The 69,810-nt window shown below is 60.5% G+C and overlaps 1 protein-coding gene across 1 annotated transcript; it reads left to right on the top strand.

Annotated features, from left to right (window-relative positions):
- Nucleotides 1-26,737: 26,737 nt before the first annotated feature.
- On the top strand, nt 26,738-44,352 carry LOC311178780 (membrane cofactor protein-like; the record flags this gene model as incomplete). The annotated part of the gene is made up of 9 exons (XM_084245513.1): nt 26,738-26,810; nt 28,958-29,146; nt 29,423-29,525; nt 30,334-30,419; nt 31,738-31,935; nt 33,340-33,522; nt 41,056-41,091; nt 41,422-41,482; nt 44,274-44,352. 9 exons carry the CDS (start codon nt 26,738-26,740, stop codon nt 44,350-44,352), a joined length of 1,008 nt encoding a protein of 335 aa, XP_084101639.1.
- Nucleotides 44,353-69,810: the final 25,458 nt, after the last annotated feature.

Raw genomic sequence — 69,810 nt, forward strand, 5'->3', positions numbered from 1 at the left:
TGCACAGAAGCCCAGGGTGTGCAACCCCAGCCTCACGCCCAGGCAGAGCTCTTGTCCCCGAGGCCCCTTGACAGCCCAACCCAATCCCCACGGCCCTGGGCCCACCGCCTGCGGCCCACATGCTCCAGGAAGACCATCTTCCTGCAGGCTTGTCTCACCTTGCTCCCTGTGTCCCAAGAGCACGGCCCCCCAACACTTGCGGGGCTCTGCCGTCCTACCGGCAGGTGAAGCGGACCTTGCTCCCTGTGTCCCAAGAGCACGGCCCCCCAACACTTGCGGGGCTCTGCCGTCCTACCGGCAGGTGAAGCGGGTGGTCCTCCTGGCTCCTCAGGCCAGGAAAATGGACCAGATCCATCCTGGGGTCCCGCAGGGGCCAGGGAAGGCGGGTGGCGCGGACGGTGGGCGACCCTCACGGCCCACCCTTGTCCTGGCTCTTTCCTGCCGGAAGCTGCTGGCCTCATGTCTGGGTGACCACAGCTGCCCAGCCAAACTATTCTCCTCGTGGGGACCATGGGGGCCACCGTGCAGTGGGGCCAGAGACCTGCTCACCCCTGTCCCACCCTCAGGTTCCGTCTGGAGGGCCCCTGGGCCAGCCACTGTGTGCTGGTGGGGGCAAGTGCCCTGTGGAACAGCAGTGCCCCGACCTGTGAGGGTGAGTACTCCCAGGCTTGGCGAGGAGGCCCCCCCGCACAGGTCCTCCCTAGGAGGCGGTGAGCCCTGGAGGCCACCGGCCGCCCAGGTGCATGGACAGAGTGAGAGGAAGGCCTACCTGGGCCCTGACTCTCCTCAGGGGCCCATGGCTGGTGTGGTGTGAGCCAGCACGTGGTGGAGGGAGCCCCGCTTCCCAAACCCCGTGGTCTCTGGGAAACGAGGGCATCTTTTTTCCAGGAATCTTGTGTCCACGTCCCCCCGACATTCTGAACGGGCGCCACACAGGAGAAGAACAGGACAACTTTCCCTACGGCACGGTCGTCAGATATGCCTGTGACCACCACCCACAGGGGGGCCCAGCCTGGGAGCTCAAGGGGCAGAGCATCCTGCACTGTGAGAGCGACACTCACGGTCACGGGGTCTGGAGTGGCCCTGTGCCCCGCTGTGAGCTCACGGGTCCTGCCGGTCAGTGCCTGGCTCATGGCCGAAGACCCATCCCTTCCCACCCGCCCTCCGTGGGTCTCTAGGGAGAGTGTGGTGTTTGCTTGTGACAGGTTCTGCCCCGGGGGAATGTCAGGTTGATGCAGGGGCTGAAACAGGCCCTGCAGTGCTGAGCAGCTCTGCAGAGGCAGGGATCCCCCAGGGGCTCTTGCTGGTGAAGGAAGAGGGGGTTGTCCCGGGGTCCCTGTGCTGGTCTGCAGAGGCTGGTCACTACCCGGGACTAGCCCTGTGGGGTGGCAAGGAGGGGTAAGATCAGCGGCCAGGGCCTCCCCTGTGGCGCAGCGGTTGAGTGCTGGGCTGCAAAGCTGCCCGCAGCCTCTGCAGCACTGGTTCAATCCCCGGCCGCCGGGGATGGTCCCACATGGTGCGCAGACCTCTCCTGCCACACCCACTGCCTCCCTCAGCAGTGTACTTTGTCAGTCTGCCTGCTCTGCTCCCTGCTCTGGCTCTGGTGAATTCTCTCACCCTCCCACGCTTCTGACTATACCCAGTGCTTGCATAAATAAATAAATAAATAAATATTTTTTAAAAATGATCTGCAGCCAGAAGAGGGGAGGCAGGAAGGCTACACTGTAACAGGGAGAGAATGTCTCATGGGGAAGACCTGCAAGCATGTGGGCACGCCAGGGCCCACAGCCAAGGTCTCCTGGCTACGGGACAGCCCGCGAGGACTCTCAGGTCCTCTGTGCATAGACCCAGCAGCCAAAGGGCCATTGCTCTGCTCAAGTGGCCCCAGTTGGCCTCCTAAATAAGGGCCCGAATAACGACCCTTTCCCTGAATAAGGGCACTTCCTGAGCACCTGGGTGTGGTTCCTCCGGTGCTCTCCACCCCAGCCTGAGTGCACAGGAGCCAGCAGCAAGGGCCAGGGGTTCAGGGGCCCTGAGTGAGGAGGCAGAGCAGGGAAGTCCAGAAGGGAGTCTTGCTAGACCCATGACAACCCGGGGGCGGGCATGGGGGCATGCAGGCCCCTGGTGGGAAGCCCCTGGTGGGGGGGGTACTGGGAGGCCCCAAGGGTGGGAGGCCAGGGAGAGGGAGGGGAAGCCCCTGGGGAATGGAAGGCTGAGCCCCGAAACTTCAGCCAAACCTGGAACAGAGGGCCTTGGGCAGTGGGAGGACTCAAGGCTGTGGCCCTTGCTCGCCCAACCTCATGCTGGCTGCCCACACCCTGTGCTGTGACCTGCAGGTTTCTGTGAGGCCCCGGAAGACTTCCCCTTCGCCGAGCCCACTGACCAGAGGCGGGAATCCCAGTTCCCGGTGGGGACGGCTTTGAATTACGAGTGCCGCCCCGGGTATCGCGGAAGCGCCTTCTCCATTACCTGCCTGGAGAGCCTGGCCTGGTCAGGGGCCGAAAGTCTCTGTCGCCGTGAGTGAGCTGGCCAGCGAGCAGGGGCTGGGGTGTAGCACACCTTGGGGGCCCAGCCCATGGGCAGTACCCCAGTGCCTGGGGCTTCCACCTGGGTACCCCAGCCTGAGAGCTAGAGGGGCCTCTGCTCATGGAGCTGTGCCAGGTGGCGAAGTTAAAGATGAGTGAAGTGGAGGGAGGGCAAGGCCGGGGCCACAGCGGGCTGTGATAGGAACCCCAGGGCACAAGGCCAGGGCTACGGTCAGGAGACGTGGCAGGACTTTGTTGAAGCAGAGCCCAGTACCAGTGCCCATGCCCCATGCCCATGTCTGGAGCTCATGCCCGGCAGCCAGTGCCCAGTGCCCATGCCCGGCACACAATGCCAAGTGCCCATGCCCCATGCGGTGCCTGGTGTCAATGCCCGGTAGCCAGTGCCTGGATCCCAGTGCCCTTTGCCTGTGCCTGGTGTCCATGCCTGGCACCCAGTGCCTGGCACCCATCGCCTGTGTCCGGTGCCTGTGTCCCGAGGGGCTCGACTCACTGTGGGCTGTCCCCAGGGGCCACATCTGGGGACGCACGGATGCTCACTCCACTCTGGGGCTGAGCAGGTCAAGTCTCCTCCTCATCTGAATCTGCCCCTTTCCTTCAGGGAGGTCCTGTGGAGCACCCCCCGAGCCCCACAACGGCATGGTGCTTGTGAACACAGACACCCAGTTTGGATCAACAGTTAATTATACCTGTAATGAAGGGTAAGTGGGGAGCTCTGTCTCTGGGTGTCCACCCACCCTTGGAAAAACAGGCATTAAAGCCTGAGTAGGAAGGGGCCAGGCCCTGGGGCCAGGCATCCGTGGAAAAGATGGGGCCGTGGAAAGGAAGGGGCCATGGTGGGGGCGGGGCCTCGCACATGCTAAGCTGAGCTGCAGGCCCAGGGAGGAGGGTGGCAAAGTGTGCCAGGCCTTGAGGCCAGACCACTGAAAAAAGATGGTCAGCTGCACCCTCAACTCAGATGGGGCATTTCGAAACTGGGATAATTTTAGCCGCCAGGCAAAACTGAAAAGGATGTCGCCATCAGTGAGTGTTGAGTGTTTGTGCAAAGCTGCTTGTGGTCGTCAGCCCCTCCGGCTCCTCTGACACAACAGCTGAGACTCTAGCAGGACATCCATCTCAACCCCTTCCGCCTGTGTGCATGAGCCCAGGGCACTCTCTGGGAGCAAACCAGCACCCTTAGTCACGAGGAATGAGGCACAAGAGCCACGTATCAGAGTGGAGGCCCAATCCTCCCTGTGCCAGGCAGCGGGCCTGGACAGCAAAGGGGTGGCAACACTCGTGTGGGTTGTGGGGCCCGCAGGACAACTAGGGCACTTAAAACTGACTGTCCACTGGCCTCAGGGAAGTCAGCTCAGCCTGGATGCCCGGCTGCATTGGGACGAAACGCCCTCCCTCACAGCTGAGACTGGACTCACGGTCCCACACACACCACAGGTGTGAGGGGTCTAAAAACCAGATGGGAGAAAAGCGTTAAAGGAACACCAGGGAGGAGAGTTTCGCCTCCGAGAACGTCTGCTCACCCGTCGTCAAGGCTAATAATGAGCGACCAGGCCTTGACGCCGCCTGGGAGAGATTCACAAAATTCAGAAATTCAACAAAGAATACTGCAACTTTCTGGAGGAGTGCCCATCGGTGCCCCATGCGCCCCCTCAGGCCGAACAGTGGACATTGGCACTTTGCGGGAAAACGGCTGTCTAGGCAGCCGGTCAGCCAGTGCCGACTCCGCAGGCCCGCAGGTCGGGCTGAGCAGCAGCTGCAGAGCCTTCCTGCAGAGAGCAAACCCCACAGAGCCACGAGGAAGAAATGACAAGGCACAAAACACGTCAGAGTTGCCACAGTGAGACTCTTTAAATGGACGTGAGACTCAGCATGACGGGAGGGCCACTCCGAACCTCATGGGATGGGAGGGGAGAGCAGGCGGTTGGACAGAACTGGGTAGTTGGGGATGAGGGAAAGCCCGAGGTGAGGCGTGTGTAACGCATGTGTGACGCGTGATCTGGACATGACCAGTCTGACCTGGCATCTGGACAGTGTGGAGTTGGCACGTAGGACCTTGGTCACAGTGGTCATCGGAAGACCAAGACCACAGTGTCCGTGCAGAAAAGGGGTGACGAAGGCTGATGGGGCCCTGTGTCCCCGGTGGAGGCCTGGCCAGCAGAATGGCGGGGCTGGCCCAGGGCCGCATCAGCCCCGGGACGGTTACACAGAAAAGCAGAGGGACAGGCCTGCATGGCGGCCCGTCATTCCTCCTGGACAGAAGCTGGCCCCGGGGGCTCCCTGGTGCCCTCACCCACAGACATGGAAGCCTCCGCCTGCCCTCTCTGGAGACGGGGCCATGCATCACACCTTGGCCGCAGCCAGCAGCGTGGGAGTGTGGAAGACGCCGTGACGACCGCTCCCATCCCTCCAGCGAGCTCAGTTCCACTCACAATGGCTGCATGGGGTGACGCTCACTGGTGGTGGCGAGGGCGCCCCTAAATGGGGCTCTGGCACCAGTGAAAGAGGGGTGGGTCCAGCAACCCCATGGTCCGTTCAGGGGTACTGCCCTGACCCAGGTCCTGGGCAAGCAGGGAGGCAGCAGGAGGCATGGGGACAGTGCTGCGGAGCAGGCGGTCCCGGGACACACTGGGGTGGCGGTCACGTGAGGAGAGGGCAGGACAGTGGGCAAAAGGGAAGGAACCTGGGCCTGTGGTCAGTAGGGAGAGGCGGCTATGCACAACTTCCCCCCACACCCCCAACCCCATCCTGGAGTCACGTCCTGCCAGTGCCTAGTGGCGCAGGTGAGTGACCAGCGTCCCCCCTGCCTGCAGGTACTGGCTCCGCGGGGCCCGTGCGGCCACCTGTCTGCTCTCAGGCAGCGACGTCGCATGGGACAGGGAGGCGCCAACCTGCGAGCGTGAGTCAAGGTTTCCCCACGATCCCCTTGCCTGGGGCCATCACAGAGACATGGAAAAGGGAGCCCCAACACTGGCAGTCCTCCGGGCTGCTGCATGGGGGGCGGTTTACCTGAAACGGGGGCCTCACATTCAGGCAGAAGTCCAGCTGGCCAGGCCGCTCTGTGGCAGAGAGATCATTTCCCAGGGAGCAGGCTCTGAGGCCACCAGAGATAGACCCGCTGCCTCTGAGTACCGGGACCACGCCTCCCCCTCCTTCTTTCTGGGCAGGGTTCACTGTGCCCACAGAACCATAACAGAAACGCGCTGAAGGCCCAAGAGCAGAGTGCCGGCTCTGCAGGTGCCAATCTGCCCGGTCAGAATCCCTGAAAAAATTCAAAGTAGCCAGGCTGCTCCCCGGCCATGCCCCAGCTCAGGCTCTGGGGGCCCACAGCTGCCCCAGAGGCTGTGTGAACCTGGGGCCATGGCCAGGGCTTTGGAAACTGATGACAGCACTGTCCAGTTCAGCCTCTTGCTGCCCTCAACCTGATTCCTTTCCCTCCAGCCACCCCGTCCCCTTGCTCCTGGGGCCGGCACGGCAAGGGTGTGGCTTGTCCAAGAGGGACAGTGACGTGTAGCCATGCCTGCCCTCAGGCCACCTGGGGCCCCTGGCTGTATGGTTGCCTCGATTGGACCTTCTGGCCTCTGAAGAGCTTGTGTTCCCACAGGGATCTTCTGTGCAGCCCCACCGGCCATTGAGCATGGGACCCACTCTGGAGGACACGCCAGGGCCTTTCCCTATGGAGTGACCGTCAGCTACACCTGTGACCACCGCCCACATGGGGGCCTGGCCTGGGAGCTCAAGGGGCAGAGTGTCCTGCACTGCATGAGTGACACTCATGGCCACGGGGTCTGGAGCGACCCTGTGCCCCACTGTGAGCTCACAGGTCCTGTCGGTCAGTGTCTTGCTCATGTCCAAGGGCCTTCCCGTCTGCCCTCTGTGGGTCCCTAGGGAGAGTGTGGTGTTTGCTTATGATGGGTTCTGCCCCAGGGAAGTGTCCAGGTTGATGCTGGGGCTGAACAGGCCCCGCAGAACAGGCCCCGCAGTGCCGAGCAGCTCTGCAGAGGTACCCCCACCCCGGGATTCTCGTTGGCGGGGTGGTGAGGGGGTTCCAGGGTCCCTGAGCAGGTCGAATAGGTGACTCACCCCCCGGCACTCTCCCTGCGGGATGGCAAGGAAGGGTAAGAGCAGCATCCAGCAGCGGGGAGGCAGGAAGGCTACACTGTAAGAGGGAGAGAACATCTCAAGGGGAGGACCCACAAGCAGGTAGGTACATGATGGCCCACAGCCAAGGTCACCTGGCAATGGGGCAGCCTGCAAGGGCTCTTGGGGCCTCTGTGCATAGACCCAGCAGCCAAAAGGCCATTGCTCCATTCAAGTGGCCCTGCTCAGCCTCCCGCTGGCCCCCCGTTTCCTGATCCTAGACCCCTGGAAGGGGAGAAGCAAGGGGACCAGCTCTGAGGACTAGGCCTCTGAGCTCAGGACCAGGATGGCTTCCCAGCTCCAGCTGACCTTGGCCTCCCTGCAGGCTGGGTGCCTGGAGCAAGGTCTCATCTGCAGGAGCTCTCTGGGGAAAGGCTTTAGATCCTGTGGCCCTGGCCTCCATGTGGCCCTTTGAGATGCCGTGACCCATGCCAGGCCCAGCACGTGGCAGCCCCCCAAGGAGCCAGTGGTCTCAGAGCTACTTCGGAAGGGCAAAGCAAGTCAGAGGAGCTGCCAGAGGCTTCGGCTAACCTGTCCTTGTCCTGAATGTCTGCTGAACCAACCAGGACAGCAGTGTCTGTCTGTGATGCCCAGGGCTACTGGACAATGGGCAAGTGGGGGCTGCCAGAAGAAGTGACCCCTGCGCTGGGGGCATCTGAAGGATGCGGCTGCCACTCCTGCTTCAGGCAGCCTCCTCTGCCTCCCAGTAGCCTAGCCCTACCTCCACACAGTCCTGAGGCTCATCCCCCTCCTCTGATGAAGACGCCAGGACAAAGGTCATCTGAGAATGTCACCTCAATGATGGCTTTAAAAAGACCCTTTCCTCAAATAAGGTCCCTTCCTAAGAACCTGGGTGTGGTTCCTCAGGGGCAGGGCCCCCCAGCCCTAGTGCAAGGAAGCCAGCGGTAAGGGACCAAGGGGATGGGAGTGACAAGCGAGGAGGCAGAGCGGGGAAGGCCGGAAGGGAGCCTTGCTAGACCCGTGCCAGTGTGGGCAGGCAGGACCCTGGTGGGAGTCCCTGGAGGAGGGGAGGTCCCAGTGGGTGGGAGGCCACAGAGGGCAAAGGTTCCAGGGTGGGAAGCTGTGCCAAAGAATATCAGCCAGACCTGGAATAGAGGGCCTTGGGCAGTGGGAGGACTCGAGGCTGTGGCCCTTGCATGCCCACTCTCAGGCTGGCTGCCCACGCCCTGTTCTGTGACCTGCAGGTTTGTGCAAGGCCCCGGAAGACTTTGCCTTCGCCGAGCCCACTGACCCGAGGCGGGAGTCTGAGTTCCTGGTGGGGACGGCCTTGAGTTACGAGTGCCGCCCTGGGTATCGTGGAAGCACCTTCTCCATCACCTGCCTGGAGAGCCTGGCCTGGTCGGGGGCCGAAGGTCGCTGTCACCGTGAGTGAGCCCGGCAAGCGAGCAGGGGCTGGGGTGTAGCACACCTTGGGGGCCCAGCCCATGGGCAGTACCCCAGTGCCTGGGGCTTCCACCCAGGTCCCACAGCCTGAGAGCTGGAGGGGCCTCTGCTCACAAGCTGTGCTGGGTGGCGAAACTACAGATGAGTAAGTGGTGGGAGGATGAGGCTGGGACCACAGCAGCTATGACAGGAAACCCAGGGTGCAAGGCTAGGGCTATGGTCAGGAGACATAGCAGGGCTTTGTTGAAGCAGTGCCTTGTGCCCTGTGCCCTGTGCCCAGTGCCCATTCCCCGTGCCTGTGCCTGGTGGTCATGCCTGGTAGCCAGTGCCCATGTCTGGTGCCCATGTCCCCAGGGGCTCGTCTCCGTGTGGGTGCTGTGCTATCCCAGGGACCACGTCTGAGGACTCACGGACACTCGCTCCATTCTGGGGCTGAGCAGGTCAGGTCTCCTCCTTGTCTGATTCTGCCCCTTTCCTGCAGGGAGGTCCTGTGGAGCCCCCCCTGAGCCCCAAAATGGCATGGTGCTTGTGAACACAGACACCCAGTTTGGATCAACAGTTAATTATTCCTGCAGTGAAGGGTGAGTGGGGAGCTCTGTCTCTGGGTGTCCACCCAGGCCTTGTGAAAGCAGGCGTTAGTGTCCTGGGTAGGATGGGGCCAGGCCCTGGGAGAGGCCAGGGGGCCGTGGAAAGGACGGGACAGTGGTGGGATAGGTGCCTCGCTCCTGCTAAGGAGGAGAGGGGGTTGGGGATGGGGAAAGAATGCCAGGTGTCAGGGCCAGGCCCCGGGAAACAGATGGTCAGCCGCACCCCAACTCGGACAGAGCATTTTGGTTGTGGGGTAATTTCAGCCACCAGGCAAAATTGAAAAGGATGTCACCATCAGTGTGTTGAGTCTTCATGCAAAGCTGCCTGTGGTCGTCAGCCCCACTGGCTCCTCTGACACAGTAGTTGAGACTCTGGTCAGAACGTCCATCTCAACCCCTCCTGCCTGTGTGTGTGAGCCCAGGGCGCTCTCTGGGAGCAAACCAATCACCCTCAGACACGAGGAGCCGGGCATCCGGCTGCATTGGGACAAAATGCCCTCACAGTTGAGACTGGACTCACGGTCCCACACACACCACAGGTGTGAGGGGTCTAAAAACCAGATGGGAGAAAAGCGTTAAAGGAACACCAGGGAGGAGAGTTTCGCCTCCGAGAACGTCTGCTCACCCGTCGTCAAGGCTAATAATGAGCGACCAGGCCTTGACGCCGCCTGGGAGAGATTCACAAAATTCAGAAATTCAACAAAGAATACTGCAACTTTCTGGAGGAGTGCCCATCGGTGCCCCATGCGCCCCCTCAGGCCGAACAGTGGACATTGGCACTTTGCGGGAAAACGGCTGTCTAGGCAGCCGGTCAGCCAGTGCCGACTCCGCAGGCCCGCAGGTCGGGCTGAGCAGCAGCTGCAGAGCCTTCCTGCAGAGAGCAAACCCCACAGAGCCACGAGGAAGAAATGACAAGGCACAAAACACGTCAGAGTTGCCACAGTGAGACTCTTTAAATGGACGTGAGACTCAGCATGACGGGAGGGCCACTCCGAACCTCATGGGATGGGAGGGGAGAGCAGGCGGTTGGACAGAACTGGGTAGTTGGGGATGAGGGAAAGCCCGAGGTGAGGCGTGTGTAACGCATGTGTGACGCGTGATCTGGACATGACCAGTCTGACCTGGCATCTGGACAGTGTGGAGTTGGCACGTAGGACCTTGGTCACAGTGGTCATCGGAAGACCAAGACCACAGTGTCCGTGCAGAAAAGGGGTGACGAAGGCTGATGGGGCCCTGTGTCCCCGGTGGAGGCCTGGCCAGCAGAATGGCGGGGCTGGCCCAGGGCCGCATCAGCCCCGGGACGGTTACACAGAAAAGCAGAGGGACAGGCCTGCAGGGCGGCCCGTCATTCCTCCTGGACAGAAGCTGGCCCCGGGGGCTCCCTGGTGCCCTCACCCACAGACATGGAAGCCTCCGCCTGCCCTCTCTGGAGACGGGGCCCATGCATCACACCTTGGCCGCAGCCAGCAGCGTGGGAGTGTGGAAGACGCCGTGACGACCGCTCCCATCCCTCCAGCGAGCTCAGTCCCACTCACAATGGCTGCATGGGGTGACGCTCACTGGTGGTGGCGAGGGCGCCCCTAAATGGGGCTCTGGCACCAGTGAAAGAGGGGTGGGTCCAGCAACCCCATGGTCCGTTCAGGGGTACTGCCCTGACCCAGGTCCTGGGCAAGCAGGGAGGCAGCAGGAGGCATGGGGACAGTGCTGCGGAGCAGGCGGTCCCGGGACACACTGGGGTGGCGGTCACGTGAGGAGAGGGCAGGACAGTGGGCAAAAGGGAAGGAACCTGGGCCTGTGGTCAGTAGGGAGAGGCGGCTATGCACAACTTCCCCCCACACCCCCAACCCCATCCTGGAGTCACGTCCTGCCAGTGCCTAGTGGCGCAGGTGAGTGACCAGCGTCCCCCCTGCCTGCAGGTACTGGCTCCGCGGGGCCCGTGCGGCCACCTGTCTGCTCTCAGGCAGCGACGTCGCATGGGACAGGGAGGCGCCAACCTGCGAGCGTGAGTCAAGGTTTCCCCACGATCCCCTTGCCTGGGGCCATCACAGAGACATGGAAAAGGGAGCCCCAACACTGGCAGTCCTCCGGGCTGCTGCATGGGGGGCGGTTTACCTGAAACGGGGGCCTCACATTCAGGCAGAAGTCCAGCTGGCCAGGCCGCTCTGTGGCAGAGAGATCATTTCCCAGGGAGCAGGCTCTGAGGCCACCAGAGATAGACCCGCTGCCCCTGAGTACCGGGACCATGCCTCCCCCTCCTTCTCTCTGGGTGCAGGAACCTAAACTTCTTCAGTTCTCCCTGAACTTCTGGCCCCTCTGTGTGTCATTCTTTTTTAAAAAGATGATATGTTTATTTATGTATACAAGAGCTGGGGTGCAGGCCAGAGGTGAGGGGATGATAGGGTTCACCAGAGACAGAATGGGGAGCAGAACAGGCAGATTGACTGAAATCCACTGCTGAGGGGAGCAGCGGGGAGACAGGAGAGGTCTGCTGCGCCTTGTGGATCAGTTCCCTGGCTGGGGATCGAACTCATGCTGTAGAGACTGTGGATAGCTTCACAGTGCTATGCTTAACCCCTTGTGCCACCAGGGAGGCGCCTCTCTGCATCTTATTCTTCTCTCCAATTCTCCAAGGCTCCAGCCTGGGTTGTGCTAGCTGACTAGTAGACCCCTAATCCTCATGGGGTGCCCAGAGTGATAGTGATCCTGAGCTGCACAATAGAGGGGGGCGGGTCCTCGGAAAGGGCAGGAAAGCCAAGGGCGGGCATGCAGGAACCCTGCCCCCCTCCAGACAGTCCATGGAGCAGGGTGGAGAACTCCCAGGAGGGGCGCAGGGCGGCTTCCCTCTTCTGTGAGTGGGGCTGGTGCCAAGTGATGCCTCATCCGCTGGGAAACAGGGAGTGGAGGAAACTGGCTCTTTTAGGCCCTGACTGGGCGCAGGCAGACAGGGATGCTGTGCCCGACGTGGCAGAGTGCGCATAGGGGTGCGGGACTTGGGGACGTCTGCCATGGCTGTTGGTCACCGTGTGGGATGGTCCAGGATGCGAGCCTGAACACACTGGCATGTGTGCGTGGTGTCTGCAGAGTGCAGACTGTCTTGGTGGGGGGGTGCTATTTTAGGGCCATTACCATTTCCTAGATTCCCTGGAACACGGGGTTCACTGTGCTCACAGAACCACTCTGCGCTGAAGGCCCAAGAGCAGAGTGCCGGCTCTACGGTGCCGCCCTCCCCGGTCAGAATCCCTGAAAAAATTCAAAGTAGCCAGGCCATGCCCTGACCATGTCCCAACTCAGGCCCTGAGTGCCCGCAGCTACCCCAGAGGATGTGTGAACCAGGGGCCACGGCCAGGGCTTTGGAAACTGATGACAGCACTGTCCAGTTCAGCCTCTCGCTGCCCTCAACATGGTTCCTTTCTCTCCAGCCACCCTGTCATCCCCTTGCTCCTGGGGCCGGCATGGCACTGGTGTAGCTTGCTCAAGAGGGACAGTGACATGTAGCCATGCCTGCCCGCAGGCCACCCGGGGCCCCGGCTGCACGGGTGCCTTGATGGGACCTTCCGGATGCTGAAGCACTTGTGTCCCCATAGGGATCTTCTGTGCAGCCCCACCAGCCATCAAACACGGGACCCACTCTGGAGGACACACCAGGGCCTTTCCCTATGGAGTGACCGTCAGCTACACCTGTGACCCCTACCCTCAGGGGGGCCCGGCCTGGGAGCTCAAAGGGCAGAGTGTCCTGCACTGCATGAGTGACACTCATGGCCACGGGGTCTGGAGCGGCCCTGGCCCCCGCTGCGAGCTCACAGATCCTGCTGGTCAGTGCCCCTTGTACAGTGGCCTGGGCGCAGCCACCTGTCCCGTGTGTCCCTCCTGCTGGGTCGTGGCTATGTGCAGTTTAGAGGCACCCACAGGGGTCAGGTTGTTCAGAGTTGCAGGCCCAGTCCTGGGGGGGCCTCTCAGGCCCTTCCCACTGGGGAGTATAGGAGGGGGGGGGGAGGCCCAGGTGGTCTGGCTGTTCTCCCAGGCCCAGAAGCAAAGCTCAGGCCCTCACTGCCACTTTGGGGAGGTGTCCTGGCCCAGAGGGGCTGAGCAGCGCCCACAGGCTGAGGGTGGTAGGGGCCAGGCCAGGCATCGAGTCCAGGCCCCCAAGTGCACTGGGCCTGCGCTGAAGCCCTGGGCTCCCTCAGCTGGCAGAGCTGGGAGATGGAGAGGCCCAGAGCCTGCCCTGGCCTGGGGTCCCCGCACACGGGTCCCTGAGGCTCAGCAGGGGTGCTCCCTGCTGGTGTGTGCAGCTAGAAGACATGCAGGGCCAGGAGGAGGCTGGCAGGCAGGACCTGCCCTCTTAGGGCCCCCTGCACTCGGTGCTGGTGCCTCACGGGGTCCAGAGAGGGAAGGGTGGGGTTGACTCACCCTCCTGGCATCTAAGCGTCCTTCCTTGTGTTTGGGGAGACAGCATGCCCACAGCCTCCTGAGACCCCCCATGGGCAGCTGGTGGACACGCATGGCTCTCCACACCGCCCCGGGATGGTGGTCACTTACACATGTGACCCGGGGTACCTGCTGGTGGGCCAGGCCTTCGTTTTCTGCACACACAGGGGCACCTGGAGCCCTCTGGCCCACCACTGCCAAGGTGTGTACAGCTCCTCCTCTCTGCTGTGGGGGTGGGGGCTGCACGGATTGGGGAGCCTGAATTCCCAATCTGGGGGGGCGGTGGACGAGCAGGACCAGGCAGGAGGTGGCGGCCCAGGACCTCAGTCACCCTAGCAAGTGCGCAGAGGGTGGCTCTCAGGGACAGCTGCGAGTGTCCGCAGCCTTGTGACAAAGAAGGCCGAGCAGAAGCCCACGGGGCCTGGGCTCCTCCTGCTTGCCCTGGGTTACTGTGAGGACACTGAGGCCCTAGTTCTGCGGGCTCGTCCTCCAGGCCTCCGAAGACAACCCGCTCTCCTGGGGGCCCCTTAGGACTCCTCAACCATGAGGGTTATCTCCCGGTAGGGGATGTCACACACGTCCTTGGGCTGGTCTTAGCACTGGTTGTGATGTGGCTGCCAGCTCTCTGAGGAGGTCCCGGAACCATGCCTGGTCTGGCTCTGACATTGACCCCTGTGTCTACTGTCTCCTTGTAAATGGCATTTTCTCCACTTTGCAAACATAAGTGAGTCTTACCTTGTTTGCTTCCTTTGAAGAAATCCCGGTGAAGGGCAGGGATGGGCAGCAGGAGTCAGAGGCTCAGGAACTGGGGCGGTTGTCCTGTGGTCGCCCTGGTCACAGGGTGGCCCTGAAGGTCTGGGCAGTCTGGTCCCCTGGCCCTCTGGGTTGGGACCTGGATACCAGGAGGCCGGCTTGGGTGTGTCCGCTAGGTTGGATACACTGACCAGCTCCCTGTGGGCCTCCCAGCTGCAGGCAGAGACACCTGAGGTTCGGGGACCACCAGGGCCCACCTCCATTCAGCTGTAAGGGCTCCGGAAAATGAGTGGTTTCTGTTCTCTGCAGCTGCTTCCACACAGTGTAGCTCTGTCCTCAGTCTGCACTCTCAGCCCACCCATGGTCCTGCCCCCACCCCCGCCGCCCCCATCAACTGGGGCCGGTCACCCCACAGAGTCTCAGGCTCTTCCCCTAAGGCCTGTTGTCTGGACCTGGGGCTGCAGGGCCCCAAAGTCTTCTAACGAGCCCTGAGGGTGTCTGGAGGCCCAGGGCTGTGCTCTGAGCCACGGTGACAAGAGCGGCACTTGCATGGCCAGCAGAGTGGGTGAACTTGCTGGGCTCAGCAGTGTCAGGATGGCTCACGCCATCTCTGCCCTGAGTTCTGCCAGGAGCAGGACATGACGGAGCCTACTGCAGAGTTCCGGCACCTGCAGTTTGCTGTGAGCTGGGCCTAGGCTGCCGCAGTGTGGGAAAGACCCGGCCCCCACCCCCAGCCAGCACAGGACCTGGCCCTGACCCCGGCCGCAGCTCGTGGGGCACTTTTGCTCCTCTTGTGCTGGGTCCCTGCCTGCACAGGCAGCGCTCGCCCTTGACGGGAGCGGCCGTCTCACCGGGCAGGTGGGTGTCCTACAGCTTCCCGCGCAGGGTCCAAGCCCCACAAACGGGGTCATCTGCCTCCTGCCTGCCCTTGCAGAGGTGAACTGCAGCCTCCCGCAGCTCCTGGAGGGCATCCGGCTGGAAGGGGGGGGCACGTACCGCTATGGAGACAGCGTCACGGTGGCCTGCAAGGACGGCTACACACTGGTGGGTAGCCCCCAGAGCCAGTGCCAGGCGAACCACACCTGGGCACCCCCGCTGGCCGTCTGCACACCCCGTGAGTACAGGTGCAGGGAGCGGGCCTGCACCTCACTGTCCCAGGCGTGGTGGGCGCTCAGGGGCGAGGAGGCCAGACTGCCCAGAAGTCCCTAGCAAGGAGGGTTAGAGCAGGCAGCAACACTCCCCCACCCCACCCCTGTTGGGGCCCTGGGAGCTGTCTGTGCCCCTGCACCCGCTGCAGCCTGGCACAGGGGCTGGGCCTGTGGGGCAGTGCCATGAGCCCCAGCACCCTGCTGAAGAGCCGCGGGCGCTGAACGGGCATGGGGCCCTGGTTAGAGATCTGGTGTCCTGAGTTCTGTGCAGAGAGCCACAGGTGGGGGAGACAAGAGGCCTGGGGAGGAGTGAAACGAGGGTCCAGGCGCGGGCCGTGGCGAGGCAGCCATGACCCACAGCCTCCACGGCTCTGCTCGGAATCAGGCAGACACGCAGAAACACATGCAGAGATGGAGGACACTCTGAAAGGGAGCGTGGGTTGAGGGTGGACTCCTCTCTGAGCTGTAGTGAACTGTCCTGCTGTTAGTAGTCATGCTCATGGCAAAACATGAAGGTAGGAAGGACAAGGTCCCACCTGTGTAAGGTGAGGTCAAGGGAAGCAGAAGACAATTCAGGACACTGGAGACTGGGTAAGCTGGGGGATGCCGCCGGGGCCAGCCACTGCTGAGCTCTGGCTCTTGTCTCCTGCAGGCCTCCCAGTGGCCCTCATAGCCGGTAAGTCCTGCGGGGTTGCTGAGAATGCTGGGACCTCACCTGGTAAGTCCACTTGGGATGGGTGAGACGGAAAGAGGGGGGCAAAGAGCTTGCCAGGAATCCAGCTGAGAAGTGGCAAGCATGGCCCTAGTGGCGGGCGCGGTGGGCGCGGTAGGCGCGGTGGGCACGGCACCCCAGAGTACGAGTCACCATCTGGTCTACCACCCTGGCCCCAGCCCTGGCCCTGGCCCCTGCCCACTGTCAGGGTGCGAGTATCAGCTCGCACCCCGAGGGCAACGCACCTTGGGAGGCTCGAGAGCCCAGCTCTCACTGCAGTGAGCGGTCACTGTCCTGAGGGTCACTGCTTCACCCCACCCCCATGCCTAAGGTCCATTCCTCCCAAATGCACAACAGGGACGACACTCCCTGGTGCCAGGCTCCCCTGGGGCACTGGGCTTGTCCCTGGATAGACTTGGGGACTGCGGGCCCTGAGCCAGTGGGGGTCACCCCTGCCAGGAGGGTGTCGGCCAGGGCGCTGGACCTGCCGCATCAGAGGCACTTAGGGAGGCCACTGCCCAGGAGGAACAGTCCCTGGCACAGGCCAGCGGGGACATGCTCCCCGGAGGGAGGTGGGCCCTGGCAGCTGGTCTCACCTGTCTGATCAAGGATTGGGCAGCCCGTGATGAGCCTGAGCCCCGCTGACCAGAGCAGAGGGGCCCTGCCAGGCGGGCGGGTGACAGGGTCTACGGCCCGTGCGGGGTGGGGGGCCGAGGGCCATTCTGTCCTCCCTGCACTGACGCCCGTTTTCTCCCAGGCATGTGCCTCATCGCCCTTGTGCCCCTCGTCACCACTGCAGTTTCCTGCTGGGTGATTGTAAAGTGCAGAAAGAGGTGAGTATAGCCGCACATCTGGAACATTCCAGAGCTGAGCTTGCCTCCCCTTGGAGCCAACGTAAAGGGGACCCAGAGGAAAGCTGCGGCCTGTGTGTGCCATGGGGGTGTGAGGGCCACTCTGCAGGCCAGCACCCCGGGAGGGACTCGACTGTCGCCAGAGAAAACAGGCAGGAGGGCTGTTCCCGGAGCTGGGGCCACTGCCGGACAGCCGAGTCTCAGTGGGGCACATGGTTGAGGGTCCATGAGCACCATGTGCTCTTGGCCTGCCCAAGGCCTGCAGGCTCAGGGCAAAGAGGCACTTGGGACTAGGCGAGGACACCCGCCCGCACTGGGGCCCTGGGGTGCCCTGGGGCTGGGCATGTGGTGGAGGGGCAGGGTGTGGGTGGAGGGGCAGGGTTTGAGGCGGGATGTGGGTATGGGGTGGGCCATAGGGTGGAGGGCCCGGGTGGAGGGGAGTGGGATGGGGGGGAATAGTGGGGCCCAAGCTGAGGCTCCACCCTGGTGCCAGTGGCCATAGGGGAATCACCCCTCCAGAGCTGGCATCCAGGCTACCCTATAGCCCACAGTGACGCTGGACATCTCAGACACAGTGTCTGCAAAGCAGACTTGCACAGCAGAGGTTCTGGCCAATGGGGTCACCCCCCATTGGACTCCTCTGCTCCCCCCACCTCCCCCTCAAGGTCTCCCTTACTCCCCCTGTGTCCTCTCCTGCTGCCCCCCACATCCCGTCCCCTGTCTCCCACATCCCCTCCCCTGCCTCTCACATCCCCTCCCCGCACTGGGCTCCCCTGCTCCCCCTGTGTCCCCTCCCACTCACCCCCACATCCTCTCCCCTGCCCCCCACATCCTCTCCCCCTGCATGCCCTCCCCACCAAGGTCTCCCATGCTTCTCCTGCATCCCCTCCCCCAGCTACCCCATATCCCCTAATCCTGCCCCCATCCCCTCTCTCTCCTCTGCTCCCCCATCCCCTCCCCCTGCCTCACACACCCCCTCCCCCTGCTCCCCCACATGCCTCCCCCCAAGTCTCCCCTGCGCCCCCTCCCACTGCCCCTCCACATCCCCTACCCCTGGCCCCTGCATCTTCTTCCCCTGTTCCTCCCACGTCCCCTCTCAGCTCCCCCATCTTCTCCCCCTGTACCCCACTCCCCTCCCCCATGCTGGTCACTGCAGATGGGGCTGGTGCCCCCTGCCTGGTGTTGCCCTGCCCTTCCCCTGCTCTACCCCTCTGCTGGGCTGGCAGGTAGGTTTTGTCCTTGTCCTTGACTTCACGTTGCACCACCCCTTGAGTTTCCCTCATTTGGCTGCAAACTGCAGATGTTCGCCTTTGCTGCAGCTGGGTAGTGTTCCACGGCTGTGGCGGCCCGCCTTCATCTGCCCATCCGCGGGCACCTGGGCTGCCCCACAGCGTAGCCCCTGTGGGGAGCGTGGCAAAGGCCAAGGGCCTCATCTCGTGGATGGAGAAGGTTCTCGTGGGCGGCCCAGGGGCTGCGGTGCCTCCACTAACTCTTCAGGAACCTCCTGCTGCTTCCAAAGTGCTCACACCTTTCCCAAGTCCCTCCGGCAGGGCACTGCTCCCCACACCCTGGATTCCTCCCCACACCCTCGAGGTCCTCCCCACACACTGGGGTCCACCCCATACCCTGGGGTCCTCCCCACACCTTGGGAGTCCTCCCCACACCCTGGGGGTCCTCCCCGCACCCTCAGGATCCTCCCCAAAACCTTTAAGGTCCACACAGCCAGCGGCCCATTTCTACCTTGTCCCGTGGACGAGGCCGGCTCTAGACATCCCTTCTGAGAACTTATGGCCTCTGGGTGTGAATTCCAGTGTGTGTTTCCCACATGGCTGCTGTGACGGGCCCACTTCAGGGACACCATAGCCAGGCCCCACTCCCTGCTCCGGCCCCTCCCACATCCCTGCAAACCAACCCCAGCCAGAGCACTGCGGCCTGTGCAGCCATGGCCCTGCCATGAGGACAGCCACAGCAGGGAGGCTTTGGGCTCACACATGCTGCCTGCCCTACTGGCAGCCTGGACACCCAGTCAGCCCCACGCACTGGCTCCCCCAGGCTGGGGTTGGCCTGGCCACCGCTGCTGTGGCCCTGCTGCCCCAGATGCCCTGCAGGGAGACGTCGACCTCATCCTGGATTCAGGGTCCCCTTCTGTGCACCTCAGCCCCTGACTCAGCCTTTATCCCATGAGGTGGGGGTCCCCAGTGTCCCCAGAGGGTGTGGTGTGAGGGCCAGGAGTGGCGGTTCTTGGGTGTACCATTTTCCTCGGCCCTTGTCTGGCATCGCTGACCCAGGGCTGGGCCACTGCCCCCCTGTGGGGCCTGAATCCTGCTCCCAGGAATGGGAGTCAAGTGGGGAAGCCTGATGTTGGGGGCTGCCCCGCTTGTTGGGGTCCCCATGGAAACGGTACAAGGGGTGCTCGGGAGCCACTCACTGTGGCCAGCACGGGTCCCTGATGCCCCAGAGCTGGACTGTGACAACTCCTGCTGGCCTGGGGCCGGGGTGTCTGCCTCTGGAGCTTGGGGCACTGGCACCCGTGTGGAGCAGGCCATGCCCCGCGTCTCCACACAAGCACTGCGTCCACGCCCAAACCTACACGTGGACTTTTCCTGATCTTCCTCCTCTGCTGGTCAGCAGAAACATGGATGAAAAGCATGAAGAAGCAGCGGTCCACTTAGGTGCCTGGAGTGGCGGCGGTGGGTCCCGGGCAGAGGATACGCAGTGGGGCAGCAGGTACCTGATGCTCCTGCCAGGCGCAGGTTGGGATGGCGCCGTGCGGGCTGGATGTAGTGTGGGCAGGAGAGAGGCCAGCGCACCTAGAGGTCACAGCCCCTGCTGACCTTGTGTGGTCAGGCCCACATCACTGTGTCCAGCAGCAGCCCCTGTCTCGGTGCCATGAGAGTTTGGGGAGCAGAAAATTCTTGTTTCTCTGTACATACCATTGGGGGGGCCTCCAGGCCCCTACTCCCCTTGGGGGGGTGTCTTCAGGCCCCTGCTTCCCTCATGGGGGACCTGTGGGCCCCTGCCTCCTTGTGGGGGCCTCTGGGCCTCCGCCATGCCCACCCCTTTACCTCTCCCCGGGCCACTGCCTCCTGCATCCCTCCTGCCCCGGCCTTGGCACTCTGGCCAGCCCTTCGCCTTCACTCATCAGAGATGCAGACCCAGGCTGCCACGCAGTAGCAGTCAGTCTGCTATAATGAAGGTATGAGAAGGGCGCCCATGGCCTCACAGGTGGTGGCGGCATAAACATGGGACGACAATCCCCAAAGGAGGACGTGCTTTGGGCTGCCTCACTCCCCATCACAGCCCATCAGGCATGGGCCCCTGACCTGTAGGCCCAGGGGGTCCTCTCTGCAGCAGTCCCACGTGGGACCACAGGCCAGCCCTCCTGAGCTCTCGCCCACCACGCTTCGTGGCCAGTGGACCAAGTGGGCATATCTTGTCCTCTCAGGGGCCTTCCCTGACGGTGCCCAGGTCAGGCGCCCGGGAAGGCTGCAGCGCCCAACATCCTCAGCTTCGCGCCCCTGCCCCCGCCCCTGCCCTGCCCCCACCATGGAGCCAGGCCAAGGCCACTCGCCCAGATGGGGCATCACCAGCGTCTGTGCAGCTCATCCGAGCTTTCGTTTTCAAGGGTTTCCCATGCGTGACGTCCTGACTGGCAGAGTCTAGAACCTGCAGGCAGAGAGTGGAGGGCGAGCCCCACAGTCTGAACACGCTTCTGCTGGCCCAGCGTCAGCTCTCATCTGCACACCCGCCCTCTTCCCCTGGAGCAGGCACAGGGAATGGATGCTTTGCCGGTCCCCACTGTTTCTAGAGGTGAGATTGCTCACTAACAAGGTGTCTGGCAAGGACCTCCCTGGTGACCCAAGGGGTTAGGATGCAGTGCTGTGAAGCTATTGGCAGCCACTGCAGCACGAGTTCGATCCCCGGCCAGGGAGCTGACTCACAGGGTGCAGCAGAACTCTCTTGTCTCCTGCTGCTTCCCTCAGCAGTAGAGTTCAGTAGATCCACCTGTTCTGCTCCCCACTCTGTCTCTGGTGAATCTTCTTACCCCCCGCACCTCTGGCCTGCACCTAGTTATTGTATGCATAAATAAATATTTAAAAATAAATAAAATTTAAATTCTGTGATGGAGCTGACATTCATGGGGACTCCAAGCATGCCCCTTTGGGGAGCATGGCCAGGCTGCCCATGCCCCAAGGCGGCCCTGGCATCTCTCCAGGTCCACAACCTCAGGGCGTGCCTTGTGCCCCCTGACCCCTGCAGAGCCTTGCTGACTGACACCCGCAGGCTTGCCTGTGCCAAGGCTGACTTCTGCACGGCCCGTGCCTTTGTTGTAGCTTGTGAAGTGGATTCTGCCTGTTCCCTCGTTGGCCCAGGTGAGACGATGGCAGTGGACTCCAGGACAGCAGCAGCAGTGTTGAGTGCAGCGCACCTGGGCTGCCACTGGTTGGGGCTCCACGCCACTCTAGGAACGGTCTTCCTGAGAAACAAAGTTTAAAGAATTAGAAATGACATGATTAAAAATCGGCCACAACATCCATCTGCCAAGGGAGAGGGCCCTCCCAGATGTTAAGAGAGGGCAGCTGCTGGGTACCTGGGGCAAGGCAGGGGAGGCCAGCGGTGCCGTGGGGAACCCGAGGGCCCAGCAGACACGATGCTTTCGTGAGTTTGTGTTTCGGGTGACCCCCTGAGCTCTGGCCAGGGCCCTGGAAGCTGCCTCAACCAACCCTGTGGGGTCACCTCGCGGCTTTGCATGCGGTGGTGTCAGGCATGAGCTTGGAACTATGTGTGACGCTCAGTGGAATTTTCTGTTTCCACTATCTGAATGTAATCACGGGGTAGAGTGAGTCCCTGTTTACTTTCTGACATTGGCCCCAGCCTGGAGGAACAGGGGTGCCTTGTTCCTTCTGAGAAGCTTCCTCCTGAGGGGTGGGTCTGGAATCCAGATGCAGCTGAATATACACAGCAGCACCCAGTATGGCCAAGAGGAAGGGTGTCCGGCTGTGCACAGGGGGAGACCTCGCCGGTCTGTGTCTGCTGTACCAGGCCCAGCAGGAACTCGAGCTGCCTAGCCCTTCCTGCTCCACCTGTCTCTGACTCAGCGGCAAGAGTTCTCCCCATTGTTAGACTCAAAGGGCGTGGCCTCCCTTACCGACACCCCGACACCAGCATCCCCTGTGCACCTCCACTCCAGACGCAGTGCGGACCGTAGCTCATGAGGCAGATGATTTCTTTGGGACGAAGTTGGACCAACGGGTGGTTAAAGTCCCATTCTTAAACTCGAGCGCATCTCCCACATTCCTGCCAATGGTAGGGATGACAAAAGTATGACCTCTGCCTGGCTCCTAATGCTGGCCCTGGGACTTCTTCCCCAGTTACTCTGTGACAACCTACAGACACCTCCGAGGCCCCACCTTCCAGCTTTGTTGGGGGCACTGTGTCTGCTCCACCTGCCCCCTAACCCCCCCCCATCCTGCATAGTGTAAGGGTCCGAGTAATGCAGGGCCACCGCCAAGCTCCCACACAGGGCATTGTCCCAAGGCAGGGGCCCTGATATGGGCGGGCCCTCCATGCGGGAGGCCCGCTCCTAGGCACAGCACCCGTTTCCCCCACAAGCCAGCACTGCTGGCCACCCTGTGAGGCCTGCTGCTCCTCTCAGTGGGGCTGGTGCTCCCACACCCCGACTTTGGGTAGGAGACCAAAGGGCCGGGCAGGCAGAGGTCTGGAGTTGGGTTTGACCGAGAGTGGGGCCAGTGTATGGGCAGCTAGGCTGGTGCTGCCCTGGATGAACAGGCAGACTGAAATACACTGCTGAGGGGAGTAGTGAGTGAGACAGGAGAGATCTGCTGTGCCATGTGGGCAGCTCCCTGGCTGGGGATTGAACTTGTGCTGCAGTGGCTGCAAATAGCCTCACAGGTTGCATCTTAACCCCTTTTACCACCAGGGAGGCCCCTGAAACCTTTTCTAAATGTATTTTTGTCCTGATTCACTTAGAAAAATGAGTGGGTTGAGCTAACAAAGTGGGGGAAATAAAGCATTACATGGGGGGGGGGGTGCAAGTCTGGAATCTCCAGGCAGCACATATCCCCAGAGCAGGGCTGCGTAGCCGCGGTGTGGAGGGTGTATGTGGCCAGGCAGATAAGTGACTTGGGTTGGCTGCAGGGGAGGCCCATGTCTGTTATCTGGGGGACCAGCTTTCCTCCCAGACCCGCAGGACCCAGGGGCCGCCCAGCGAAACAAGCGTTGGTGGGAGACAGGTGGGGGGCCAGGACCCTCGGGCATCCAGCAGGGCCTGCCAGGGAGGCTGGGCCTGCGAGGCTTGCCTGCCCCACGGCACTGCAATGGTGGCACAGGTGGGTCCAGGCACTTGCTGGGCCAGGGTTCTCGAGTCAGCAGTGTCCACCCATGTGGACAGACAGCCCCTCCTTCATGGGAGGTGTGCCCTAATGTGGTGGGTGCCAGCCCCTGAGATTCCAGCCAAGACATAAAGACCAAAGACGGGAGCCAAGCTCGGCCAGGGCAAGAGTCCACCGCCAGGGCTGCGGGGCAGGGTGTCTCTGCAGGGGCTAGCCTGCCCCCCCCATAGCCCTGCTCAACTCTGAGCCAAGGTCACAGCAGGTGGGTGACTCATGGAGCCCCCGAGGCCCCAGGGTGCTCAAGGAATGCACCTTTCTGGGCGTGGCATTTTATTAACGACTCAGTTGATTCCTCTGCCCAGCAGCCCCAAGACGGCAGCTTGGCCCCCTGGGCCGTCAGCTCCTCACAGGTCCCTCTGGTCATGTCCCCCACTCTGCTCTGTCCCCCTAGGAGCCCGACGAGCAGGATGCAAGCCCAGCTTCCAGGCTCTCTGGCTGTCCATCAGCCAGGACAGTGGTGCCTCCTGCTCACTGTCTAGTCCTGGAGCAGCTCCTGCTTGCCTGGGGCCGGGGTATCTGCCTCTGTAGCTCGGGACACTGGTGTCCACATGGAGCAGGCTACACCCTGCATCTCCACAGGAACACTGTGTCCACACCCCAAGTCTACATACTTTTCCTGACTTCTCCTCCGCCGGTCAGCAGAAACACAGGCCTAACAGGTGAAGCAGCAGCAGTCCACGTGGGCCCCGGAGCGGTGGTGGGCCGGGGCCCGGCTGGAGACGTGCAGGGGCTGATCACTTGTTCCTTCGAACCCTGAGGCGTCTCCAGAAAAGCAGCAGGAGAAGCCCTGAAGGGCAGCCTCCAGCAGGCAGCAGCAACCCCCACCCTGTCAGTCAGTATCCCCCTCGGTTCCCACAGCAGTGCGTCCCCATTTGTGCCTCAGTCTGCATGCCCCCACCCTGGTGCACAGGAGTGGGTGCGCTGGGCCTTCTGGTCCGCCAGAGCTGGCTTTTCCTGGCTGTGTGTGGAAGCACATGACCATGCACAGTTCTTCAGAGATTCAGCATTGGGACTGGCTTTTGACGCACACTGGTCAGCTGGCAGGACTCTTTGTCCAGTGGTGCATGTGTGCCCGGTGCAGACAGAGGTCACGAGAGGAAAGGCCATGCTTGGGTGCTCGAGCACCCTCACCTCGGGTGTGAGCCCACGCCCAGCACTGTGGGAGTTCAAGGGGGAGCTCAGCGCACCCAGCACCTGCGGCATAGAGAAAAGTAGCACAGGCAGGGAGGCGATGGCATCTCTCCAACGTCCATTGCAGACTTCCTGACAAGTCCTCCAGCCCTGTGGGCTGTATCTGAGACGCCTGTGCACCTCTCCAAGCTGGGGTGCCCCAATCAGCCAGACCACACCCCAGGACGTCTCCCTCTCAGCTCCAGGCAGAGCCATCTCAGCTGGAGACTCACAGCCTTCCCATCCACACCTTCTTCCTGGTAAGTCTGGAGGGCTGTGCGCTCCTTATCGGAAAGAGGAAACATAATAGAGAAGTCACTGCCATGCACCGGCCCCTAGCTGCTTACACCTCTGCACACCCACCGCTGGCCTGAGGTGCTCCTGCTGGCAAGCATGGTCCCCCGCTGGAGCCCCAGCCCCGGTACCGAGGCTTCACGCCTGTTGTCTGCTCTGCTGTGACTCTCCCCGACACGCATGCCCTGCACGCACTGAGCTGTCACTGACGAGGGAGCAGCGTGACGCGGTTCCTTCTCCAAGTCACACGGATGTGTGAGGCCACTGAGGCATTTCCCAAAACCTGAGCGTAGGCTGGTGTGGACACTAGCCGGGACATTCCTGAGGGTGCGTGTCCCAGTCCCCGCAGCCTCGCCTGCTCAGTGTCTCTCTATCCAGGTGTATCTCAAGCTGCGTATCTCGCTGGAAACCACCGGGTGACCCAATGCCAGTGACACAGGCCTCGCTGGTGGTGCAGCTGTTAAGCACAGCACTGTGAAGCTATCCACAGCCTCTGCAGCACAAGTTTGATCCCCGGCCAAGGAGGTGGCCCCACAGGGTGCAGCAGACCTCTCCTGTCTCCCTGCTGTTCCCCTCAGCAGTGGATTTTAGTGGATCCACCTGGTCTGCTCCCCATTCTGTCTCTGGGGAATCCTCTCACCCCCCCATAGTTCTTTACCCCAGTTCTTGTGTGTGTAAATAAATAAAAATCTTTAAAAAACAAACAAACTACTTTCCTTCTTCTCAAACTATTTCCTTTTATTGGCCCAGGGAAGTGAGCCTGTCTGTCTTGGCAACATCAGGAGTCTTCACTGCGCGTGTCCTGACTTCCCACTACCACTGGGATTGTGAGTGCAGGGCACCCCAGACCTGCGTGAGGGCATGAAACAGGAACAAGGGGCTGTGTCTCTATCCTACCAGATAAGCGTGCCATCTCCCCTCTAGGCGGCACAACTTGGCTTCGCACCTTCTGAGAAAGAATATCACTTGTTATGCAGCCTCCCAGCTGGGTGTGCTCACTGTTGGTTCTCGCAGGTGGAAACACAACTTTGTGGCCTGTGGTAGGTTTTTACAGCCTTAATGCTGAGGCAGGGTACGGGCCGGTTCCCCCTCCCAGCACTTCTCTGGCTGTCGGCTCTGCTCTGGGCCCAGGTGTGCATCATGGGCTGCAGGTGCTGGCCCTGGACGCTCGTGGCAGGAGGGCAGAAAACGCCTGACTCTTGACTCACTTACCCTGCAACTGGGAGGGGACACGTGAGTTGTTGACCAGCAGTGGTGACAGAGCCGTGGTGTCCACCAAGCACCCTCCCATTCACACTTGTGTTGTAAGGACGGACACACTGAGCTGCCCCTCTCCACCCCTGCAAAGCATGTGGTCCTGCAGCCCGAGACTGCTGCTCCTCAACCAGCCACAGATTAAACCATTTTCCCTCTTCTCAAACCTTTCCTTCCATTGGACCAAGGCAACAAGTGCTCAGGCAGGAGGGGCAGCCAGTCCCAAGCCAGGATACAGGCACAGCAGCAGAGGGGGCTCCCCTTTGTACGAACAAAGTTTCTTGAAAAGTTCTGCATCATTCCAGGGGCGATGGTTCAAAATTGTTCAAGGGAAACACCAGAGGAATTATTATGCTTTGGGGATTTCCTAAGCTCTATGTCAAAAGCACTTTGTACTGGGTGATGACAAAATACTAAAAGGAACTTTACAATGGGACTGGATTCAGAACACACCGAAATCAGAGTCACGACTTCTTAGAATGGCTCAAATTACTGAAATGTGTTGACACTTTCTGCAGTCACGTTCTTAAACTCGAACGTGTCTCTGACATTTCTGCCCTTTGTATTATATCCCAGGGCATCTGCCTGGCTTCTAGCATGGGTCCTGGGACTTCCCCAGTTCCCCTGTGACAACCTACAGACACCTCCGTGGCCCCCCCTTCCAGCCTTGTTGGGGGGACTGTGTCTGCGCCACCCGCGCCCTCCCGGCCCCGGCCAGCGCCCAGTGTAAGGGTGCCGTGGCCCTTCCGCACACACCGCACCCTTCCGGGGCACCGGGCCGGCGGGAGGCGGGGCCCTGCGCACCTTCCGGCTGCGGCCCCGCCCCGCCCCCCGGCCCCGGCCCCGCCCCGCCCCCATTTGTGACCCGCCGCCCCCTTTGTGGCCCCGCCCAGCGGTCGAGGAAGCGCGGACGCTTGGCGGCGGCCTCACTTCGCCGGCCTGTCGCTGGGGACTGAGCTCCGCGCCCGCTCGAGCGACGCGCCCGGCCGCGTCCGGGACCCCCGAGCCGCTCGCCTGCCGCCCCGGGCGCCCAGCCCGCGTCCTCCATGCCCGCGCCGGCCCGCCGGCTCGCCGGGGCCCTGGCGCTGGCGCTGGCGCTGCTGCTGCCGCGACGCTCTGGTAGGCGGCCGGGCCGGGCCGGGCCGAGCTGGGGCCCCTGCGGGCGCCGGGGTCGCGGGGCCGCGCGCAGGTGCGCGAAGCGGGAGTGCCGGGGTGGGGGCCGGCCTGGGTGCGGGCGCCCGCGGGAGTGGGGCGCGCCGCGGGCTCCGGCCCTGTGGTGCGGGGGAGCCGCTCCTCGCCCGGCCCCACCCTGGTGGCGGATTCCGAGAAGGGCTGCGCCGCCCTTCCTGCCCGGGGCGGCTCCTCTCGCTGGGAAGGGGAAGCGGCCTCGGAGACCCTGGTGGCCGAGGCCGGAGGCCGCTCCCTGCGGTGGCTGAGGACTCACTGGGCGCAGTAAACACCTTTAAGATGCAGACGAGGACGATCTTGTTGTATAAAATGGCCCCACCACAGGACACCGCCCTGCGTGCTCGCTTTTGCTCTGTGTAGTCAGCCGCGTCCGGTCCGTCTCCCCTCCTCACCCCACAGGCCTCGGGGCTCCTTGTCTGAGGTTTTGATGTTTGCCTTTGCTGTGGCTGTGTCCGCGTGGCTCGCTGTCTGCCTGGCCCCTCTGGCTCCGGTGCCTCATTCTCTCCAACTCTTTCGGTTTTGTAAATGGCAACAGTTTCTTTTTCCTTAGGACAATAAAAGTCCACCTCTAGGGATGGATGGAGGCACCCTCTTGACCCAGCCCTCGGCCAGTTTCGGGTCCAGCTTTTGTTGCTGAGGCTGCAGTAAACGCTGCAGAGCAGGTGATTTTTCTTTAGTCGATTGTGGCTGCACCCCAGCTGGAGGGCCAGGAGGGGGCAGGAGGGCCTGGCTGGGAGGGCAGTGTTCCTGTTTTCAGTTTTTAGAGGTAAACACAGGTCACTTTCCCAAATCACTGTTCTGCTCCCCAGTGCGGCTGGCCCCCCTTTCTCTACACACCCTCCAGTCCCTGTGGTGGGGTCTCCAGGCCCACAGGTGTGAACGGTCTCCTGGGCTGGCCTGTCTCTTTGGCTGAAAACAACGATGAACGCTTTTCCTTGTAGCTGTTGTTCTCCTTGGTACATGGGCCAGCTGGTGCCCATCTTAAGCACGGGTGGGAGTGACCACAGGTGCTGCTGTTGGTGTCATTCTGGCTGCCCGCAGGACGCTGGCATGGCACCTTGAGACTGGGCAGAGAGCGTTGCTAGTCCTGTTCATTTGGTTTTTCTGTTGTAAAATGAAACTGGCCAGCCAATATTCATAAAAGTGGATGTTGCTGATGGAATTCGGCTCTTTCATTGCTCACACAGCGCTGACCACTGCCGCTTTGGCCTCTGGTTTCTTCTGGGAGGCTGTGGGCAGTTGCGTGGGCACTGCAATTAGCAGGGTGGAATGCGGGCCAGTGCGCAGAGGCGGCTGGGAGGAAGTTTGCACAGAGGGTTCTAGAAGCAGAAGGGGAAGGAGAGGAGCTCTGTGCTTGGAGCTCTCCGATCAGCTGGCGCCTGGAGTGAGGCCAAGGTGGGTGCAAGGAGGATACAGCCCCCACCCGGCACTGGCCGCCCTGGGCACAGTGTCTGATGGACCCCAGGACGATGTGCATCTGCATCCTGACCTCACATACTGCTGTGACAGAGCTCTTGGGTTTCCAAGCCCACAGTAATTAACAGGAGTCACAGTTGCTGACATAGGAGTGACACCAATCTCTGGAGAATGTGCCCCAGAAAGCCTCAGAAGCAGAACGTAAAACAGCCACTGTCCTGGGGCGGTTGGGCTGGCCAGGGCACTGGGGCCCAGAGCGCGGCGGCCCTGAGCCCAGGCAGCAGTGTGTCCTGGGACCTCCAGCTGGTTGCCTCCCAGAGGAGACCAGGGCTGAGGTGGAGGGCACGGGGGTGGTGTCTGAGCAGGGCGCCTGGGCGTGGGAGGCTTCCCGGGTGGGGGGGGGGGTCTGGATGTGAACGTAGTGGGCAGTGGGGGACGAGGTTGGACATTACTGTGCTGTCTTTTCAGCTCACTGCCCGGTGGGCTTGTTCCCAAGAGCCCAGAGCCGCGAGTTGGTCCCTGAGGTGGGCGGGGCCGTCCTTGGTTGCGGTGGGAGGTGCGGAGCAGGCTGGGTCCCACCGCCATGCTGTGACCACCTGCCACAGCTGCCCATGCCTGCTGGCCAGAGGGGAGACTCCAGACTTGCCTGTTCTCACTCCCAGGTGCCTGCGACGATCTCCCGAAATTCCAGTCTATGAAGGTAAAGGGCACCCCTAAGACCTCCTACAGCCCTGGGGAGCAGGTGGCATACGAATGTCGGCCTGGCTACCGGCACAAGAGCAGCAGCGGTGACATCCTGGTGACCTGCAGCGCCGATGGCACGTGGAACGCGCCGCAGGAGGCCTGTGTCAGTGAGTGGCCGTGCCAGGCTTCGGAGGGCTCGGGGGTGTTTCCTGCTGCCAGTTTTCTGGGGTTGTGGTGTTCGGGGGTACTGTATTTTTGTCAGACTTCGAAATCTCTAGGGCGCCTTCTTCCCGGCAGAGGGTGGCCGGGGTAAACGCGACCCTTAATGCCCCTGATTGTGTGGACAGGGTGACCCACCCATGCCCTCAAGAGGGCCATGAGGGGCTTTGCTTTGACCCCAGTTGAAGTTGGCCTGGAACAGTGAAGTTGAAAATTTCTTTTAGAAAAATCGTGTAGAAACCCAGGAGATCCGCTGAACGGCAGGATCATCACCGGGGAGGGGAACTTCGACTTCGGCGCCAGCATCACCTACACCTGCAACGAGGGGTGAGGGCTGCGTCTGCCAGCTGGCCCACGCGCGTTCCCGTTCTTTCCTGGCGTCCACTCTGTCCCAGGCTGTGCCACTGCCTGATTCCTGGGGCTTTTCACGGAGATATGTTAGTAATAGAAATTTATGTTGAGGGAAGGCAGGTTGTATGTAACAAGCTTATGTATTCAAAATGCAGTCATTCTAGTGACTTTCCTCGGGGACAGTGTTCCCTTTTTCCAATTGCGGGAGGTTGGGATCAGGGCGGGAGCAGGGTCCCCTGGCAGGATGTCAGGGCCGCATTGTCCATGGGCCGCGCTGCCATGTCTGTCAGAATCTCGTGGCTGGAAAAGCCTTTTACAAGCAAGTGACGCAGCCCAGACCCCGAGTGCCTGGCTCCTCTGTCCTGAGCGCTGTCAGTGACGCATCCTGGCGACGCTGAAGGTTGGTGGCAAATGTGCATTGAGAGGAGAAACGCAGTGCACTGGAGGGACCCAGCTTGCAGTCCCGCTGAGTGTGTGTATCAGTTCATGCACCAAGCGTGTGTCGTCCAGGGTCCCCGCAGGCGAGGCCATGTCACCTGCGAACAGCGGTGGCTTCTCCCTTAACAATCTGTACCTGGAAATCTGTTCCTGTTATAAACCAGTTTACTTCAGTGAAACAAAAAGCAAAAACTGAAAAACTTTGCTTCAGAAAATAAATCAATCTGAAGTCGCCTGTGATCTAACAACAGAAAAGATGCTCCCTCAGCTACTGTCGTGCGGGAGACATACCTGCTTTCTCCCTGCCACGTTCCGAGACCAAGTGACCCTTTCTTTTCTCATTTAGTTTCCGCTTACTTGGTGAGAAAACGCTGCATTGTCAGCTCTCTGGAAATCAGCTGGACTGGGACGAGATCCCCCCTATCTGTGAAAGTAAGTGTGTCTTTGGGAGCAGGCAGCAGCACAGCCCTAGTGCAAGGCCCTTTTGCTTTCAATAAGGACCCCAGAGAGCATTGCTTTATGCGAGATATTTCTGTTGCCGTTCGTTAGCTTGGAATTAAAACTTAGAAGTTTGAAAGATAATTACCTGTTCCTTTTTAAGATCAGTAGCCTCGATCTGTGCAAACATCTACAGTACTTTTTTTTTTTTTAAAGATGTATTTTATTTGTTTATACAAGCGCTGGGTACAGTCAGAAGCGTGGGAGGGTGAGAGAGTTCACCAGAGCCAGAGTGGGGAACAGAACAGGCAGACTGACGAAATACACTGCTGAGGGGATCGGCGGGCGCGGCAGGAGAGGTCTGTCGTGCCATGTGGGACTCTGCCAGCGGCCAGGAATTGAACTGGCACTGCAGAGGCTGCAGGCAGCTTCACAGCCCAGCTCTCATCCGCTGCGCCTCCAGGGGAGACCCTACAGTACTTTTTTAATGAAACATAAAAACTTGGGCCTCCCTGGTGGCACAAGGGGTTAAGCATAACACTGTGAAGCTATCCACAGTCTCTACAGCATGAGTTCGATCCCCAGCCAGGGAACTGATCCACAAGGCGCAGCAGACCTCTCCTGTCTCCCCGCTGCTCCCCTCAGCAGTATGTTTCAGTAGATCTGCTTGTTCTGCTCCCTACTCTGTCTCTGGTGAATCCTCTCACCCCCTGCACCTCTGGTCTGTGCCCCAGTTCTTGTATGCACAAACAAGTATTTAGAAAGAAAGTAAAAGCTTTCAAAAACAAATACTGAGACCGGCCACCCCGCCCCCATTCCTGCACATCTCGTGACCCACTTGAGAGGAAGGCGCGGGCACTGTGTGGCCATGTCAAGTAGTTGCCGGCCTGGGGCCTGTGCTGAACACTAATGAGAATGGAAGCATGAGGAGATGGTGTCTTCTCCTGCCAGTGGGGCGATGAGGCACATACAGATTGTATGCACGTCTCACCTCTGCTTTCATCTTTGACCATGAGCACACTCATTGTTACACTGGCCGCTTCTCTGACGAGGAGAAAGCAGTGCTGCCTCATAGAGCGAGGGCTCCTCGTGAGTGCTCTGGATAGAGCTTTAAGAAAATGAGTTTTATTCTGAAATTCTGTATCTATGCTCCCCATGTGAGCTGGGGCGATTCTCTCTCTCCTCGGCACTCTCTGCTGGCTAGATGGGCCATAGCCGTCCGCACACCCCATGCCAGGACATGCTCCGGACTTGCTGGTGCAGCCTCGTCCCTTCCCTGGTGCTCACATGTTCTCTCTCTTCCTTTTTTAAGAGATTTTGTGTAAACCACCTCCAGCAATAGCAAATGGAAGATACTCCAACAACGAGAAGGACACATTCAGCTACCAGGAGTTCGTGACCTACAGCTGTAACCCTTCCGGTGGGCAGGACAAATTCTCCCTGGTAGGGGAGAGCAGACTTATCTGCTCCGGCAGCGGGGAGTGGAGCAGCGCACCTCCGGAGTGCAGAGGTAACTCACCTGTCCTGCGCCTGGCACCCGTGGGCACTCCCGGCAGCGTCCTGGCCCCTGTGTGTGTCACACACAGTGGCTGGCATGTGGGAGGGCGAGCTTGTGCGCTCACCATGCAGTGCCACCACACGGTCTGACGCATGGCCCTGCAGGCCTGGCCCGTGCTTGGGTGGCGGAGGGGACAAGTGCAGGCTGTGCCCGCGGTGCTGTGGGCTGGTGGTGGCCGCCAACTCTCCTGCCCTGGTGCTCTGGGGGAGGGGGAGGGGAGCCTCGAGAGCTATTTGGACCAGTGAGGACAAAACATGATCCAAATTGGATCCCAAATAGCAAGCCCACAGGTCCAAGAAGTGAATTCAGTGACCTGGCGGGGTAATTGTATAAAATATATCAAAAACTAGACACATCATGGGGTAAACTATCAAAAACAAAAGATAAAAAGCAGCCGAGAGAGAACGCGGCCCCATCCCTCCCCGCCGCCCCAAACAGGAACAGCAGCTGTGCCTTGTCTAGAACCCTGGGCATGGCACGGCTCAGCCCCTCTTGGGCCTCCCTCGGGAGAAGGCGCTTGAGCTGGAGGCCGAGTAGTCTTTTCAGAGTAGGCATGCCAGGCCCTGTGTCACTCGCTGACCTTCACCCGGGAGTGCTAGGACATCCTTGGATGGAGGGGTGCTGCCTGCCGGACGTGTCCCAGCAGGAACACACCCTGTGCTGGCAGGCAGGCCTCCATCCTCCTCTGCCCACTGCTCGGACTCAACCTTCTTGCCACGCCCATTTCTGTTTGTTCGTTTCCAAATTCTTCCGGCCTGTGACTGGATCCTGTTACCAGCCCAGAAGGCTGTGGGGTGAAGGGCAGCAGCTGAGCCCCCTGGTTGAAGGTGTTGAAGGGGCTCAGCCCAGGCTATGAGCTGAAGCAGGACGCCCCGCCTGTAGGCTTCAGATACCCACCCTCCCCTGTCCCAGGAGTCCCCAAGGCAGGTGCCCCCGGGGCGCCATGCCTCCAGCTGCCCACCCGGTTGGCCCATGCCCACCCTGCTCATGCTGCTCACTCCGGGTGAGCATAGGTGACAGCAGTGGGCACCTCTTCCCTAGCAGCCAGTATCAGTTGACATCGAAGGCACCTGGTACTAAAGTGTCTCCAAGTGGGTCACAGGCCCCGCTGGGCATCTACGTAGCCACGGCATTCCAGACACCTGTCGGTGCGGGAGAACGCAGCCAAGCCAGGGGTCCAACCTGTTCTGGAAAGCTGCTAGAGTTTTCTAAATCTGTTTGCCTGAGGCTAAAATGTATACCCATCAAGTTTTCTTTTTAAATTAACATGCTGCCCTTGAAGGAGTCAGGGGGCTACTTCCTCTGACCCCTTGTTCATGAGATTTCCATTAATTGTGACATTTCTTCCCCCTCCAGTGGTCAAATGCCCGTTCCCAGTGCTTGAAAATGGATTCATTGTGTCAGGGATGGCAAAGAAGTTCTACTACAAGGCGCAGGTTGAGCTGGCCTGCAACCCCGGCTTCCACCTCTCTGGGGCCAGTGAGATCCAGTGCAGCGCCAACAGCACCTGGGATCCCACCATGCCCCAGTGCATCCACGGTACGTAGTCTGGTCAGGTCGGGGCGGCTGGCCAGACAGCCAGATGTGGGGCGCTGGCCGCACTGCTCTTGGATGGGGGACCCTCCTCCGTAGGCCGTTGTGGGAGAAGGGGCTGGTGACCCCTCTTCATAGTAAGTCGGGGCCTGAGAACTTCAGGGAGATGGGCCAGGAACAGAAGGTGCCACGTTCATCCTGTGGTGAGGCAGCAGAGCCGCCACTGACCACTGCGTTCTTTTGTTTTGCAGTGCCGGCTGCTCCCAGTACAAAGCCTCCAACCTCTACCAGCCCAGGTCCAGTACACCCGATTTCTCTCCAAATGGCCTTTGAGCACTTGGGGACTTTCTGAAAACCCTTTCTGTTCCTCTGCTTGATGCTTATCTGCCATCTTTAAGAGTTTTTTAATTTTTGTTTATTTCATTATGCACACAAGAGCTGGGGTAAGGCCAAAGGTGTGGGAGGGGTGAGAGGATTCCCCAGAGATAGAGTGGGGAGCAGAACAAGTGGATCCACTGAAACACACTGCTAAGGGGAGCAGCAGGGAGACATGAGAAGTCTGCTGCACCCTGTGGGTCACTCCCTGGCTGGGGATGGATTCAGGCTGCAGCGGCTGTGGATGGCTCCATAGTGCTGAGACTCAACCCTGCACCCCAGGGAAGGCCCACCTTTGCCATTCTTGGTAGCACAGGGCCTGCGCAGCTGTTGCCTTGCCCTGCGTGTCCAGGTAACCCGCCCAGTCCACAGATAGCAGCTGCTGGAGTGCCTGTGCGGTGCTGGGGCTGAGCCAGCTGGCTGCCGCCGTGAGAGCTGGCGTGGTCAGCTGGTCAGCGCGACCTGCTGCAGACAGAGCCTTAGAGCCGCATGTGCTGTACCCCCAGCCCGGCGTGTGCTCCAGCTCCCTTTTCTGCTTTAAAGTCATGTCTGCTCCTCCGCTGGCTATGTCCTGGCCCAGGCTGGGCCGGTCCCCAGTGTGGCCAGTTCAACTCTGTCTCTGGTGTGTTGGTACCAGAGTCTCTGGGCTGCTGTGGAGCCCCTGAGTGCCTTCTCCATGGAGGGCTGAAAGAGGGGCCCTCTCCCAAGCTAGTGCCTCTGCCAAATTCCCTGCTGGTGACACGAGAGACAGCAGGAGGGGGAATAAAAGAAAATACAAAATTAAAGTTTAAAAAAAAATTAAATTACCAAAATCAGAAGAGGTTGCACTTGCAGGCTGGACCAAAGGATGGAATTTATTTTCCAAGCTCCAAGCCCGTTCCTCCAACCTGGCCTCCTGTTTCAACTCATCCAGGTCCAGTAACTCCTGCAGGCTCTTTGCTTTAATTTGTCAGTTAGAGAAAGACTTTCCCAAAAGTACAGTCTTGGCACCAGTGTCAGATGGTGTTACTGTGGGTCTGACCCGACTGTGCTAGTGTGAAGAAATTTGGGGGAGATACTGCAGTGAGAAGACCAGGATTTAGCTGCTGGGCAGGCTACCAACTGGGTGACTGTTTGCAGATGACATGTTTGCTCTGAGCATGTGTCTGACTGAGTGTGGGTGCTGCTGGGTGCTGCTGGGTTTCCTCTCCAGTTGACACTGTGAGGGGCATCCTGGCGGGTGCATGCTTGACTCTTGTGTCAGTGTGTGTTTAGGTAAAACTCCCAGATGTAGAGCTGTAGCCAGAGATGATGTGCAGATTCCAACTAGAGAAATGATCTTTAAAAAATCAGATGTCAGCATGGAAGGCCTGCACCGGCAGGCTGGTGAACAGACGGAATTTATTTTCCAGGCTCCAAGCCGGTTCCTCCAACCCGGCCTCCTGTCTCCACTCATCCAGGTCCAGTAACACCTTGTCTTGTGTCTGTGTGTGGGTTTGCTCTCATCCCTTCCCCGCCCTCACGCACCACGTTTCCTGCAGCTGTCCCGGGCACGCACTGGATGCGAGCCCATCTGTACTCACTCCTACCCCCGGCCCTAGTGGGCCGAACCTCGGGCCCACCTCGGGCCCACGTCCACCCAGTGTCCTGGCCCAGGCCTGGGCCCGTCCCCGGGACGGCCAGTTCAATTCTGTCTCTGGGCCACTGTGGGAAGGCCCTGAGTGTGCTCCCCATGGAGGCCTGAGGGAGGGGTCCTCTCCCGAGCTAGCACCTCTGCCCGGCTCCCTGCCAGCGGCATGAGAGACAGCAGGAGGGGGAATAAAAGAAAATACTAAATTAAAAGTCAAAGAAAATTGTTAATAAATTATCAAAGTTAGACAGAGGCCTGCCCTGGCCAGCTGGTAAATGGACGGAATTTATTTTCCAGGCCCTGAGCCCGCGGTCCCTCCACCCTGGCCACCAGATTCAAGCGATGCAGGCCAGTAACACACCTAGTTTGCCAGATTCTGTAACGTGGTGGGTGTGATGTGGCGTCGGCTTTACTTTTCACTGCCTTGCTTATCAGTGAGGCTGACCCTTTAGTACTAGCACTCACTCACCAGCGCTCCTCAAGCATGTGAGCATGGTGTCACGTGCACTGTGACTCTGCCCTTTCAATGCAAGGTGAATATTTTTTTCAAGTGTTTTTTTTTTTTTTAAGATTATTTATGCATACAAGAGCTGGGGTACAGACCAGAGATGCGGGGGGTAAGAGGATTCACCAGAGACAGAGTGGGGAGCAGAACAGGCAGACTGACTGAAATACACTGCTGAGGGGAGCAGCGGGCAAGACAGGAGAGGTCTGCTGTGCCATCTGGGTTGCTCCCTGGCTGGCTAGGGATCGAAATCGTGAACTCGTGCTGCGGAGCCTGCTGATTGTTTCATAGTGCGGTGCTTAACCCCTTGAGCCACCAGGGAGGCCCTGGTTTTATTTTGTTCTGTTTTGCCTTGTTTTCTTAATAAGTTTTAAGCTTTTTTTAAATATAGATTTATTTATTTATGCATATAAGAACTGGGGTACAGGCCAGAGGTAAGGGGTGGGGGGGGGTGAGAGAATTCCCCAGAGATAGACTGAAGAACAGAACAGGCAGACTGACTGAAATACACTGCTGAGGAGAGCAGCAGGTGAGACAGGAGAGGTCTGCTGCGCCATGTGGGCAGCTCCCTGGCTGGGGATCGAACTCATGCTACAGTGGCTACAGATAGCTTCAGAGTGCTGAGACTTAACCCCTTGCGCCACCAAAGAGGCCCAAGTTTTAAGCTCTTTTATGTTATAGTGTTCACTAGAAATGGCTCTTTATGCCTTTTAATCATTTAAGTATCACATTAATATAAACTTATATGATTTTTTTTTAAGATACATTTATTTATACAAGAACCAGGGTACAGGCCAGATGTGTGGGAGGGTGAGAGGATTCACCAGAGACAGAGCGGGGAACAAAACAGGCAGACTGACTGAAACACACTGCTGAGGGGAGCAGTGGGCAAGACAAGAAGCCCTAAACTTACACAGTTTAAAAGGTTGAAGGAAAGCGGTGAAGACCCCACTGGTTGTGGGCCTGCCCGGGTGCCCTCGCGCACCTGCGTGCCTGGGAGCCATGGGGACAGCTGGCACCTTTTGTTTCCTTCTAAAGGGCGTCCTGTGGTGCCCATTTTCCAGAGCCTGACACTGTCCCTTCATGTCTCGGAGGGGCTTGTGTTTGGGTTTGCCCCACTGGTGGCCACCCCCACGTTGCCCGTGACTGGTCTCCTGCAGGCTCCATGCACATGTGACCCCGAGCAGGCCTGGGCTTCTCTGACCTGTGCCGTGGGGGCCAGGGGTGATGGCCACACCCCTCCTGCATCCTGCTGCTTGGCCTTGAAATCGCAGGCATCCACAGGAAGGCAGAGCCTGCCTCTGCCTGCATTGTGCAGCCTTGGGTCTGGTGTCCCTGGGCTCCAGGGCTGTGCCTGTGTCCCAGCTGCACAGGGCTGGGCAGCGCCCAAGAATGCACTTCTTTCTCTCAGTGCTGATGGCTGCCCTCCAGCCTTTTTCTAGATCAGCTTCTCTTGTTCAGCCTGCCCCGTGCTGCTTCACGGCTCTTTCCAGTGGACCTTGGGGCATCAGACCCCGCCCTTTCCTCGTCAGCCACCGCCTAAGCCGCCTCATGGCACTAGGTCACTGCGGCTGGCCTGGGTGTCGTGCTCGAGGCCCATGTGTGTGTTATGGGGATGCTCCTGGGCCTGCTGCTGGCGCCATGGTGGTGGTTGCCCCAGCTCCTGATTCAGGGCTGGAGCCGGGGCCACCGAGTCTCCTGGGGTGTCTGCCTGTGGCCCCATCTCTTCACCTGTTGCCAGCATCTCTGCTCGCAGCAGCTGTGTAGACCCTCGTGGCTTTTCTTGGTGCCTTCTGGCCAGTCAGCAGCAGTCGCCCTCACACGGGCCTTCCACCCTCTCATCAGCCTTCGCAGAAGTTTCTGTTCCATCCCTTTGCTTGCTTCTGACTTGGCTTGTGAAGTGTTCAGAGTCGAGTCCACGCTTTTGACGTGAACCCATGTCCAGCAGGTGGTGGCCGAGCTCCGCCCACTGGCAACCCCTTTGGGGTCGGCCTTTGATACAGGAAAGTCTTGAATCTGGAATCCATTCACCCACATTATCTTGTCTTTTGTGCCTCTAGTGTCATACCCAAGAAACCATTACCAGGCCCACCGGAAGCCCGCCCTCTGTTTCCCCTACAGTTTGGACTCTCGCATGAGTTCTTAGCCACGCTGTGTCTGCTTTGGCACCATGGTGTCAAGCTGTGGTCCAGCCTCATGCTTCCGTGTGTTCCGGGGCCCAGTGGCCGTCCTCACCACATGAGGGCAGTGTGTCCTGCGGCAGTGCTGTACCCCCGTGCCCTTGGGCGCTGTGTGTCTGCCAGTGCTGTTGTGATAATTGCTTTGTCGTGGGCTTGAAACCAGGAAGGGCAGATTCTTTCGCCTTTGTTCAGGATTGTCCCAACTGCCCCGAGTCCCGGACGTGCCATCTGAAGTTGAGGTTGTAGTTTTCCATTTCTGTAAAACCACTGTTTTAGCCGGGGAAGCCTGGGTCTGCAGGCTGCTCAGGGAGAGTGTGGTTCTCCAAGCACCAGGTGTGCGGGCACCCAGCTCCAGCCAGCCTGCCTTTTGCGCTCTTCCTCACCTCTGCCTGCTGAGTGGCAGTTATCAGTGTGAGCCTCTTGGTTAAGTTTTTAATGTAAGTATTTCGTTCTTTCTGATGTATTACAAAGTTGCATGACTTCTTGGCCTCCTTTTGGATTGTTCATTGTGTACAGAAGCACAAATAGTGTGTAGGAGTTATGTTCACTTCCTGCAGCTTTGCTGGATTCAATTATTCTCAGATTTGCGCGTGTGTATGTATGTGTCAGTGTGTGTATGTGTGTCAATGTGTGTGCGACCGTATGTGTGACAACCTTGCATGGGGCCTGTGGACACAGGTCCCTTCCTGCTGCTGCCCCTTGAGTGTCTCCTCTCCCTCCCCTGCCTAGCTGCTCTGACTGGACTCCCCAGCATCATGTCGCTTGGAAGCTGCATCCTGTCTGGTTTCGCGGGGAAGCTCACGTCCGCCTGCGTGGGGTATCATCTGTGGCTTCACGTGTGGATGCTCATGGCCGCGCCCCCCTCTACGACAGGTCACCTCTTGGTCACCTCTTTAAGCCCCCAATAGCGTTCAGCAAGTGGAGCCACAGCCGATGTGCAGGGTGACCCGGCTGGTCGCCGCACTCGCTCAAGCTCAGGGCCTTATTGCGGAGAGCCGCTGGAGGGGAAGTAGATACAGCTTTTGAGCAGAAAAATTAATAGTATTTAAGGAAATGTTACAAAATGGTTAATAACCCAAACCTATGGATTTAGCGGTCTCGAAGCTTTATGGTTTTATTTTTCTCACTTCTATTTTTCCTTCAGGAGATTTCAGCGGTGGAACCACCTCTGAGGGCATAGGTACGACCTGCTGGTTAGGGACCCCACAGGGTGTGACCAGAGCCAACCGTGGTGGCCAGGCCTGTGTCTGTGGGAAGAGCAGAGGCCCCATGTCGCCTATGGGTGTGGCTGCCGCTTGCATTGGCAACTAGTATGGATATGTGGGGAGTGGGTGCGGGGTCTGTGGGGTGAGCCATGTGCGGCTCCCAAGGGGTGCCCTGGCGGTCCTGAGCCTGGTGGGACCTGCTGCCCTGCCAGGCCTGCTCGTGGTGGCCAGCAGTGCTGGCCCTGTGCATGCGTGCCCAGCCCCGCAGCCGGCGAGCCCCTAGACGGGCTGTGGAGCCTCCGGCAGGCCCCAGGGCAGGTGCTGTCGAGCAGCCATGCAGGCGGGTGGGTGCAGTGCCCCTGAGGGTGTCAGGCAGTGAGGGCCGTCCAGGTGGCTCAGCCTGGTGTACTCACCTCAGCCCAGAGTCTGGGGCCCTCGCGCGGGGACCCTGCAGTCGCAGGTGAGCTCCTGGAAAGTGCACGAGCAGCAATAAACGTACCTTGTGCTATCACTTACAGGAATTTAGCAGAACTGGGTGTTTGAAGCAAAAGTCCTACTGACAGACATTTCTTTCTTTTAAAAAAAAAAAAGATTTATTCATGTATACAAGAACTGGGGTACAGGCCAGACATGCGGGAGGGTGAGAGGACTGACCAGAGACAGAGCGGGGAACAGAACAGAACAGGCAGACTGACGAAATACACTGCTGAGGGGAGCAGCAGGGAGACAGGAGAGGTCTGCAGCACCCTGTGGCTATCTCCCTGGCCAGCTGGGATGGAACTGGCACTGCAGAGGCTGTGGACAGCTCAACTGCCTGCGCACCAGGGAGTTCTCTGACAGACATTTCTAAGAATTCAGATTTTATAGCAGTATTTGTCGTTTGCTGTCAAAACTGCACATTAGGGTTCCCGCACGTGGTTTTTATCTATCTCCTTTCCATTCTTAGCCTCTCCTTGGTCACTGGGACAATGTCTTACTGGGAGGGAGGTGCGGGTCTAGAGAGAGGCGGGTGATAAAGTGTTTGTGGGTCATCTATAAATAGCATCTGTGTGATCGAGTAATTGCATTTTTTAAAAATATTTATGCATGCAAGAGCTGGGGTACAGGCCAGAGGTGCGGGGTGAGAGGGTTTGCCAGAGACAGAGTGGGGAGCAGAACAGGCAGATCCACTGAAAAACACAGAGGGGGCAGTGGGGAGACAGGAGAGGACTGCTGCGCCCTGTGGGTCAGCTCTGTGGCCGGGGATCAGATTCTTGCTGCAGTGGCTATGATAAGTTCATAGTGCCGAGACTCCATCCCTGCGCCCCTAGGGAGGCCCGAGAGTACAACTGATTTTATTTATGACTTAGTCCACCAACCTACTTTTAGAGGAAAGAAAAGTATGAATAAAATTACCAACAAAATCACTAGAAATACAGAATGAGCACTGAACTTAAATGGAATAATCCATTTTAAATGGGTCTCCGCTCACTCGTGAGTCCTGAGCATCCTGGTTACCTTCCCCAGAGCAGGCCACTGGGTGCTGAGCCTGCCAGGCAGCCCCACCTCATGCTGGAACTGTGAGGGGTGTCTGGGCTGGGGTTTGAGGCAGGGTTACAGCCAAGGCCTCTGGCAGTGCCTCGGCCCAGGTGTCTCAGTGTGGCCCTTCTGTCTCCCTGTTCCCAGGTGCTGGCTTCATCGCCCTGATCGTGCTCACGATCTGTAAGTACCCGCTGCCACTGTGATCACCCCAGATCCTGCTTACTCACCAGTCTCCATTTCTGGGAATTAATGAGCGGACAGTCCCAGGAAGCCTGGTTTTGTGTGTGACCTTGCGTCCCAGTGGTGACCCTGCACTCCTGCCAGTCAAATGCCTGCGGCTAGCCCAAGGCCAAGCACACTGCGCAGGCCTCGCAGGCATCGGGCACTTTTTGTTGCGGGGGAGGGGGCTGCATGCCAGGGAGCAGGCGCGGCCCTGGGATCATCTCCCCCGCTGGAGCGCGACTCGGTGTTGCGGGTCGAGGTCACAGTCTGTGTCTTCATTTCTTATAGTGGGTGCTACCACGGCTTTGGGCTTGGGCCTATACCGGTACCAGCAGCACCTTAAGTCCAGGTGAGTGCGCCTGGCCCCTGCCCTGCCCTGCCCCCTCGCGCCATGCTGCTGTGCCCATGCCACTGGTGCCCCAAAATGGGGTCCCACGAGATAGCCCCTCTGGGGGCACTGTGTCCTGCCGCTGGCGTGGCCTCCAGAGAAGCTTCTGTGGGTCTTGAGGGGTAAGTTCTGCTTCAGCCGTGGCTGGTGATGGGGCCTCCCACCTGCACGCGCCGCTGCAGGAGTCCCCTGGAGACTGGGTGGGGGTGCCCGCCGCCCCAGAGCACGCCCATGCCATGTGGCCGAGCAGGGGTGAACCCAGGGCCACTGATCCCAGCAGGGCTGTCTGCCGGGCACGGCCAGCTGGAAGGCAGCGCAACGAGTGCGCGCCAGGCCGGCACCTCGCGGTGGCGTGTCCCCTTAGGAAGATGGAAAGGCACGGGGTGCTGAGATGTGGCTTCCAAGGGGAACAGCATTTTTAAACATCAGGCCTAACTTTCCTGAAGTGGTTTTCAGTTTAACAGACGATCTGACATGGCACTGGGGCACAGGCCAGGCCAACACGCTGCGCAATGCGCATTTCCCCTGCAGCTCTTCGAAAAGAGCTTCCAAAGTTAAAGCCAGGAGGGCCAGACTTGCTGGGGTGGCTCGGAGAGCACTAGGTGCCCCACACCCCCAGTGGCAGCGCGGGGAGAGCTGGGGTGTCCGCAGGACTGGAAGGCACCTGGGCGCAGACTGTGGGGTTCCCGCTTCCGGTTTGTGCCGCCTCCACAGTGCTGGCTCGAGGGGTGTCGCCAAGCCCGGCCGCCACGTGCCATAGTCCTTAAAGGTGAGTGGCAACCCCAGCTCTGTACCCCCAAATTAAGACTCCAGCAGCATAAACGAGCTGACAGAAGTAATTTGTTTTGTGATATTTTTAAAACTCAGGCTTTATAGTGTAGAGTCCATATATTTGTAAAGAAAATAGGAGGTTTCCCTGTTAAATCTGTAATTATTAAGGACAGGACTGGCACCTGGCCAGTCCCCACCGCAGCAGTGGATGTTGGGGGAGGGAAAGTCCAAAAAATGATGGGGGAGGTTAAGCAGCCTCTCCTCCAGGGAGAGCCAGCCTTGTGCAGACCCCACCCTGGGCTGCAGATGAGCCCTGACTCTGCCCCCCTGGTGCGACTCCCCTCCAGGTGGGCCACCTGAGCTGCTGGGCTCCCCTGGCCTCGATGCCAGGCCTTGCAAGGCCCTTCTGTGCCCAAGTCCCTGCCTGTACCATGTGGTGTCCTCCCATGCAGGGCTCACTGCCTCCAGTGCAGTGTCGATGGAGATGACTGCAGGCCCTGAGGGTGCTCGGCAAGTCTGTCTCATGGTTCCTATGAGACAGGCTAACCCATTTTCTCATCTAGGTTGTTTAAGGATGTTTGTTCCTTAAGTCTCTTCGTAATGTCTGACCTGTACTGGCTAAACCAGAGACTGTGTCACCTGAGGGTGCCAGGCAGAATGCACAGCACAGCCGGCCCAGGGGGCACAGGTTCCATCCATAGGGAAGGAGGGTGTGGAGCTGGGAATGGCAAGTCTGGGCCAGCAGGGACTGGCGGGGCCTGTCTGGGTGGGCAGATGATGGTCCAGTCATGAGGGTGGGGTGATGGCAGGTCTGGTCAGCGTGGAGGAGGGTGCAGAGAGGGGGTGGCAGGTCTGGTCCAGGGGGTGGTGGTGAATCCTGCCCACCAGGGAGGCTGGGGCAGCAGGGGATGGCTGCTCTGATTCGCATAAGGGTCCGACCTATTCCCAGCGGACAGTGGGCGGAGCCTGTGGGAACAGGGTCTCTGTGGCTGGCTCACAGTGCACGCTCTGCCTCAGAGGCATAGTCATGCTGTGGCCTCCCCGCATCTTCCTTCACGTAAGGACAGACGCACCAAGAGGAAGCTCCTGGGCCCAAGGCAGCTTGGGGCACCTTTGGGGCCCAGCCTGTGCTGTGGCTCCAGGACAGGGCGAGGCTGGGCGGCGTTGGGGGCACACCATGGTGGGCAGGAACCTAGCAGCGCTCAAGCCGCCTCTCACACTGAAGCTGTTCAGGTTCAGAGGGCTGGAACGTCCCGTAAGCCTGCGTCATCAGCTGTGCCTGCCCACCCTGGTGATTGCATCCCCAGGCTGCCGGCCACTCCCTGGGGCCAGCAGGGTCTACAGAGGCGCGACCGGCCCTCGCTGCTGCGTCCACCCCAGCTGACAGGCAGCTGCTGTGGGACCAACCTGCACCTGCTCCTGCACAGTGTGGGCCCCTCTGGTGTCCGCTCAGGACTGGCCGCAGTTGCCTTTCCTGTATATTTAGCTTACTTAGATATGACTTTAGGAGAATTACAATCTGACCGTGGTTTGCATTGTATTCTTTGGGCAGCGCTGCACTAGAATGGCAGGTTTTAGAGCCGTGTTCACTGTGGAGAAGCCATCTTGGGACACGCCGCTGCCTCCAGCACGAGAGCAAATGGGCATTCTTGAACTAGCACTTTTGGAATCCTTAGCTTTTTAAAAATTTCCCCTCCAGGCCAGATGTAAAATTGCGAGATTGGGGAGACGCATCTCCCTATGTCCCCCACTGACTGGCAGTCAGAACAGCAGCGGGCCCTGGAACTGGCAGAGGGGGGAGTAACGGGGCTGTCAGGGGTGGCTCCGCAGGGTTACTGGGTCGTTTGTTTCCCAAACTGGGACTCTGTACCAGAAACACGGGGTTTAAAAACGATTTCTGTTTTCTGAATCTGCTTCCGGAACTTAGTCTCTGTTCTTAATCCGGTTTCTCTCTGATGCTATCTCTGTACTTGCCTTGTAGGAAAAGGAAATCAGATCTTACGCCCGAATATAGCGCCTACCAGGATAAGTCCACCATCCCCACAGAAGAGCCGCAGTAGATGGCTGCCCTGCCCACAGCCGCCCTGGTTCCGTTAAGAGGTGACTGCCTAGTAGTTGGCCCATCTGCTCTGGAAAAGAACATGATAGTTACATTAAAAAAAAAACAAAAACATATACACAACTACTCCCCCATGATGCACCCCTTCCCATTCGGATGTTAATCAGGAAAAAGCTGACCCCATGCCCGCCCCTGCCTGTCCTATGAGAGCTACGCCATGAGAACAGTCTGCGTGTGCCTGCTGGGGTGAGTGGAAAGAGACACTGTGCACCAGCATGTACACTTACAGGCCAGGACGTGGACTACTACTCCACTGTGAGAAGGAATTAAATCCTGTGTGCCCTAGGTGGTGGCATCACACTCAAGGTAGTGAATCAGTCAGACTCACCCATGTGTGTAACAGTCACAGCTTTTCCAGCAACCCAATAAAAAGGGTAAACTTGTTACAGGGCAACCCCAATATGAAATGGGTTGCCTGACAGGGTCCTTACCCGCGCGCACTTTCAAGGGACTTACTAATACTCAACTGCAGGCATACACAAAAGGTTAATAAGGGGTTATTTACAAAAGAAAGGGGATATGAAGAAATGAATAACTCAGGGAGAAAAAGAGGGAGATAAATTTGTGGACGTGTCCACAAAACCTGTATGGAGTTTGCTCAGGACATCCTTTCCCCCTAACAAACTCCCCGAAAATCAGACTTGTGGTCACCAGGGACAGGAGTGAGGAGAAAGGTCACAGGTCATAATATTACAGGGCAGGTAGAGGGGTACCTTAGAACCCCCAAACCTGCCTGCACTAAATAGGTTCTCCTATCCACCATATCAAGACAAAACATATAAGATCTTTAATGGAAAAGAACTTTAATACAATTAGGGAACAATACAGAAAATACAAAGAACATGGTTTCCAAATCAAGGACCCAGAGTTACCTGTCCCTTCATGGGTAAAAGTCCAGCCAAATGGGACTGGCCCAGAGCAAGGCCCGAAAGCTGCCACAGTCTAAAGCACCTTCCATCTGGGACCCATAGAACAGGGTCAGAAACAGACAAGTCTGGGAGGAAAAGAGTAAAATCAAGATAAGCTTCCACTGTCACTTCCCCATGGGTCTCTCACCCACGTCTGTTTCCATCATACCAGGACCACAAGGCAAGCGCATTTCTTCACATGTCTCTCTGCTCCATGTGGCTCCTCCAGGTCTCCTTCTGGCTCTCCATCCTGCTTCCTTCCTTCCTCAGTCTCCTCTGCAGCTTCTTCTCCCTGCTCAGCTCCACCCTCCCCTGGGTGGGGCAGGGAACCTGGCACCTCCCCCTTTTCTAGGGACTCCCCTGCCACATCAAGAGAAACAAGGGCCAGGTTATCGTGGACAGGGATGGCTGCTGCAAAGTCACTAAGACCAGATCCCAGAACTTTCCATCACATAGAGAATAAAATGGTCTTGTGACTCTGGCGACGGATTTGTCTCACCGTGGTCATTGCACATGTGGTCAACACAAGGTCACCGTGACCACAAAGCTCAGGGTGCCGGGCAGCCGTCAGTGCGTGGGGGTCTGGGCACTAGGCCAGGTGGCGTCCCCGAGAGGCAGCTGCTCGCATGGCCCAAGGTAGTGTTGTCACTGAAACCTTAAGGCAGTGAGATATATAACTTTTTAGATAAAAATTCAAATTTGGAGAAATAGAGTTCAAAATGAAATTCCACTTATAAAGGAAGTTACTCTGCAATCTTTCGTTCAAAGCTGAAGGCCCACTGGAGCTACACCCATGTGCGACTCAAGGGGGTCCCCTGTGTGGGTGGGGTCTGCTCCAGGCCTCAAGCATAGCCTCGGACGGCTCCACAGGGGGCTGGGCACCCAACCGACACTCTTCTCACTAAGAATGTTGCTAGAAGAGAGACATTAACCAAAACAAAGGACGCCCCACTGATTGGGAGAAAATTTTTGCACGCAACACTAATAAGGGACTGATCACAAAAATCTACAAAGAGCTGACTAGACTCAACAAAAACAAAGTAAATAACCCAATCAAAAAACAGGCATAAGGGGGATGGGGAAGGAGAGGAGGGATTAGGGTCAAAATGAGGGGGGTGGGAATTGTATGGGGAATATAACCAAAGTGGAAATGCATACATTGTGCAAAAAATGAAAAGTGATGTAAGAATTATGTAAAATAATATATATAAAAAATAAAGTTATGTAAAAAAAAAATAGGCATAACAGCTAAAAAGAAACTTCTCCAAAGAGGAAATGCAAATGGCCAACAGGCATATAAAAATATGTTCAATATCACTTGTAATCAGGGAAATGCAAATCAAAACTACAATGAGATAGCACCTTACACCAGTGAGAATGGCACATAGTAAAAAACCAGCAGCAACAAATGTTAGCGAGGATGTGGAGAAAAAGGAACTCTCCTGAACTGCTGGTGGGAGTGCGAACTGGTCCAGCCACTATGGAGAGCTGTGTGGAGAGTCCTCAATCTGCCAAAAATGGAGCTACCATATGACCCAGCAAGTCTACTCCTAGGGATCTATCCAAAGGATACCTGCACCCTTATGTTTATTGCAATAAACATAGGTAAGCTATAGAAACAACCCAAATGCCCAAAAACATGACTGGATCAAGAAGATGTGGTATACGTACACAATGGGACATTACTCAGCAATCAAAAAAGAAAACTCATGCCATTTGCAGCAACGTGGATGGAGCTGGATGGGATCATGTTCAGTGAAATAAGCCAGAAGGAAAAAGAAAAATACCGGATGGTCTTGTTAAAGGGCAGGGAGAGGGGCACCCTAGAGCCCACAAACCTGCCTGCTCTAAATAGGCTCTGCCATCTGCCACAACACAAAACACGAGACTTTAATGAAAAGGAACTTTAATACAATTAGTAAACTACAGGAAAGGCAAAGAATATAGTTTCTAAATCAAGCACCTGGAGTCACTTGTCCCCTCTTGGGTAAAAATCCACCCAAACAGGATTGACCCAGAGCCTGGCACAAGTCTAAAGCATCCTCCAGTGGGGACCCACAAAAAAGGATCAGAAACAACCAGACAAGTCTGGAAAGAAAAGAGTAAAATCAAGGTAAAAGTTGCCATTGCCATCCTCCCCACGGGTCTCTCACCCACATATGTTTCACCTGGTCCATGACCAAAAAGGCAAGCGCAGTTTCTTCACATGTCTCCCTGCTCCATGTGCCTCCTTCAGGCCTCCTGGCTCTCCATCCTGCTTCCTTCCTTCCTCCGTCCCTTCTGTAGCTTCTCTCCCTTCCTTGCTCAGCTCCACCCTCCTTTGGGTGGGGCAGGAAACCTGTAACTTCTCCTTTTCTTGGGAACCACCCTGTTACAATCTCACTTATAGCAGGAATGTAGAGGATCCAAATAAAGGTAAGGGATCAGGAAAAACTAAAAATCAAAATCAATAGGCAACTATAAACACCACACATTCTGCAGGGGTGGGAGGAGGAGAAGGGAGTAGGATCAAAACAAGGGTGGTGGGAATTTTATGGGGACTGTAACCGAGATGAAAGGCATACATTGTACAAAAATGAAAAATGATGTAAAAAAATATATATGTAAAAAAAATGTCGCTAAAAAATACTCTCGGTGGGTAGCGCCATGTTGGTGTGAAACTCGCGTATGCAAGCTTGTGCCTGGCATCCAGTGCTGCTCCTGCTGACATCAGAGCAGCTCAGAGCCATGCAGGTGGACGCGGTTGTACGTCCTGGGAGTGCTCGGCCCGGCCCCCAGGCACAACCCCTCCTCGCATATGGCGCACTAGTCCCAGCCACGGCGAGCTGGACACAGACCGCATGGGAGACTCACGGCGGGTGCGGCAGAGCAAGCAGCCAGGTCTGCCACATGCAGGAGAAGCGTGTCGAGACCACAGGAGTCTGGTCTTTGGGCAGAGGGGCAGCGGCGAGTCTGGGAGGTTGGTCCCAAGAGAGACCAGGATGGGAGAGCTCACAGTGAGACCCCGATGACAAATGGGCCGAGGAGTGAGCAGATGGTCAGCAGGTGGGCACCCAGGCAGTCAGCATTCCCTCTGGCCTGCCCCTCGGTTCCTCCAGCGACAAGCAGACCCAGGAGAAAGGAGCTGGGGTGCGAGGGCACTGGTGGCTCCTGGGAAAGAGTGGGGGGCAGGCAGGACCTCGGTGTCAGGGGTGCGGGGTCACCTTGGGGCAACCGCAGTGGCCCGCATCCCTCCTGGGGACTCAGCTTTAAGGACGAAGAGACCGGGGCACCTGTCCTGTGAGAGGGCCCACCGTGGGGGCGACCTCGGGGCCTGCTTCCTGCCCAAGGGGACAGGGTCATGGTGGGACAAGGCTGGGGGCCGCGGGCTCCCCGTGTTTCCGTCTTCAGCACTAATTGGGACAAAGCAGTATTGAGTGCGTCCACACCTCATCCTGGCGGCCGAGTCAGGTCAGAGCGAGTCTGCACAGATGCGGCTGGGTGGGCAGAGCCATGTCCCTGCGTTGCTATCCAGGAGGGGGCGAGGCCACCCGACCTGCGCTGGCTGTGCTCCGTGGCTGCACCCGTGCAGCTCTACCATTACATGTGCAAACATAAGTTGTGCTCACTGTGTTGCTTTCTATTGGAAATGTTATTAAAATGATGGGGCGGGCCTCCCCGGTGGCACAGCAGGTTGAGTGCCACGCTGTGAAGCTGTCTGCAGCCTCTACAGCGCTGGTTCGATTCCAGGCCAGCCAGGGGGAGACCCACATGGTGCCGTAGACCTCTCCTGTCTCCCTGCTGCTCCCTTCAACAGTGTCTTTGATCCTTCTGCCTGTTCTACTCCCTGCTCTGTCTTTGGTGAATTCTTTCACCTTCCGGCGCCTCTGACCTGTACTCCAGTTCTTGTATAAATAAATAAATCTTTAAAAAATAAAATAGAGGTGGTGGGGGGAAGCAAATATTGTTTAAAAATGAACAATGATGTAAAAAATACATAAAAAAATGAACAATGATGTAAAAAATATATAAATAAAAAAATCTTCACTTTAAAAAATATAAGGGCCTCTCTTGGTGGCACAGTGGTTGAGCGCTGGGCTGCGAAGCTGCCTGCAGCCTCTGCAGCGCAGGTTCAATCCCCTACTGCCAGCGAGCGTCCCACATGGCATGGCAGACCTCTCCTGTCTTGCCTGCTACTCCCCTCTGCAGTGTATTTCATCAGTCTGCCTGTTCTGCTCCCCACTCTGGCTCTGATGAATTCTCTCACCCTCCCGCATTTCTGACTGTACCCAGTGCTTGTGCAAATAAATAAACCTTTAAAAATAATATATAAAATAACTGATTTCAATGGCAAAAAAAATAAAATAAATGATGGGGCAAGAACTTAAGTTTCTCCACCACACTGAGATGGAAACAGCACACAGAGGATTTTGTTCTTCGCCTGAGGTGATGGTAGAGAGTAAATAAACCGTGGAAAAGTGCTCCTCTGCTGGCATTCCTGGCGCTTCCCGCCATGCACTGCATTTCCCCCTCCCCCACCCCTGACCATCTCCCCATGCATGGCCCCCGCCATTCCCCTCAGCCCTCAGCACCAGCCCCTCACAGGACCCACCCCCTCCCAGCCCGTCGCCAGCCACAGCTCCACGTCCCGCCTGGCTAGCAGGCCGCCCAGTGCACCCAGGCCCAGCCATGGGGGCCAGGCCCGGCTCAGGCCCCCACATGCTGCCCAGCCTGGGCCTGGCCAACTCGCCATCAGCCCTGCAGTGGAGGAAACATGGCCGGCGTGGCTGGTGACAGGGTTAGTTCTTGCTGATGCCAAAGAAACTTGTTCTCTCAAATTTGACTTAATTCAGGCTGATGTGAGGCCGGACTGCGCCGGTGTCTCCCAGAAAACTCGGGGCACTCAGAGGAGAGAGAGTCCTCACACATGGGCCCAGGGGGATTGCCCCCAAGTCTGAGCCTGAATTGCAGGGATGGTGAGGTTTTATACAGCATGTGTGTGGACACTCAACCCCAGTCCATCATGGACTGTGTTGTTTGGGAAGGGTCAATGTAGCCATGGCCACCACCATGGCTGTGCAATAGACCCGCAGGAACCTTCTGTCCTGCCAGCTCAGGCTCCAAGCTGCAGACAGAGCCACTTCCCACTCCAAGCCCCCAAGGGCCTCCCCCGTGGCCCTTGGTCAGCCACCGCCAGCGCCTCTCCCTGATGATTCTCTCGGCCCACAGTCTACCTCTCATAGAAACTTGGAGAGAGAAGGTGCAGAAGGTTGCCGTGGCTTTCTTTACCCACCTATTCAATCAGAAATGCCTGAGACCTGGCCTGAGGGGTGCAGCCTCCACCCAACAGGCAAACTCCTGCTATCAACAGAATAACAGTGTCAGCTAGAACGAATTTGTTTATTCTAGACCTTTGCATATCCGTCCAGGAAGACGGAAGTTAGCCAGCCTGCAGCTTCTGGGCGCCAGGCAAATGAACCAGTGCCAGGTTCCCCTTCTCTGGGCTCCTGGGGCCCTGGGCTATGGGGCCCTGCTGACCCCCTCCGTGGATCCGAGTTGCCACCTTCCGTGCTTGGGCTCAGGCCCAGGCGAGGGGCTATCCGCTTCATTCCGGATCTACCGTTAACTCGCTCTCTGCTTTCTTTTCAGAAAAGCCATTTTTTTCCAAAGGCTAAACTGTCCCTTATTGCTTAAATATGGGAGGGATCAAATTGGGGCGTGTGGCCCATTGCTTCTCCGATTCTGGCTACTGCCACGGTGGCAGGTGAGCTCCCTGAGAACAGGTGGCACCGGCAGGGTCCCCCCTCCCGCAACTTATGCATAGGAGCAGTGGGCGCCTCCTCAGACCCCATCCACCAGCTCCCACCAGCCGCCCCAGCGTCTACAACCCAAGCCCAAGGGAGCTGCCCGCCCGTTCCAGCTGGTGCCCGCGCTCTGACTGCTAGACCTGCCACCACCGATGAGCAGAGGCTTCCGGGGGAACAGGGCTGCAGGGGCACCTGGCCTGGCCTTCAGGGCCTTTGTCTCCTCCCTTGCTCGAGGAGTGGCCGCCCCGAGCCGGTGTGGGTGCCCTCGGCTGTGACCATCCAACACCTCAGGTGGGCAGGGCACTGCCCGGCTCCACCAGCTGTGAGCAGGAAATGACATAAAGATGCGATGAGCCGGATACAGGCATAGGTTTATTCAGCACAGGTGCCAGTAGATGCGGCGTTAACAGACTTCAGCCGCCATGACAGCAGAGCCAACCCAGCAAGCACCACCTTCCAACACGGCACCCCCAGTGCTGTTGCTGAAGCCCCACCTCCCACTCTGCGAGGCCACGCAGAGGTCCAGAGCAGGGTGCCCTACGCGCCCATCTGGGCCTTGGCTGTCGCTGTGTCTCGAGGCTGGGCTCGGCGGCTGCTGCTTGTCCCCCTACATCATAACCGATTTCAAATGGTGCTAGACAAAAACAGACTCTGAACACCAGGAGAAATCGGTCAGCCTGTGTAAGAGATGGGTCCAAGGTGCTCTCGGTCCTGCCCTGGGACGCAGCTAGCAGGCGTGACTCCAGCGCCCGGGCCTCAGGCCAGGCAGGCAGGGCGTGGGTGCCCAGACCCCGAGGCCCAGGCCCAAGCCCCCGGGGCAGCAGGCAGCAGGGGCCCTCCAGGCAACGCCGACCAGAGGCCCACAGCCTGGGCAGCAGGGCCCTCCGCCCCACACAGGAGCCCAGGGACGTCCGCCACGGCCTCCCTTCCCAGACGCACTCGCAGCAGCAGGACACGCCAGTCCCGAGGAGCCCGCGCCGCCTTCGCTTGTGCTGCAATTCTTACTCCTAAAACACTGATTTCAAATGGTGCTAGATACAAAGATGGAAAAATCTAAGCCACCATGTGAAACCAGCTTCCAGAAGAAGAGGGTATCATGGAGGATTGCGCAGCCTGAGGGGCCACCAGCCACTTCCTGGTGCAGACGCAGTGACACTTGACCCCCAGAGGCTCCACGGAGGCAGCCAGCGAGCCAGGCTGACCTGTAGGTCCCGCAAGGCCCCGAGGCGCCAGCACTGTCCTCTCCCCGCCCCCTCCCCACCACTGCCCCTGCCCACAGTCTCAAGATGCATGTGTGCCCGGGCCTGGCTCCCACCGAGACAGGCACCTGGGGCGCCACCCCACTGGCCCCTCACTGCCACCCTGGGCCCTGGACAGGGGTGGCCCAACTCCACACTAGATCCATGGCCCTCTCACAAGGACTGAATTTCACATTGCATTCAAAATCTGCCAAGCATTAGACTTGGGACATCTTGGGATGAGATCTAACTGCAGAGCCTTTTCTGTTGTCAGGAGCTGAGAAGGCAGAGACAGCAGCTGCCACGCCCGGCCCTGCCACGCGCTGCTGCAGGAAGAGAAGGAAATAAACCCGAACTCCACTTTGCATTACCGCTTCCCCCGTCCCCAAGTAGCACCACCCCACCTCAATGGGAAGCAGCTGCCCCAGCTGGGCCCAGGCCACCCCTCACGCCCAGCCCAGGCCTGGCCCTGCTGTCGCTGCCTGCCCCACGTCTGGAAGAGTGGCCAAGCCTGGCCTGGTCACGAGAGTACAGTGGCCCGGGTTTGCAGGTGTTCTGCGTGGGAGTGGGGTCTCGCCTGGGGTCCGCCTGGGCAGGGGCTGGTGCAAGCACCAGCCCGCTCTGGGGCCTTCTGGGGCCTTCAGGGGCTCCTGAGGGCCATCCCCAGGAGCGGTGGGGACACGGAGGTGGCGGCCCCTGCTGTCTCGGGACAGTCTCCCCCAGGCCAGGCTGGAGCCTGCAGGCATCCAGGTTCCTACAGAGACACCCGTTTCTGCCGGCCCATGCACAAGTGCACATGATGCTCACAGTGGGGGCCAGCACCAAGGGAAGGCACTGCTGATCCTGCAACCTGGGGGTGGAGGACAGTTGCCAATTTTCAAGTCTTCCCCCAAACTCTGTCTCGCAATGTGGGCACATACCCTCCCGCCAGCACCAGCCCTGGGGGAGCTCCCTCTTCCTGCAGTGCCCCCATTCTGAGCCCCACCCCCTCCAGACCCCAGCTTCCCAGGCCAGCACGTGGGGCTCCTCTGTCCTTGCCCTCCCTTCTCACTATCCCTGGCTGGCTGTGGCTGAAGCGCTTCCTGGGGGCGGGGGCAGGAGTGGGGCCGGAGCAGGGGCCGTCACTGAGTTCCAGGAGTGACCCCGACACCTGGAAGACAGAGAAATCGTCACCCACCAGGGCCCACTAAGAAAGGGGGACACCACGCCCCTGCCCACCCCCACTGGTGGAGGATCCGCCCAGGCTCAGCTTCCCAACAGGACCACCTCTGTTCCTCAGCTGGGTCCACTTAGCACACACTCACGCAGCGACTGTGCCCAGTGCCAGGGCACCCAGGGCTCTCCTTGTCGGGTGGGCCCAGGGCTTGGGAGATGGCGCAGGAGGAAGTCAGACTCCACAGCTGGATTCCAGGGCCTGCCTGCACCGCCCACTGGGCGGCCTGGTGGCGTCCCGCAATGAGGAGTTGGAATAGCCAGTCACTGGCTCATTGTAGACCCCAGGGCCAGGTGCTGTGTGAACTCCGGGCAGGAAGCCAGGCTCCGCCTGCCTGCAGTAGAGACGGGGAGGGGGAGGGAAGGGGACGTGTAAAGGTGGGGACCAGGTGTGTGAGGGAGGATGGGGGTTCAGGGTGACACGAGGGGGCAGCAGAGTCTGACCTTGGTATGCACGCGACAGCGTCTGCAGCTGTGAGTCCACGGGGACCTGGGAGCAGCAGGCAGAACCTCTCTGTGCTCTGCACTCACTGCCGACGGCCCTGGCTTCCTCTTGGGTGCTGCTGAGTCACCACTGGACTGGCCATGGGGTCCCACCGCCCCCTGGGGTGCTGGTTCTGGGACACTGGCCATGGGGCCTGGGGAGGGCTGTCCTTGGGGTCCGGCCGCCTGTGCCTGCCCCAGTGCCCGGCAGCTTGTGGCGTCCACTGAGCAGTGGCACGTGAGCTAGAGACAAGGGCAAGGAATGCAGGCACGTACCGACTGGGGGGCACAGCTGGCCTGATGCCCCAAATCATGTCTCAGATTGGCCCCCAAAAGGACAAGGCACCGGGGCCCACCCAGCCCACTCCCGGTGTGGGCCCAGCAGGACTCTGAGGCCAGGCCACGGAGCTGTCCGCCAGTACAGCCGGAGCAGCAGCAGCCACGGCCTGGGCCCCAAGGCTGGACCCTCGTCTAGGGTGCACACGGAGGCTCCACCCCGGCGGCTGCGCTCGGGACCCTGTCACCTGGGCCTGGACGTGGCCGGCTAAGTGGGCAGCATGGGCGGGACTGCTGGGAGCAGCTGGCAGGGTGGGCCCAGGGCATTCTGGCCACCCTGCCCTCCTCTCCCAGGAGTCTGCAGTGCCCTCAGAGGACGCCCAGCCCCGGGTCAGAGCGGCCCTCCCTGCCTGCTGTCCAGCCAGACAGACGCCCACCCATAGGTCTAGAGCCTGGTGCAGGTCAGCCCCTAACATCCTCGGAGCCCTGCAGAGGCCACGGCTCCTGAGAAAAGCAGCGTCCTCCTGAGCATGGCCTGCGCCCCAGGAAGCCCAGACACACCCAGCCCCCAAGCGTGGTTCTGGCTGGTGCCGGGTGCAACCTGGCTGGCAGGTGGATGAGGCCTGGCTGGGTGGAGAGGCTGGCCACACAGGCCTGGAGCCAGCCAGCGTGGGACCTGACTCAGTGGGCACAGCCGTAGGGCAGGGCATGGCTGTGCCCAGTGCCTCCCATCAGATAAGGGCCAGGGCTGACACATCCCCCTTCTTGAGCCCACCCCTGGGGCAGACAGGGATAGGCTGGTGGCCGAGGAGACTCCATAGGCTGAGGCCCAATCCTGTCCTCGCTCTCAGCAGGTGGCCGCACTGTCCCCAGAATCAAGACGGGCTGTTAGTGGCCCAGCAGGTCCGATTCTTTTGGAGGCTGGCGGGGCGGGACACAAGCCACATCCACAGGCTAGATCCAAGAGCTGTCCTGCGGCCTGCATCACCTACTGTCCCAGAGCCTATGGGCTGGTGCGTCCCAAACACCTGGGGAATTGCCGTCACGGCTGGCAGGAAGCTCCAGAGAGACTCCTTGTCGCCCCTCCGTCGGACAGACAGTGTGAAGGGGCCCAGGGCCACCGCGGGCTCCTCTCAGGCCAGCTGCTGACTGTCGTCCCTGGCAGTGTCAGCCCCGGGCCCCCCAGCCACACCAGGCACCCTCATGCCTCTGCCCCCGGCTGGCCGAGCGGCATAGCTGCCCCTCCTTGGCCCTCCCGCCGGTCCAGTATGGCTTGTGGGGCCAGCCTGCCCCTGCCCATCTATCCCCATCGCCACGGAGCCCTGCTTTGAAATGGTCCCTCTTGCAGGCACAGGCCCCAGCAACTCAGCAAAAACTGGCCCCACAGGCCCACGTGGATGGGAGGGACAGGGTAGTGCAGAGGCTGGGGCAGCCAAGCAGGGGAAGCTGGCCCTGGGGCCAAGGGCACCTTGGTCCTTTGAGCAGGGGCGGGCCCAGGCGGTGAGGAGGGTGTGCGGGCACCTGTCTCTTGCCCGACGCTCCGACCCACCGTGTGCTGGCGGGGCCCTCCCAGGAAGCACTCTGCGGAGGCCTGTCCTCCCCGTCACGTCCCGTCTCCGTGTCTTTAATGCCCTCCTGGTACATGTTGCCCATCAACGGCGCCCATGCCCTAGGGTAAACCCCAGAGCAGGGTCTGCCTGGCAGCCATGGCCACGGCCGTCCCCAAAAGGGCTGTGGAAGGTCAGCTGTGCTGCTAGCCGCCTGCTCTGAGAGTCAGCAGCACCCCTACACCCCACGCCTGTGCCCGGGGTCAGGTCTCAGCCATCGCCAGGACCACAGGGCTGACACACAAGGGGCCATCACAGAAGGCAGTCCTGCCCTGGCCTGCCTCAACGCTGCAGGTGGCGGTGCCCTCAGCTGACCACGTGGCTGTCCCCACAGCTCCTGCCTGTCACCATGGGCCAGGCCCTAGCAGCCACCCCACACAAGCCTCAGGGCAGGTTGGGGCTGCAGGTAGGGGCTCCGGCCAGGCAACCAGTAGCTCCGGGCCCCCAGCACAGCCTCTGCTGAGGGTCCCTGAGCCAGGAGGTGGGCAAGGCCTGACCCTGGTGGGGACTGTCCTGTCCAGAGAAGCTGCCCGCAGACAGAATGGGGCTCCAGGGAGGCTTTCCCCAAGGAGCACAGCCACCCCCTGGGGCTTCTGCCTGCGCACCCCCCTCCACCCCACAGATGGGGTTGGGAGTGGCCACAGGCTCTAGCTGGAGACACCTAAGTGCCTCATCCTCCACGTGTGCCCCGGGCGCAGCACCCCACGGTGCGATGCAGGGGCGGCCCCTCTGAAGCTGGACGCTCAGGCCTCCGCACACTCCTGGTGCCGCTGGGGTGGGCTGCCCAGACCACACACAGTACCGGACACACGCACAGACACATGGAGACAAACAGACACACAAAGACACACACACGGACACACACGGACACACACACACAGACACAGAGACACACACAGACACACCCACGGACACAGTCACACACACAGACGCGCACACACACACACACACACACAGGCGTGCTCACACCCTGGGGGCTCGCTGGCATCCTCCTCTGGGGAGGGGGCGGCCCGGCAGCAGTGCTGCAGGCTAAATATAGCCCTGGTTCCGACCAGCCAGGGCTGAGCTAGAACTTGGCAGGGAACCTGTGGTGCTGGCAGCCCTTCCCCCAGTGCCGCCTCTGCTGGATGTGGGGCCCCACGGCCCTTAGGCCCTTGCCTGCACACACGGCCCCCCATGGGGACGGCCGGCCATCTGGAACCCAGGGTTGTTGCCCACCCAGCACTGGGTGCCACATCTGTGCCCCATGGGGGTCTGGTCCTCTCTCGGGGGGCTGGGAGGCTGGTCCTCTCTCAGGGGGCCTGGGAGCAGGGCAGGGGCAGCAGCTGTCCAGGCCCCACGCACATTCCAGGTCTGGAGAAGGAGGACACAGGCCGGTACTCACCGCTGCTGCCAGGCCGCCAGCTTCTCCTTTCTGTTCCCAGCAAACGGCACAGACTGGCCACCGTGCTATCCTCAGCCGAGCGCCAGGTCCCAAGACGCTGCCCGACGGCTCAGTAGCCGTGTTCTGCCGGACCGAGCAGGGCAAACAGGGCGCGCGCAGGTGCCAGCCCCTCAGGGTCTGGGTCCTGCACTCCCAGACTACCATGTCCGACCTGCACCACCATGGCCTGGAGCCGGCTGCCCCCCAGTGTACACCGAGAGAGCAGTACCCTAGGCAGGGTCAGCCCCTCATGCTCGACTCTGGACAAAGGGCCAGCCCTGCAGACATGTTGCCCTCACAGGGTGGCCTGCCCTGGCACGGGGGACAGCAGCCGCACCCCTCATCTTGCCCAGCCCCGTGTGGCTCCTCCAGCCCCCACCCTCTGGCTCCAAGGACTGTGGCTCCGTCCAGTGATCCTGATGAGTCACAGAGGTCCTTGGGAGGCAGCGGCACTCCAAGGCAAATGTCAGAGCTGTGTCATGCCCGGGCCCCATGGCAGGGGCTGGGGTCGAGTGGGGGCAAGAGGTGGGGAGGCAGGGCAGGGGTCTGGACAGGGGGCAGGAACAGTGGCCAGAGGGCAGGAGTGGACCAGGTTGCCCACTGTCCTCAGCACAAGCTACAGGCCCACTGAGGGTGCTGGGGGCAGGCTGGCTGCACAGGGCAGGCGCAGCGGTCCCGGGTACTGCGAGGGCGTCCCGCGCAGTCAGGAGCTGCCAGCCCCGCCTCTCCTGGAAGGATCAGGAGGACACAGGGAAGAGCTCTTCTCCGGGACAGCCAGGAGGTGGGCCAGAGGATCTGGCCTTCAGCCCGAGGCAGGCAGTGTGAGTGTCCCCTCCCACACTGTGGTGGAGACCCAGATGTCATTGGGTCCCGTGATAAGCCTGCAGCCCGTGTATTCAAGATGGCCGGCCCACCCACCCCAGAGGGTCTCGCCCCACCAGGACTGCCCTGAATGACCCCGGGTCATAGGGCCCGGGAATGCCCTCGCCCTCTGCCAGCTGGTCTAAGAACAGACGTCTGCACGTTCTTTTCAGACCCCCACACCCAAGGGTGCCCCTGGTGTTACCGGGCGCCCCACCCAAGCCGGCAGTGGGCTGCCCTGCTCAGGGGTCTGCCTGCATGAGCTGACCACGCTGTCGAGGGTCCGGCACTCGCTGGCCAGCTCCATCAGGGTTGGGGAACTGAGTCATCACAGCGGACGACAGAGCAGCCGGGCGCCGAGCAATGCTGACTTGCAGCTGCCGACTTGCTCCCCCCAGAACTATTACAGCCCCTGCCCACCCCCCCCCCCGCCCCAGCATCAGGAGGCAGGGGAGAGGGGGAGCTACCGGCACTGGGCCCTGTTAACCCTCCTGCGGCCTCAGCCATCACCACCCAGGCTCCTGCCACGTGCTCCAGACATGCAAGCGGCACCTCCTGCTGGGGGCCTGGGGGTGTGGGGGGGAACTCCCTTGCACCCGCCATCCTCCGGGCCTCCTGGCCATTCTCTGGCCCAGCACACAGCCGGCTCGCGGGAGGGGTACCATGGGCGCCTCGCCACCAGGTTCTGTGTCGTGGGGGCGCCACCCACCAGCAGGCCCCAGGACACAGGCAGCAAGGCTCCCAGGCTCGTCAGAAGGCAGCAGCCTAGATGGCTGCTCCGGACCTACATCTGCCAAGGGGCCCCCAACCTGGGTCTGGGGCTTATGTGCTGTTGCTGCAAGCCCCCATTACTGCCTCCCCACACAGGACGCCACTGCTGAACAGTCCCTGGGCGGTGGTCAGCCTCAAGCACTGGTCCTCTGGGACAGTAGGGCGTCGCCCCCTCAGCAGACCTGGCCTTGCGCACACTCTGGGCCTCGAGCACGCAGGCAGTGTTCGGACATGGGGCTGGGAGAGGAGGTGCTGACCTGGGGAGGGAGGCCAGTCTGCGCGATGGTACCTGGCCTGGCACTGCTAAGGGAGCCCCTGGTCCCGCTGCCCCGTCCCCTCGCCCCCGCCTCGTGCACAGGCACACGGTGCCTCAGGCATGGATGGGCCGGGCGCTGGTATGACCGGGGCCCAGAGCACAAGGGGTGGGGTGGGGGCGGGAACGGGAAGCGCCACCCTGTGGACAGGGTGACCCAAGGGCCACCCAGGAGACCCAGCGAGGGAACCCGCTAGGTGCCAGGAACGCGGGCAGCCGTAGCTCTGGCTCAAGGACGGGGTCAGGTTTTCATTCTGGAAATGGGGAGACCATTTTAGACACCTGACAAGATGGCCACTGCCCCAGGGCCTGGGGGCCTGGGCGTGGGGACGTGGGGGCCAGGTACAGCACAGAGTGCAGACCAGGGGACAGCTCCTCCAGCGAACAGCCCCTCTCAGCGGCCATGGACCCAGACCTGCTGCGGGCCTGGAGACAGAGCTAGGGCCAGCGCCCCTCCCACGCACCGGGCTTCTCCACTCCATCACCAGCGCCCCCGGCTGTCTTTTCCCTGAACTGCCCCAGCCTCGGGGACAAGGGTACGGAGACCCACACCCAGACACGCCCTGCTCGGGCCACCTCCTCTGCAGCACGCCTGCGCCCCCAACCCCCACCCACTGCGGAACTGGCACAGCAGGCCCAGAGCAGTCTCCAACCGCCATTGGAGCCCGGCAGGGACACCAGCAAAATGGCAGCCTCAGAAGCCTCTCAACACTAAGGGCCTGTGGGGCTGGGGTGTCCCCGCCAGGGCTGGCCGTGGGCAACAAGGTGCTCCCAAGAACAGGGTGCTGCCCCCACTGGACAGGAGCTGGCCCTCCAGGGGTGTGGGGGAGGCTGCCCTTCCTTATGTAACTCGCGGCACTGCTCCGGCCGAGACCCAGGAGACTGCGCCCCAGATGCGCAGTCACGGGGCCCCACTTGGGTGCCGGCTCCCGGACCAGCGAGGCCAGCAGCACGCGTGAGGACTGGGGCTGTGGCTCTGAGCGTCCCCCCATCCCCCACCAGTACAGGCAGCTGCCCTAGTTGTGCTAGGCAGCCTCCCAGGCAGCCTGACCATGGGCCTCCGTGGGGTCCCCGGGCCAGTCCTGGGCCACCCACTTACCTCGCTGGCACAGCTGAGCGGCAGCTTCCAGAAGGCAGGTCCTCCCACGCTGGACTCCACTCTGGACACCAGATGTAGATGCAAATCACCATTTCGGGGGACCAGCCCAGCTGGCCCGCAGCTGGAGTGGCCGCTGCCTGCCCCGTGCATTGCCCAAGGAGCCTGGCCCTCTGCTGCGCCACTGAGGCATGGCTGGCCAGAAAACCCCCTTTCCTGACACCGCACTAAGAGCACGGCTCCCCTTCCAGTTCGGCAGCCTCTGCACACCCATCTCCTTGGCACTCCCCCCAAAGTTTGGGGAGCCCTGACTTCCTCTTCACCACAGTGCATGGAATGGAAAGGGCAGGGCCAGAAGAGGTGCCTCTGGCCAGTTACAGGGGAGACGCAGGGCACAGCTCGCCCCTAAACAGACTTGAGTGCTGCCCCGCTCCCCCCTCCCTTTGAAGCAAGTGAAATGCAAATTCAGATTTGATACCCCGCCCCAGCCAATCAGAGGAAGGGCTTCACCTGCCACCGGCACGCTCACCAATCGGATGCCGAGCCTGGAGCATGGGCCCGCCCCTGGCCAATGGGCGCCGGCAGCCGGGCTAATGATGCAGCAATACAAGAAGCCGTCACATGTGAGCTGGACATCGGCCAGCAGGGACGCAGGCAGCAAGGTAAACAACTTCCCAGCAGAGGGTGACATTTCATCTCCGAGGGCTGGCGTTCCTTCTGGGCTCAGCTGCGGCCGTGGCCGCTGGCCCAGCCTTGCTACCTGTCCCCAGCCCCTGCCGAGACGCCACAGTGGCTGCGTCACAGCCGGCTCGCCCGACTGCGCAGTGACAACCTGCCGGCTGCCCCGCTCTGCAGCCCATGCCCCGCAGCCCACGCCCCGCAGCCCACGCCCCGCAGCCCACGCCCCACCCTTCCCACCCACTCCCACCAGCCGGCTGGGGCCAGCCCCCAGCCCCCAGCCCATGCCCCCGCAGCCCCAACGCCCATGCCACCCAGGCCGGCCTGGTGGTCACCCGTCCAGCAGAAGGGCTGGGCCGGAGCCAGGTGAGACGGGGCTGCTAGTGCCCCCTCCTCTACCCAGACCAGGCCCCAACAGCTGACACCAAGGGGAGAGAAATCAAAGTGGAAAAACCCTCCCTCAGAGAAAAAATAGCCAAGAACCAGAAGGTGGTGAGAGACAGCACCGCCTGGGCGTCCCCTGGGCCCGGCACATACCTACTTGGGGAGGCCGGCCACCACAGCCCGCACCTGGGCGCCCGTACCCCAGCCTCACCCGCGCCAGGCGCCGCAGTCCGAACCTTCCAGAAAGCGGTCCCTCCACCGTCCATGCCAGCCCATGGCCTCTGCTGCCACCCCGCCCCCACCCACCTCCTCCCCGGGGAGCCGCCGCCCCCCCCTCAGCTGCCCTGGGGCCACCCAGCCCCTGGCGTGGCAGGCGGCAGGAGGGCACCCGCGGCCTGCGGCCCCGGCTAGGCTGCTGCAGCACGGCTGCTTCCAGCCGACCTGCCCACGGAGCGTCTCCTCTCCGAGCTCTGTGACGCAGGTCTAAATTCTCCAGCCTGCTCCTGGTGTTCTGACTGCAGAACTGCAGCTGTCCCCTGGAGAGTAGGGCAGTGCCAGGGCCGGTCAGACACGGCCAGCGACGGGGCCTCCGCGTGTCCTGGCCACACTGGTCGCCTGGTCTGCCCAGGGCCCAGGGTGGAGAGGGTCTGGGCCCCACGGGCGTCCCCCAGGGTCATGACCAGCTGCCCCACAGCCACCATTGCATCACCGGCTTCCCACCGTGGGAGCGTCTCGGGGGTCGTGAGAAAAAGGCCCTCACCCGAGACCACCTCCCATTAACTCTTTCTGTGCAGCCGCCCAGAATCTCCAGCTCAGCTGCCTGTCACTGTTTGCTGCTCTTTTGGCCACAAACCAGGACCTGTTTCTCTCTGGAATTTCCTAAGGAAGAAACGCACAATTAAAACATTGCCTGCGTGTGCCGCGAGCGAGGTCCTATGTCAGGCAGGGATTTGCGAGCCCAGGCTCAACAGGGTTGAAGACTCTGGACAGAACCGCCTGTACCCTTATTCTTCTGGGCTGAACAGTGAATCCCTGAACCATGCCTGGATCCTTCCCGGGTCTGGAGGGTACCCCGGGACCCCTGTCTGTCCGGGGTCCCCCGAGCCCTGCCTGGACCATCCTTCCTGGCTGAGAACTTTGGGGCCCAGGCAGACCTGAGTCACCTCCTGGGCCACTTAGGCCCAGGGATTCTGGCTGCTGAGTCATCTCTTCCCTAGAAGGCCCCCTGACAGCCACGTCCGCCAGGGCAAGCAAGGCTGGTAATCTCCCTAGGAGGGCAGCCAGAGGGACCAGCTCCTGCCCATGTCCTGCATGTACCTCCACACCTCACAGGGGTCCTCCAACTCTCGTTGTCCGTGCCGGTGGCCAGTCCCAACACCGGCCAAGCACATTGCCACCAATGTTCTCCCGGCCCTAGACCAGACATGTCACGGCCACAGCAGCTTGGAGGCCACCTGGTGGGGCCCTGGGCTCCCCCACGCCAGACAGTTTCAGACAGGCAGCAGCACTGGGCCTTGGCAGAGGCAGGCACTGGGCCCGGCCCTGCAGTGCAGGGAGGTGCTGGAGGGGGAGGCCAGGCCCTCACTACCTCCCACAGCACCTCCCCCGGCAGGCCGGTCTTGGAGACAGCACCCCCTCGGCACTGGCCAGCTCCCAGCAGGGTAGAGCACCTCCAATTCACACCTTCTGGTCCCAGGCAGCAGCGTGCCAAAGGAGAAGTCACCTGCCAGTCTGCTGACAGGGACAGTGGCCTCAATGGCCCAGAGGCGGGCCCCATGCGTCCTGGTCCACTAGAGTGCCATTTGCTCCAGTTTCCTTTTCCATGGAAGAAACATATGCCTTGGTTCACGTCAGGACATTCCTGATTTATCCAAGAGCCCAGGATCAAATAAACAAAGGGCGCCCAGGACGGCAGGAGCCTCCTGCTGCGCGGGAATGTAGGGAGCCAGCCGGGCACCCAGGGGTAAGCGTGGTGGGCAGGGCCAGCCAGAGGCAGGGCCAGCCAGAGGCAGGGCTGCTGGCAGTGGCGGGTGGGGGACACCCACTGTCCCCACACTGTGCCCGCCCCATAGCTGCCTCTGCCCAGCCCAGACCTCCTTCTGGTGACCTGCGCAATGGGGCCAGGGCATGGACAGTCCTGCAGGGTGACCTGAAGCAGAACCTGTGTGGCCAGGGCACAGACCAGGGCGATGTTTGCTCGGCAGTGGGCAGCCACGAGGAGGCTGCAGCCATGTCCATCTAGAGAACTTGGCAGTGAGAAAGTGGGCCTGGCTCTTGCAGCCCTGGCATGTGGGGGTTGGGGGCACCCCTCAGGCCACAGGCCCTCCTCTTGCTGTCTCAGGCGTAAGGCTGCTCCCCACACGTCCCTCCCAGGCTCTCCAAGGTCTGGGGCTGATCTGGGTCAAAGCCATGAGACACCAGAGATGGAAGCCTGTTCCTCCTCACCACGCTGAGCTGAACCGCACTGGCTGAGCTCAGGTGCCACGGCACCCCCTCCGCTTGTGGCACTGCAACAGAGGCCTGGCTGTGCCCCACAGGATGGAAACCCCCGCACTGGATGGGCAGTGGCAGGGGGCCCTTGGCTGTGGCTCCATCTCAGGTGGGAGATGGTGCCTGGGTCTTCGACAGACCCTGGAAGCCCGGCCCTCCCTGCCCAGCAAGTCAGGCATCAGCAGGATAGACATGCATCTGGCTGAGGTGCTGTGAGTGCCCCGGATTTGCACTTTTGCCATTTCAAACCCTGCTCTTCAAAAACTGAAATCCATCTTCTGCAGCAATGCTGCTTGTGCTGGGCCCAGGCCCGCCTGCCGAGCCCTGCCCGCCACATGCCACCCTCTGGGCCTCCAGGCGGCAGGCACCTAGGGGGCAGTGGGAGTGGGGTACAGCCCTGGGAGGCCTCCTCACCCCCAGGGGCCCCTCCACCTGCCTGCATGCGCACTAGGGACAACCACCTTTCAGGGGTGGAGATCCAGATTTGTAAAGCCCGGATCTTTGGATACAGTCAACCGTTTCTAAAGCAGGGCAGGCTGCGGAGCGCAGGACCTGCAATGGGGGGAAGAGTCGCCGTTCCCAGGGACCCTGTGGGTTAGGGACAGATCTGGCTGGGACACCAGGGCAGGGCTGCACGGGAGCTGCCCACAGATGCTGCTGCTGAGGACGGTTGGGCCCCGTCCTGGTGCCAGCAGCCAAATCAACGCGGCATCCGGGTACCTCAGAACAGCCGGGAGATGCGGAACACCGTGACAGCATGACAGCCCCCTGGGCCAGGCCGGGGGCAGCCCCAGCTCTGGACCCTCAGCAGCTGGCTCAGGGCTTGGTGGATGAGGCGGGCAAGAACTCCCACAGCTGGGGCCGGTGAGTCGCTCCAGGCCCATTCCGGCTACTCGGCGGCTGGGGCCACAGCACAGGCCGCCACCGGGGGTTCTCTGTGGGTCAGGAAAAGTCTGCGCCCCCAAAGGCATTCTGATGTTTCAGGATCATTTCTACAACCACAATTTTTTAGGCTAAACAAGGAGGTACAAAAAGGGAAATGAGAAAGGAGGTGGGGGAGGGGGAGAGAAACAGTCTTAAAATAGCTGACCAAAGTTAACAGGCTGGAGGGCGAAAGGAAGCCTGCGCCATGTCCCCGAGGCAGCCGGGCCGGGCAGGGTGGGCGGACGGCAGGGCCCGGGGCCACCCACATGCTGCTGGGCCAGGCAGGGGCAGCTGAGGCCCCAGACTGTTCCAGGGTCCAGAAGGCACAGTGCAAGGGGGGCTGAGAGTTGCAGCACTGGCTGCCATGGGGCACTCCTCTGCATGGGGTGAATGCATCTCCCTGGTCCCCCTGGTCCCTCTGGCCGGCCAGGGTTTCCCAGCCCTCACCTGAGAGCTGGGGTGTTTCCTAGAGAGGACCCATGAGCCCGCAAGGCCCAGGCCATGGTGTGGGGGGGGTGCCCTCATAATGGCTCATGGGCACCGCCTTTGTTTGTGGGGGGTCAGGCTGAGGCTCATCTCTCTCGCCCAGAGGACAGGCCACCCTGCCTGTGGCCATGCACCACTCAGCTGCCGCCTTGGCCCTGAGGGCTGGTCCCTGGGCGAAACACAGGGAATTGTCACTCCCGCAGGGGTGCTGCCAGGCAGGGGCCGTGGATACGAGGCCCTGCTCTGACCTGGGCCTCAACCCAGCCTTCCTGAGTGTCCACTTCCTGGCCTGCAAAACGGGACGTCACCTTACTGCGGGGGGCAGCCGGGGCGGCCCCAGGACACTACTCATGCAGCTGACCTGAGTGTGCGGCCCACGGCCCCTTGCCTCAGCCACACTGGACACCAGCGGCCGAGCTGTGGCTGCTTACACTTGGCTAGGGTGGCTCACGGGCAGCAGCTAGAGGAGGGCAAAGTACCCCACAGTGCGGACACACATCTGGGCGAGGCACCCGCCTGCTCCTTGGGGCGGAGACGTGGGCCCAGGCCCGGGCAGCACAGGGCTCCACACAGGCGGCGGCTACCGGCTCACCAGGCTTCATGCCCACGAGGCCGCTGGCCAGTGCGGCAGGTGAGGAAGGTCATGCCTGGCCTGGCTTTGTGGGGGCAACAGAGTGGCACTTGCCCACCGGGCCCCTGCCCCCAGGCCCCTGCTCCCCCCCCCCACCCCGGCGGGCAAGAACGCCCACAGCTGGGGCCAGTGAGTTCCCAGGTGGCCCTCCTTGAGCAGCTGGGCGGCTGCCACAGAGGCCTTGGGCAGGGCTGCAGAAGGCTGCCGTGGGGACTGGGCAGCACGTGGTCCCAACACTTTCTGAGAACCAGCCCCTCAGCCTCAACTGTGTCCTGTCGCCTGGAGCAGCGATCCTGTCCACTGGAAGAAAACCTTTTCACACAACAAAGATTCTGAAAGGCACTTCTTGCATGGAAACAGGACAGACCTGGTCCCAGGACACAGGGCGCGGGACTCAGGAGGCGAGACCCCCAGAGACAGAACCCCCAGGGTGGCTGAGGTGGGCCCTGAGCAGGGAGGTAAGAGCCCTCGCAGAGCCCGCCAATGTGGCATGGTGTTCCCTGCTTGGCTTGGCCTGTCTGAGGACTCTGGGATCCAGCGCATCGGCCCCTCTGGAGTGGGAGCTGTGGCTCCCACAAGGAAACACCAGTCATGGGAGGGGGCTGGTAGCCCCAAATCCATGGGGGATGGGCCCTCCCACCAAGTTTTGGGCATGGGGTCTCAGGAAGACCCTCGGGCACTGACGGGGCCTCTTCCTCCTCACAGAGCGGCCATCCCATTTTAGGCTGCAGCGAGCTGCCTGGGCAGTGACCTGCAGGGGTTGGCCTCCGGGTGGGTGGAGCTGGCTTGTGACACTGCGACCAGCAGCCTCTGTGGGCACCTTGAAGGGTTGCAGGCCACAGGCTCTGCCAGGACAATCAGGGCTCGGGGCAGCTGGGGCTTCCAGCTGGGTGAGGCTGGGTGCCCCTAGGAGCCCCTCCTCTTCCCCAGCCCATGCCCCACGCCTCCTCCCTGCATCTGCACCTCTGCTCGTGCCGCTCTGCCCCACTTGCTGGGTCCCAGCACCTGTCGGCGGCCTGGCAGGGACCCTGCGTCACAGCCACACGTTGGAGTCATCAAACAGACAGCCGGTGGCTCCAAGCACAGCCGGCCCGGGGGAGCACCCACCAGTCTGTGCTCAGGGCTTCTGGGCAGGGAGGCTGGCCCCTGCAGGTGCCTGGGGGAGGGGGTCACGGGCCGTGCAGCCCTGGGGTGGCAGCCATGGCTGCCATGCGGCTGTGGAGGGCTCCCCTTACTGGGGACGCAATGCAGCAAGTTCCGCAGGCCCAACACGGCCTGTGTCTACTCTGCTGCATGCCTTTGGGTCACACTCAGCGGGCGAGGACAATCTCCAATGCCGGGCACCCACCGATCACCCTGAGGCCAGTCCCTCCCCCTCCCAGAAACACAGCCCATCAGGAGAGCACAGCAGGGGGTGCCCCTGGCCTCCAGTGTCCCCGCCTGAAGGTGAGAGCTGGATGAGGCATGAGGCCCAGGGCCCTTTATGGACCAGCCCTGCTGCTGCGTGGTCAGTCATTTGGCCTGCCTCTGGGTGCACAGGGACTGAGAAGGGTCCCCAAGGAGACCAGCCTGCCTGCGTCGCAGCCGCCTGTGCTCTGACCCTGCCGGCCTGCCGGCCACATGCCCCACCAGGCAGGTACCACCACCTGACCCTGCGTGGCTGTGCACTGGGTCATGGCCAGCTGATGGGGAGCTGCACAAACGTCCCCCAAGACACCTACAGAGTGGACAGGAGGCTGCTCTGGGCCGGAGGCTTCAGCACAAAGCATTCCCACTGCCTGGGCCGCCCCCCCTCCCTCCCTGAGCACCAGGGCCCTGGGCGGCCCGTTCCAGGCACTGTTCCAGGCAGCCGGCCAGCCCTCCACGGGCCTGGTGTTGAGGAAGTGACCCTTGTTCAGAGCCGGCTCTGCCGTGTGACTGTCAGGGACGCCGGCCCCCTCTGAGCAGGCCCCAGAGCAGCTGACTGGCCCATGAGAAATGCTCAGAACAGTCTTAGCGCTGGGCATGGTGCCCATGCTGCCAGTCCCCACGTGTGCCAGGACCCTGGCGGCCCTGCCCCCCACAACACCCACAGCACCCACAGCAACCACCCAAGCAGTGCCAGGCAGATGAGACCTGGGGGGACACCCGTCTCACATCACCAACAGGGCAGGCCCGCAACACTGAGGCCGGGCGGATGAGGACACGTCCGTGGCTGCTGTCTGCTACTTCCCACAAAACCCACAAAGAGGAAAAAGGAGCAGAAGACCCAAGCAGGCCCCAAGGAGCAGCCCCAGCGGCCAGCATCCTAAACACACCATTCAGGCCTCCCCGGCCCACTCAGGCTATGGGTGGACGGGTGCCTGCAAGATGGGGCAGCCCTCTACTGCCCGTTCTACTGGCCACCCAGCACCTCCCTCCCCGACTCAGCCACCTCCACAAAGACGCAGAGACCTGATGCCTCCCTCGGACATGGGCTCGGGGCACCCGCAGGGGTCCAGGCACCTGAATGGGGAGGGAGGGCTGGGGGCTGACCAGTTGCCACCCTTGGGACCCATACTACATGGGCGGGCCTGCCAGGCTGCACCTCCCTGGGCCATGCTGACCATGAGCCTGGTCCACTGGGGCTGGGCCCATGCCCCACAGGACCCCCACAGTTCAGCTGGGTCCAGTGCTGCTACAGTCCCCAAGGACTCAGCTCCCAGGGACAGGCCGGCCCGAGAGCTACCCTATGGGAGCCAAAGGGTTCAGAAGCCTCAGTCTGGAGGGACTACTTCCAGGAGACCCTCCCCACAGCACCCACTGGGGGCCTCAGGGCTGTGAGTGGGATGGGGGTGTGAGTGGTGGTGGAGACTGTCCCTCAGATGCCCCTGGACACATGCCTGCATTCAATCAAGCACCAGAGGCCTGAGGGTCAGAGGGCGGGAGAGTGGCATCCTAGCTGTGGCCAGCAGCTCACTGGGGCCAGTCCTGCCCCAACAGGCCAGATGAGCCTGGCCTTGGAAACTACAGAAGCATCCAAGGGGGTCCCAGTGGTCAGAGACAGCTGCCAAGGACTAGTGACCCTTCCTGCACGTTCCCGGCCCCATTCCCTGGGAAGATAGCCCAATGAACAGGCAGCAGATCAGAGTCTGCAGGGATCTGGGCTCAGCGCAGAGACACAGGGGACTCTGGGCTCCCCTGATGCTGTGACCGCAGGTTCTGGCCTCCATTCAGTGCCCAGCCTCCCTTCTTCTTCCCCACCCCTCTTTAGTAGCCAAGCTTCCAAGCACTGTGCAAGCACCTGGGAACCCCGAGATCCCGGACTCCAAAAGTCCAATGCTGAGGCCATTGTGGCTCCCTGACCAACAGCAGCCTGGCTTGGCCCTCATAAAGTCCAGAGCAGCTGGCCACCGCTCTGTAAGCGCCTTAGGGATTTAAGGTCCTCCTTTGAGCCTGTGAGAGGGAAATGTGTGTCAGCGCCCTGCAGCAGCAACTGGCTGACAGAGCAGGGCTGGGCTGGGAAGAGCTGGTCTCTTCTGCCTCTTCTGCCATGAGGGCAAGCAGCTGACAGGGCCGGATGGTGGCCATCAAGAGGCCGAGCCTGCCAGACTGGACAGACTGGACCGGGCGAGGCCCGCTCCTCACCGGCCCCCCTCCACGGGTGCAGACGGAGACCGACCGGAGCCCAGGCAGCCTGCATCCAATGACCACAGCTGTCTCCATGGAGACGGGAGGCTGGCCTGCCTCTCCTGCAGCAGAGAACCTTCCAGCACAAGCTTGTTAGGTTCACTGGACCCACAGGAGAAAGAGGCATGCAGGGGACCGGACAGCACCCTACACACGTTCACGCTGTGCACCCCTAGGGCATCTG

This window comes from Talpa europaea (genome assembly GCF_964194135.1).
Source record: "Talpa europaea genome assembly, chromosome: 10".
In the NCBI taxonomy this organism is placed as follows: Eukaryota; Metazoa; Chordata; class Mammalia; order Eulipotyphla; family Talpidae; genus Talpa; species Talpa europaea.